Raw genomic sequence first — 61,220 nt, 5'->3', positions numbered from 1 at the left:
AATAGAACCTGGGACCTTTCAGTCCGCAGACCAACGCTCTATCCACTGAGCCAAACCGGTACCGGCCTAAATCCCATCTTTTCTGCACTTTGGTCTCAGGCCCGCTCGACTACACCGTCTGCTTCCAGCCTGGGGCAAGGGTGGGCGGCCCGACCGCCGAGGGGCTTTCGGGCCCACGTGGGCGGTGGGGTCCAAGCCCCGACCTGGCGGGAACTGCAGCGGAGGGCGAGAGGCGGGGCGGGGAGGGGCGGGGCGCCCCTCCCTCCGGACCACGTGAGCCCGGACTGCTCCCCAGGCCGGGCGGGAAGGGGCCGGCTGATTGCACCTGCGCGCACTGGAAGGCGGGGCCTGTGCTGACGGGGTAGTGCGGAGTCCGCTGGTAGTAGAGGCGTTGGGCGGGGCCAAGGCGGCGGCGGGGCCAAGGCGGCGGGCGGGGCGGGGCGGGGCGGGGCGGGCCTGGCTTAGAAAAGCCGGTGAGGGCCGCTCTCCAGTCCGCGGCGCGTGCTCCTATCTGCCTGACCGACCTCCGGCGAGGCGGCGGCATGGCGGGCACGGGCCCCAAGCGGCGCTCGTCGTCCGCCCGCGCGGCGGCCGAGGAAGAGGAGCTGCAGGCTCGGGAGCGGATGCTGGCGGCGAAGCGAGCGGAGGGCGCGGGGGGCCCGGGGTCCGCGGGGTCCGCGGGGTCGGCGGGGGGCGAGGGGGTGACACTGCAGCGCAACATCACGCTGCTTAACGGCGTGGCCATCATCGTGGGCACCATCATCGGCTCGGGCATCTTCGTGACGCCCACCGGCGTGCTCAAGGAGGCGGGCTCGCCGGGGCTGGCGCTGGTGATCTGGGCCGTGTGCGGCGTCTTCTCCATCGTGGGGGCGCTCTGCTACGCCGAGCTGGGGACCACCATCTCCAAGTCGGGCGGGGACTACGCCTACATGCTGGAGGTGTACGGCTCGCTGCCCGCCTTCCTCAAGCTCTGGATCGAGCTGCTCATCATCCGGCCCTCCTCGCAGTACATCGTGGCGCTGGTCTTCGCCACCTACCTTCTCAAGCCGCTCTTCCCCACCTGCCCGGTGCCCGACGACGCCGCCAAGCTCGTGGCCTGCCTCTGCGTGCGTGAGTACCACCGCGGGACCCGCCGGCGGGGGGAAGGGGGGGCTGAGCTGGGGAGGGGGGAACCCCGGGCCATCCCTCCTTCCCGAGCCCCCGGCCATCTTCAAAACCCCGGGCCATTCCGATTCCCCAGGCCATAGGCCAAGGTCTGGAACCCACGTGCGTCCCATTCATTCGTTTACACCTCATCTTGGTAATTCCGCAGTGACAGACCGCATGGTTCCTGTACCCTGCCTCCTGTGGGCGGTCCTCAGATCCGGTAGAGCTGAGCAATACATCCCCTTTCTCTGCGGAAGCACCCACGTGGAGTGTGAGAGAGAATTTCCTGCTTGCTGAAAATTAGAGCTTCCCCAGTGCTGTTCATAGACAAATTGTGGTTAAAAAAATGTTTCACTCATCTCTCCTTTCCAGACCAGCTTATTAGGAATCAGCAGAGGCTGACTCATACAAAAAAAAACAAACCATAGTGATAAAATTCTGTGTCGGCAGCAGTGTCGAATCCCCTGAAGATTACCTTAAGTAGTAAGGGAAGGGTGCTGGACTGAAAATTAAATTTGGGTGTGGCGACTCCACGTGGTGCTGACAGTCCACGGCCATAGTCCTAAGTTGGTGGGCACGCTGTTGGTACATTGGTGAGCGTGGTCCAGGAGTGTTGGTTTTAAATTTGTTATACAAAATTTACCGGGAGGCCAGAGACCAAAGAAAGGCTGACAGCATCCTTACACTGAGAGCTTACTTAGGAGGCACATCTTGGGCGTTGGCAAGACGACATAGCTATCATCTCTGCCATGTGGCAGGTGCTAAAGAATTACACAGGACAGGGCAGGGTGGAAAGGGGTCCTGGGATATGACCTGCCCCAGATAAGGGGAAAGCACCTTATTATATACGTGCCAGGGCAGAGCAAGGGCCGGTTCCAGGAACCAGCACATTTTGAAGCCTAGGAAAGGGGTCCGAGGGTCTATGAGGGGGTTTATGGGAAGTGCGTAATCTCTGTTCTCCCCAGATCTGGTTGGAACTAGCACGAAGGTCCGGCATTAGCCAGGCCACAGTCCCCTTCATGGAACAATCTCTCTTCCGCACTATAGTGTTAGTACCGTGTTTCCCCGAAAATAAGACATCCTCCGAAAATAAGACCTACTTACAGGTTTCCTTCTGAGTGAAATATAAGGCATCCCCCCAAAATAAGGCCCCCCCTTAGGCTAAACATGAGATATTTGTTCCACTGATTCTGAAAGAAATGGAGTCACAAGAAATTCACCAGGAAATTCAGGAATTGGATTGTTATGATGATGTTCCAGAAGATGATGGCATGATTGTCATTGAATAAATGAGTAAATTCTTGATACTGTAGGATTCACAGTTTGTCTGGTTTGTGTTGACAACTACCGTACCGTATACAGGTAATAAATTCCTTTATTTTCATTTAACAATAAATGTGTACCATATTCTTCTTCATGGAAAAATAAGACATCCCCTGAAAATAAGACCTAGCGCATCTTTGGGAGCAAAAATTAATATAAGACACTGTCTTATTTTCGGGGAAACTGGGTATGTTGATGGGCATGGTCCTGGTAGGTTGGACCTAAGAGTAAAACCAGGCTGCTTTGCAAAAACAGTTTTCTTATGGGATTTCCGAAAAAATTAATTTGTACCAAATGTAATGTGATTTTTCTTAAAGGCCGTTGGCAGTTTTTCTGCCTACCTATTGGCCAACCTCTAGGGAGGCTTGCAAATGGAAGTGTCCTGCTTTCAGAGTTGCCACCTTTAGGATTTGCCCAAATCTCAGTCCTGCATATAACCACAGAGATAGTGGAGTACATTGGTGGTTTCAAGTCCGAGCCGTGAAACTCAGGGCCTGTGCGGTGACTTGAAGTGGCTTCTGCCTGGTGTGCCTGCTGGTCTTACTGGGCTTGTCAGAGCATGTGGACCAAGTTTCCTGCGTGTGTTACTGCGCCCGGGGCAGGCATTTTAGACTCTGAGGCAAGCTCCGGAAAGTGGCGTATCCCGAAGGCAGAACTCCGCGCAGCTGTTTGGCTGCTGGGATCATCTGCTTTCCTGAGAACCTGAACAGGCAGGCAGACACCCGAGGGACTCGCTGACATGAATCTCAGCTTTAAAAACTTTGGTCTAAATCTAAGAATAGTCATAGGAATAGTCTATGTGCCTAGAATAGGAAAGCCTCTGGCTTCTGGTGGACTTCGAGATGAGGGTCTTATGGGATGATCATTGGACTGGATAAGGAAAAGCCCCTCTAAAGGCAAGAGATGCCGAAACCGGTTTGGCTCAATGGATAGAGCTTTGGCTTTGGGACTGAAAGGTCCCAAAGTTTGATTCCAATCAGGGGCATGTACCTTGGTTGCGGGCATATCCCCAGTAGGGGATGTGCAAGAGGCAGCTAATTGATGTTTCTAACTCTGTATCTCTCTCCCTTCCTCTCTGTACAAAATCAATAAAATATATATTTTTTAAAATTAAAAAAAAAATAAAGGCAAGAGAAGCCCTAGCCAGTTTGGCTCAGTGGAGAGCGTCGGCCTACAGACTGAAGGGTCCTGGGTTTGATTCCCATCAAGGGTTCATGCCCGAGTTATGGGCTTGGTCCCCAGCAGGAGGCATACAGGAGACAGCCGATCAATATCAATGATCCTCTCTCATCGTTGATGTTTCTATCTCTCTCCCAGCCTCCCTTCCTCTCTGAAATCAATTTAAAAAAAAAATATATTGAAGGCAAGATGCCATAAAACCCATTAGGAGAAATTTATTTGCGCAGTTTTTTAAAAATATATATTTTATTGATTTTTCACAGAGAAGAAGAGAGAGGGATAAAGAGTTTGAAACATCGATGAGAGAATCATTGATCAGCTGCCTCTTGCACATCCCCGACTGGGGATGTGCCCGCAACGAAGGTACATGCCCTTGCCCGGAATCGAACCCGGGACCTTTCAGTCCGCAGGCCGATGCTCTATGCACTAAGCCAAACCGGTCCCGGCTATTTGCGCAATTTTCATTGCTCAATACGATATAATGTTTGGCCCCAGTATGTATGTATTAAAATAGATAGTATCTTTAAAGGGCCCTCTCTCTAGTCTTTAAAAATGGACCCCTTACTTTCTTATTTCTTCAGCTTTTGGGTTTACGTAGATAGTTCTCAGATTCTAGTGGGCTGCAGTGGATACTATCACTCTGGCCAGGCTGCAGCTCACTTCTGTTCCGGCATTGCGGGCCTAGTGGAGCCAGCCTTCCCGTAGGAGTGAGGGCGACCTTTCCATGCATTGATCGGCTTTCGTAGCTCTTTTTCTTTGAACCTCCTATATGAATCAATATGATTCACGTGAATACACGTGCATGAATGTGTGTGTGGCTTTTTCTTTTTTTTTAATATATATTTTATTGATTTTTTTTTTATAGAGAGGAAAGGAGAGGGATAGAGAGTTAGAAACATCAATGAGAGAGAAACATTGATTCAGCTGCCTCCTGCACACTCCCCAATGGGGATGTGCCCGCAACCAAGGTACATGCCCTTGACCGGAATCGAACCTGGGACCCTCCAGTCCGCAGGCCGATGCTCTATCCACCGAGCCAAACCGGTTAGGGCATGTGTGGCTTTTTCTGATGGAAAGAGGATTTTCAGTGACACAGGGATGTCCCTCCTGCAAGAGTAAGCGCCAGGATAGGAACATGGGCTTGTTCAAGACTGACAGAACTCGGCCTGCTGGACTGGCCTGGCTGTTCTCACCCTGGATAGTCAAACCTAGGTTCTGGAACATCTCTGATCTGGAACAATTCAAAAACATCTCTGATTCTGTCATGGAAAAAAATGTCTCTCTTAGAAAAAGGCTTCAGTCCTCAACCTGATGACCCTTTCATGCTGAGACATCAGCATAACAAAAAGAGTCTCTCAGCCACAAAGGAGAGAGGGCGAGTCAGTTTACCACAGTGCTGTGAATATTTTCTCCTTTTTTTGTTGTTGCTGGTAAAATGGATGTTTAGCACAATTTTAAAACATAAAGAGGCCATCAAGGGAAGGGCGCTGATGTTGCTAGGGATGTGAAAGTGCTCATAAAGCACGGATCACAGGAATTGAAGAAGTAAAAAACTTGTTGGTTTGGATAAAGGAAAAGCAGTTAGCCAGTGATGACAGCATTTCGGAGGCAGTGATAGTGAAAAGGCAAGAACGCTGTACCCCTGGGATGAATGCTGGAAGTGATTAGTTTAAGGCTAGAAGGGGGTGGCTCCATACATTTAAGAAGTGTCTGTTTATAGGTTAAACAGCACATTAGACATGCACTGTATACAAGAGAGGTGAAAACAGGGAATCATGGGTCTGGAATCAATTCATTCCATGTACATTATTTCTAATGGGAAGGAATGATTTGGCTTTCAAACAGCCTCCTGGACCAAATTGAGTTCGAGAACCGAGGTTCCACTGTTCAGTGAAAGGTTGTGGTTGTACAAGAAGGGGGATTCTGAGGAGGCAGTGAAAGTTCCCACAGAAAGCCACAGGGTTCCTCCCGAGTGCTCTTTATCCCACAAAAACTGGGTTCCAGCTCTTTCTCGGTGACCATGTGGAGTGCGATATAAGACTGGGTTTGCATGGTTATTTATTGGTTAACGAAAACGTGTTGGTGGTTGCTGCAATCAGATGAGTCTGGGTTCTGTGTGTGTGATGGAGTCACTCAGGTTGGAGTTGAGTGAGTTCTTGCCAGCTGGGTTTGCTTGGGCAGTTTTATCTTCCCTTCCTGAGTCACTTTTTTTTTTTTTTAATATATTTTATTAATTTTTTACAGAGAGGAAGAGAGAGGGACAGAGAGTTAGAAACATTGATGAGAGAGAATCATCGATCAGCTGCCTCTTGTACACACCCCATCGAGGATGTGCCCGCAACCAAGGTACATACCCTTGACCGGAATCGAACCTGAGACCCTTGAGTCCGCAGACCGACGCTCTATCCACTGAGCCAAACCGGTTTCGGCATGGGTCACTTTTTTTGTAAAATGTCTGGAGCGGCCCGGCTGGGGCTCACGAGGGCCCCCCAAGGACAAGGCCAGGGTCTTGTATGTGAGAGCAGCTGTGGCTCAGAGACACAGCGGTGGCCTCAGTGGTCCTTTATCTCAAGGGAGACGCTCTCAGAAGAAGGGATCTGAACAGGTCCTCTTCTCCATAAGCTGAGTTATGAAAAGGGCTTAGACGTCAGGGAAGTGGCCGTAGCAGACTGCTGATTGCCCACGGTCTTCTCCCTCTCCCAGTTGGGTGGGGTAGGACCATGCCTGCTGGCGCAGCCCCCCGCACTTGGACTTGCTGGTTACTTTCGGCATTTAGGTTGGCCTACTGGTGGCTGAGAATGGGACCCTGGGCTACTGGGTCTCGTTCCTGCATGGTGGTCCCTCTTGAGGGCTGAAGAGCACTTTCTGCCTTCTCATGGAGACAGACAGTTGGCCAGGGCTCTCCAGACTGAGTTAGGCCCCCATCATGACCCTGACTTGGAGCAGATACACATATGCAGGGTGGGGCATGCTCAGCTGTTGGTCCTCTGAGGACCCCTGGCCTGCAATATTTTTCACCTGGTGTCAGGTAAAGAGCCCGTGCTGAGCTTGTGGACAGACCTGGGTTCTGTTTTGAGGAATTCACTGGGAATTCCAAGCCTCAATTTACACATAAGTGAACTAGGGATCTGTCACAGGTCTGCCTGGGTGTTGTTTTTTGTGTTTGTTTGTTTGTTTGTTTTTAAAATATATTTTATTGATTTTTTACAGAGAGGAAGGGAGAGAGATAGAGAGCCAGAAACGTCGATGAGAGAGAAACATCAACCAGCTGCCTCCTGCACACCCCCCACCGGGGATGTGCCCGCATCCAGTGTGCATGCCCCTGACCGGAATCGAACCTGGGACCTTTCAGTCCGAAGACCGATGCTCTACCACTGAGCCAAACCGGCTTCGGCTGCCTGGGTGTTTTTTGAGAACTCTAAGCCATGGTGTATTTAACAATGGCACATGGGAACCCGGTCACACTGTGGCTGTGACTCACTCTCCACACTGCCCTCTGTCACCTATAACATCTTCCGCTGCCCTGGCACTTGCTCTTTTCTGGTTTAGGGAAAAGAAGGAAGAGAGAGGATGGCCCGGCTGGTGTGGCTCAGCAGTTGAGGTTGTAACAGGAGGTTACAGGTTCAATTCCTGGTCAGGCACATGTCAAGATTTCAGGCTCAAATCCTTGTGGGGAGCATGCAAGAGGCAGCCAAACAATGACTCTCATCATTGATGTTTTTATCTCTCCCTCTCCCTTCCTCTGAAATCAATGAAAATATATTTTAAAAAAAGAAGAAGAGAAGAGAGAGGGTGGAGAGGAGGAAAAAGCCTGGGGCTTGGTGGTAGTGGTGGTGGTGGTAGTAAATGGTAACCTGCTGTCAGCTCCTCCAGGTAGGAGTGAAGGGCATAGATGAGGTGTAGGTTTGGTGCAGGTAAGTTGGTCAGTTGGGGTGATGACCAGAGTGGGGAGGGGAGACCATAACAGCACCTTCCATCCCCCAGTCTTCTAGCCGCCTGGCTCGTTTCCATCAGTGCCTGCCGGACAGTGACCCTGCCTCTGGGGGTGTGGGAACCCCTCCAGTGTGTCCAACACTGTGTCCCTAGGACTCCAGCCAGGCCTGTCACAGTGAGGCCTGGTTCAGGGTGACTGGCCGCCTGCCAGCTGCCAGGGCTAAGCTCCTTGATGTGTGAAGCAAAGGCTTCTGGGTGTTTCGAATGAGCTGGTGATCCCTAGAATCACAAGCTGTGAGCTCAGTGCAGACGACAGCCCAGTAATTAGTCCTGAAATCTGACTAGCCCTCCAGACATGAAAGTCTGGAGCAGGTCTGGCTGAGTCAGGACCCGGGCCAAATTCTGTGTGGTCCTTCACTGAAGCATTTGAACCCAGGGAGGTGGGAGCAGCCGGCGAATATGTCTAACCCTTTTCCCTGGGTCACAGCCCCCTTTGATAATTCCATGGAACATGCAGGCTCTGCCCAAAAATGGGTACCAGGCATGTTCACTATAAACTGTGGTCCTAGGGTGTTCAGGTCCCCTAAAGCCCTGCTTGGAAGCCACCCCTGCCCCTGAGAGGGGCCCTCCTGATCAGGGCAGAAACAGGTCCGACATTTTCTAGCTGGTGTACTTGGATTCCCCTATTCCCATATGCTCTGCGCCTCAGCCTATGAAATCAGTGTTGTCGTTCCCATTTTTATGGCTGGGGAAACTGAGGCAGAGGTGGGCTGGGAGTGCTGAGAACTGCCTTTTGTCATCAGTGTGTGGGGCACGTGACCGAGTCTATGCCGGTGAGGACACAGGCGCCGGGGTCAGGAATGCTGTAAATCCCCCATCCAGGCATCACGTTGGCTGGGGCGAGGACATGTGGACCTGAGGTTCCTGGGTTCCTGAGAAGTGCTTTCTCCCCTGTCTGTGGGGGCACCACACATCTTTTTTTTTTTTTTTTTTTTTTTTTTTTTTTTTTAATATATTTTATTGATTTTTTACAGAGAGGAGGAGAGAAAGAGAGCTAGAAACGCTGATGAGAGAGAAACATCGACCAGCTACCTCTTGCACACCCCCTACTGGGAATGTGCCTGCAACCCATGTACATGCCCTTGACCGGAATCGAACCTGGGACCTTTCAGTCCGCAGACCAATGCTCTACCACTGAGCCAAACCGGTTTCAGCGCACCACACATCTTATATGTTTTTCATCTTTCTATCAAAATCACCTTGCAAATGAGCTTCTAGGGCAGTGTGAACCAGTAGCCACCATGTGGCTTCCAGCTGCCCGACCACCATAAGTCCTGTCCTGGGGCCACAGATTGGCCTCCAGTTCCTGTCCCCTCCTTCCATGACTCACAGCAGGTGCAGGGGACTATTGGGGTGGGGCATGTGATTCTACACCCCAGTTGGTATCACCTCCCAGGCTCTTGTCTGGATTATGGCCAAGGGAGTTGCCCAGAATGCACCTGTTCCTACCCGCACTTTGCTTTATTCTGTCCCCAACAACAGGACTGCCAGCAGCTTTTTGGCTCTGATGGTCGGGGTGCCATCTACATTATGGCAAGAGGACCCCACCCAGCTCTGTCCTCGATCCAGTAGGATGCTAATTCCTACTCTGGCTATCCCATGCAGGACATTTCTGTAGGTCAAGCCACCCCTCCCCCCAGTGGATTTCGCCCAATATGTGAAGAATTAGCACTGACTTCCCATTCGGGCTCTGGGACCATGATACACGCAACTTGATCTGTGCTCTGAGTCACTCTGACCTTGGTTGCTAGCTGACATCTGTCGCTGCTGAGACCTGATCATCTGTAAGTCCCTCAGCGTAGCCGATACCGAACTGAGGCCACTCCTCAGCAGACATGAGTCCCGTGGCCCCCTGTGACCCTATGGCCAGCCCAGCCCTTTGTCCCCTCCATGTGATTTGCCCAAGACCAGCACAGGATCCAGCCCTCAGCACTCACATGGGTGTGGGGCTGTCTTCATCTGGTTCCCTTCTGGGGGACCCTGTCAGCCTGATCAGCTGGAAGCCAGGGCCTCTGCAGAAGGCCTGAGTGGGGTCCTGGCTTTGTCCTCAAGGTAAATGGTAGCACTGTGAGTGTCCTGCAGCGGTAGAGGGAGGGGCTTCTCTGCAGTGAGCCTGACCCAGAACATGAGGGAGGGGGCTCTCCACCTTCACTGTTATCCAGGATGGCAGGGCTCAGGAAGTCCCGCACTGTCAGATCCATATGAAGACCCTGTACTGGGGTGTTGAGCCAGGGTCTATAGAGCAGAATAGGGACTGGGTCCTGTCCTGGAGAGGCCTTGCCCAGTAGGAGGGAGACACTGAAAGCACATGTTCTATAGCTCATTCAGGCCCTGTACCTAAAAGGGCGTGCAGGGGGTGGGGGCTGGCCTTCAGCCCAGGGTGCTTGGAGCAGGCACTCATGGGACCTTCTCTCTGCAAGCCCCACATGAACCCTCGGCCCAGAGAGCAGCTGACACCTGTCCAAGGCTCTGCTCCCTAACAACAGCCTGTTGAGACCTGTGGGACAGAGTCCCCCACCCACCCATCCCTTCCCATTTGAGGGTGCCCAGAAGATGTGCATCTCAGGCATGCTCACTTTGGGTGGGACCCAATGGCAGGGGAGAGGCTGCACCTTAGAATCACCTGATTAGGACTGATGCCCAGTCCCTCTGAGACCTAGCAGTGAAACACAGTACAACTCGGGGAGCTGTGCTGGAGCCTGTCAGAGGCAGCCAGGGTTGAAGATTCTGGGTGAGTGGCACAGCCCAGGAGTGGGACTTAGGAGACCTGGGCATACGCACCCTGCTCTGTGACTGCTGTGTGACTTTCAGCATATTGAACAACCTCTCTGAGCTCTCTACCCCAACTACCAAATGGGGGTTGAATACTGCACATGCCCGCTCAGCCCTCAAGTACAGTGCCTGCAGAAGGTTTTCCCTCCTTTTTCTTTATTAGCACAACTGCTGGGGAAACCATTTGGGGAGGGTGGGGTTTCACCCACAGATGTATGCATGTATCTTTGCATTTAGCCAGTGATGGAGACTTCTAACCACTGAGACCCCTGCACATATAGGTCTGGCTATTCTCAGCAGATCTTTGCACTCAGCCATGACTAGTCAAATTAACACTAATTCTTGATGGGGTGCCAGACATCGGGTTTGCATAGCTTACCCACAAAGCTGGCGGCAGGATTAGGATGAGGAACCAGGCTCAGATTAGTAACCTGCCCAGGGCCACACAGCATGATCAGAACTCTCTCAGATTTTAGAGCCAGGGGGTAGGCCTCCCTCCTGTCCGTCCTAGCTGTTCTTGGGTTTAGGGGGCCCTTTGGGAACCTCCCGGTTTCCAAAGAGCACAGTAAAGAGAGAAGTGGCTATTTGTGGGATTTCCTGCTTAGCCCAGGACCCAGGGTGTTGGCAGGTTCTATAGGTGACTAATCTGCCTTTCTGGGGTGTTTTGGAATGAATGTGTCATTTCCAGATGCTCACTGATACCTCCACCCTGGGCTGGGTGAACTCTGTGTGGTTGGGCATAACCCAGCCCTAGTCAAAAATGAAAAAAACACACAACGTCTTCTTGGGCTGGTCACAGGCAATTTGAAAGTATGATGCTGGCCTATTAGTAATATATTTTTGCAGAAATTAGTGAATGGAGTCGGGGAGGAGCTTGAGGATCAGTGTGCCCACTGAGACTCCAGGTTTCATGTCCTGCCTCTCCTTCAGCTTGGCAGCTTCTTGAATCGGAGCACTTCCCTTTGCTCCTAGGGAATGGTTTCATTTCCCCTCAGTGGCTAGCCGTAGGGATGAGGTCTGGAGCCACCATCAACCTGAGCTGCTCAGCATTCTAGTGCATCCTGGGAGGAGGCACTTGGTTTGGGTTGTCAGTTGTTTCCTTGGGGCCCAGTAAAGGTGATGGGAAGTTACCCCCTGGTTCTCTAACTGGGGTCCCCAGACAAGAGCCTTAGCGTCCCTAGGCCAGAATGGCAGATTCTCAGGCCCCCAGGGGACTGAGAGCATTAAGGCAAGATATGAAGAGGCCAGGAGAGGGAGGACGGGCTACCTGTGGGCAGGGGAAGGAACCCACAGAGGGACTGGACACCCCTTTAGTGGTCAGCCCTGTTGGTGGCAGCTCTCCTAATCACCTGGGTCACTCTATTCCCTGTGCGGCCACTGTCTGTCGTCCTGGGAGCCAGCCCACCTCTGTCCAGGGTTCAGAGTCCAGATGCCAGTGAGTGCTGAGATGTCTGACAGGTGTTTTGGGGTCTGGCTGTAAGTCAGCAGGCTGTCTGTCTGCCCGAGCTCAGGTCTCAGACCAGCCTCAGTCACAGTGGTCAGCGGGCACTGCTCTCTAGTCTGGTGCCAGCTGCTGCCCTGGGTAAGCCCAGGAAGCCATGTTAGACCAGCTTCCTGGAACTGGCACAGCCTGCTAGCCACTTCCTTTTTATCTCAAGGCCCGTGGCAGAGCTCTGGGTCAAATGATACTCGTTGGCCTGGCAACTCGGCCCCTCCCGGGCAGTTTCCGACAGCCAGACCCCACCTGTGTGAGGCAGCACTGCTCATAGGTCTCAGACTGCCTTCGCCCCAAGAATTGGCCCTTTTAATCAAGGACCCTAAAAACCTGTGTAGAAAGCACCACCCAGGTGGGGAAGCAGAGAGAGTAGAGTATCTGAAGTCAGACTGGTGGGTGGGGATCCCCAGAATACATCCTGCTCAGGTCAGGGAGAGTTCCAGAGGCGTTACCCAACAGGGTCCCAAGAAATAACAGACGGAGGGGAGGAGCCATGTCTGCCATCGAGTTTGTGCTCAGCCAGTGTCCTCGGCTCTTGTGGTCCTTGGAGGATGTGTTGCCTGCCCTGCGGTCTGCAGGTGACTGATCAGAACCGAGCCACCCAAACAGGCCAGCACGGAGCTGGACCTCACCGCTGAGGCCAGGGGGGGAGAGCAGGAGGCCCAGCCGAGGGCTCTTTCTTCACTGGGCAGCCCCCTTCAGCCCTTGCAGCATCCCCGACATGAGGATGGGGTAGAAGCGGAGCCACCCCAGGAGGAGGACGGCAGGAGCCTCTCGGCAGAGGGATGGTAACTTTGCAGCACAGCGCTGGGATTCCGGCCCCTTTGCTGAGGTGGAGCTGGATGCCCCTGTGGCCTGCTAGGAGGGTCATGTTACAGCAGGACAGGAAGGGGCAAACCAGAGGAGGGCTGTGGAGTGAGCCAGCAAGGGGCCCTGGGCTTTATCTCCTCTGCCCCAGCTGTCACGAGCCAGCCATGCTTATCTGGGGGTGCCGGCTCAGAGAGCCCTGGAGAGGGCTGGCTTCTCGCCAGAGTGCCCTCCTGGTAGCCACCCACTTTTATCAGAGGTTGGTGGCCCGTGCCTTGGGGTATCCCATTCTCTCCCTGACTGCAGCACAAGCACTTTCTCCTAATCCCCCTTCCTGGAGGGGCTGCAAGTTAGTATCTGTGGTAACAATACTAACTCCGCACACCCACAACCTTCCAATGTGCCCGTGAGACACCCCCACCCCCACCCCCGTGAGCCCCCATCCTGCAGGGGTGGAAACTGAGGCTCAGAGGAGGCAGGCATCTTGTCCAGGTGGTGGGGTTGAAAGCAGGGAAGCTGGGCTGCAATCCAGCCCTCAGCCCCTCCCAGGGCTACTTTTGTTAAACACACTGCGTCCCGGTGGGTTCGCCTATTTACCTAAGATAATGTTTCATGTAGGACATTTTAAAAGGGAACACTTTGAGAACAATAAAGTACTTGTTTACTCATCAGCCAAAGTCAATGAAAAGTAAGATTTCATCATGTGTTTTGGTTCTTTTTACAAAGAAACAAATATTATAAAGTTTCCTTTGTTCCACAATCCGGCCCCCGTCCCCTCCCAGACTGTGGCCGCCTGCTCACTGCCTGTCCACAGTCTGGCCATTTTCAATGTCCTGGGCTGGTACTGCGTTTGCGGGGAGGGCCTCAGTGCAAAGGGGAGGGCCTCTGATGCCTTCTGTGCAGGGCTCGGCACATTGTGGCCGGGAACAGCTGGGTTGGATCTTGGAATTGGCTGGTGTGTGCCCTTTGGTACCAATGGAGGGTCTTCGGGGTGTCAGAGGAGGGGCCTCTGTCCCACCCTAGTGACAACTAAGACCCCCTCAGTATCAGTGACCCACAGTAGAACAGCCACGGGCTGGGGGCTCAGGGGTAGCATCAGAGCCCTCATCAGTGAAATGCAGAGCTGCCCCTGCTCACCGAGTGGAGAGACCCCAAATGGGGTGAGCTGAGCAGAGGCAACCGCCTGAGCTGGCTGACGCGGTGCGGCGGGGCTGCTCTGGTTCGTGGGGCCAGGTCCAAGTGCCCGTCGCGGAGAGAGGACCGGCCTGTCTGAGCGCTGGTGGCCGGGAAGAGCCACCTCAGGATGCAGAGAGCTTAGCCACACCTTCCCGTCTGTCTGCCCTGCTTCCCTCTGGCGGCGTGAATGGAGGAGTGATGCAATCGGCCAGCCTCTTGCTGCAGCCGGACACAAGGCTGTGGGAGGGGAAGCCTGAGGCACTTAATTCAGGATGGACTCTCACATAAGGAAATGGCAGGCTCTCTCTGGAAAGCCTTGGGGCCCCGGGGCAAGAAGGAACAAATGAGATCCTGGGTTTGCCTTCCATCCCGGATCCCAGCCACTGGGCAGATGGGACCAGTGAGAACTAGACTGGAACCCTTTCACTGGAAGCCCAGAAAAAGGGAATTACCCTCCTCTCCCCATCCACACTGCCAGTCCTGTGGGGATGTCAGAGGGCCCCAGAGACCTGGGTCTCCCCATCCCACCTTGGGCAGGGGGGCTTCTGTGAGCCTGTTTTCTCTTCTGTGCTTGGAATGGCAGCTCGGACATGCATGCTTAATCCAGGACAGCTCTCCCCACACGGGTCCTGAGGGCCAGGACTGCGCATGTGTCCACCCGGAGCCACACAGTGAAGGCCATGGGTGCTGTTTGCCTCACGTACCCCTCCACCCTCTCCTCTGAGCCTTTCAGCTCCTGCTGCCAGAGGCGTCTGCAGCACTATGTCACAGGAACTTCGGTCACGAGCCCCACGTTGTCATGGCCTTATTTAAACTCCCACCATCCCAAGGCAGCTCATCTTGCTAGGAGCCTGGGAGCCAGGGGGCTCCACCAGGGTCCCCACCAGTAAGGGCCACACCAGGTCCTGGTGTCACAACTCTCAGCTGTCATACCTGGTACGGGGGTGCTTCTGAGTATTTCAGATTAGGAATAGCAGCCTAAAGCAAATACTTTCAAAGTATTTTCAGCCTGAACATAGCACACAGTCTGTCAGCCATTGCATCAGCCAGGGCTTAGAGCAGGGAAGGAAAACGAGGGGGAGGGGTTGCTGTTAAGATCAGTTACTTTCCAAGAGAAAAGGCAGGCCGGGCCTAGCGGTGAGGCATTAATCCCATCCAGAGCACACTGGGAAGATTGCCCATTTTCCTGCTACCTGAACCAATGGGTCGCATCCCGTTAATTAGCGTGGATTTACCTCTTTGGAGGCTAATCCGCAAGTAGTAAACCACCTGTAATTACTCTGGCTGGGGAAAGATGCCACCTGGGGTCCCCCGCCCCAGTTAGCTCTGTCTGGAGAAGAGAAAGGATGAGCAAAAGGCCTTTCCAGCCTGTCTTACCTCACCGAAGCCTTCTGAGGAAGTGACGGGTATGCGGGGGAAGAGGGAGAGGCCCTTCCCATAGGCCCTGGCCACTCTGGTTAATGTTTAATGACCAGCCCTCCGAGAAAAAGAGGCCCCCATCTGTGCCCCTGACAGTTCCTAGTGTAAATGCTCCGGCTGGTTTCTAGCACTTGTGCGCGGGGAGCTGGGATGAGAGCATGACACCTCACCTGAGCCTGTGGCTCCTCGTCAGCATCGAGACCGAAGAGCATAGATGAGTTAGAAATGGAAAGGGATCAGTCTTGAATGTTCGTTGCCTTTTAGAATAATTTTGATTCATTGTAAGTTTACGGAGTGGCTGTGAGCACAGCCAGCTCTCAGGATCCCTGAACACTTAGTGGCGGCTCCTGAGCTTGTGTATCATCGCAGCCTCCACCGCTCCCTCGGTGAAGGGCTGGGGTCTCACAGGCGCCCAGACAGCGCCTGAAGCAGGAGCATTTCTTGAGCCTGGCTTAGCTGCCGCCCTGTCTCCTCCGTCTCTGCCCCCGAGAGGTTGTGGAAGCCACCTGTGACTGGTGCGATTTTCAGTTTCGAGGTACCTGGTACAACTGCAGCAGAGCTGAAGCTCTGTGGTTTCCTGTACCAGCGAGGCTGCGTGCTGACCCGGGGCTGTGGCGTCACCTTTAACCCCCATGTCAGCAGTCGGAACTGCCCTCATGGTCCGCCATTTGGCTAGTCATATGGATGTGTGTAATAGGATACCTCACTCACCTGATAACTCGGTGGGATTCTAGAAGATTTTCTGAAAAACAGGGTTTCCCACCTTCAAGAAGTTTAGTAGACTGTGAGTGAGCCTGATAAATTATGCCAAATGTCGAAGGTATTTCCCCCTCCAAATGGCAGGTTTGCTATTTACCTGCATTCAAGACAGTGCCCACCTCAAAGGCTTGACTCGGGTGTGTGGGGGGTGGGGGAGAGGAGGAGAGGTAGATGCTTTGGTTGTCAGTTCCTTAGGACATTTATTCGTTTTTTTAAAAACCCTTTGTGATAGTCCAGGGGCACCTGGGATCACATCTCAAGAGCCTGTGGTTCTCAACTTTGGACCCTGGGCCTGGAGAGCTGTCCATGCAAACAAGCCCCAGAAGATGAGACCCCACCGAAGGGCCTGGGTTCCTCCTCCGCCTGCCTGGCTCGCGTGCCGACCATCAGTGGGACTCACTCTGCCCTGTCTCCACAGTGCTGCTCACGGCCGTGAACTGCTACAGCGTGAAGGCTGCCACCCGGGTCCAGGACGCCTTCGCTGCCGCCAAACTCCTGGCGCTGGCCTTGATCATTCTGCTGGGCTTCATCCAGATCGGAAAGGGTGAGTGTGGCCTCTGGGCCTTCGCAGCTGTGCCAGGGTGGAGGGGTCCCCCGCTCTGAGTGCCCCCAGGCCCACCAGGTTCTCTGACACATCACCTGCTCTGCACCCTCGCCCTTGATAGAGGGTCCACCGCTCTGAATGCCCCCAGCCCTCAGGTCTGGCACACTAGCATGAAGGGTATCCTTTTTGAATTGGGCACTGTGAGCTGGGTCACGCCATCCCAGGAGGGGCACTGACATTGAGTTAGAGAGCCTGAACATCACCCAACAAGTTAAATCTGCCCCAGAGCGGCAGGGAGGAACCGATTCACCCTGTCCGCTGAACCCCACTCTCCTATGCACAGTCGGGGGCGGGGAGGGGTAGGGTAGTGTCATGGGTGCCCAGCACAGTGTGAGTGTGGCAGAGAGGAGCTATTGCTAGTTTTGTCTCTTGAGGTAGACCTTGCACACAGGAAGCTACACGGACTGCAGGCGGCCTACAAGGAAGCGGTGGCTGCCCCCCAGGGAGGATGTAGAACTGCACGGTCCCCAGTGGGGCGCTCGTGCCCATGGACGCCCCCACCGCCCGGCATCCACCATGCTGACCTCTCCCCTGTGACCAGCACTCTGGTCTAGCACGGGTGGGCTTCCTATGCCATGGCGTTTGAGGGCATCTCTCACTCTTGGGCCTCATTCCTCAAAAACGTGCTGTGACTTGCTTTTCACTCTATGGGCAAGGATGGGGTGGTCCCCCCGTTTCTGGCCACTATGGAAAACACTGGCAGGTGCATTCCTGTAGGTGTCTTTCGGTGAACAGAATTACTTACTGGTTTCTCCTGGGGTGGGTAGACAGCAGGCCAGTATGGGCATTGGCTTGGAGTCCACAGATGAGTGATCCGCAGGGGCCAGTCCAAGGCAGGTTCTGGGAGCCCCTTCAGAGGGGGTCACCATGAGGACACACACTCAGCAAGGCCCCCACAGCCCTGTGCTAGGGAGGGGCAGATGGACACCGGGACCTTGCTCTACGTCTGAGTGCTGTTAGAAAGCTGGGGCCACAGAGACCAGCCCTGTGACCCTCAGCTCGCCCGGACATTGCTGAGCTCATGCAGCTGGTTCCGGCAGCAGCTCAGAGCTCTGTCACGGGGAGATCCAGCATTGGGGCCACTTCCAACATCTCATGTAAGCACAGGGGCTGCACACCCCTCTCGCATCGACTCCTATCCAGTGTGAAGCCTTGTGCAGACAGTGGCTGTCATCTTGTTATAGCCCATCCTGTCTCACACTTCGGAGCTGGCTAGCTGTGAATTATGTGACCGGAAAACCCTTAAAGCTACCTGTGACACCCAGAAACCCATCCTTGTAGTTCTGGACTTTCCTCCCCCGCTACTGGCCACATGGGGCACTGCACTGTACAGGAATCTGGGGTCCAGAGACCATGTGCAAGGGGCATGCTCATGATTCAGGAGAACTGTGTGCACGTGGAGCTGCAGCGGCTGCCACATTGCCTGCCCTCACTGGTCCTCTCTCGGGGTAGAGAGAAGCTCACAGTTCTGGTGTATGCTGACCTGGTCAAGTCGAAGCAAGAATCCTGTCCTGGCAGACCATCTTCTTAATTACATTAATATATGTGAAGCCTTTAGCATGGCACCTGGTACCTAGTAAGAACCAGCTCCCATCGCTACAATCGTTACCATCCTTTCAGGGAAAATTCCACCTGGTTTGCAGTCACTCACTATGGAGAGTAGCCCAGGTCACTGGTGCAGAAGCTGGACCTCTTGGGAGCATGCGTCTGACCAGTGATGTCCAACCCCCCCAGGAAGTCCTGTGGGTGAGCCCACCAGGCAGGGCTGGGATGAGCCAGAATCTTCTGCTGCTGCTGCTGCTGCTCACAGTGGAAGCGCCCTCCTGGGGCTTCAGGTTCCGGCATCTCCTTAAAGACAAGACATTTCTTACCCTCTATTTTTGGGGTCTCAAGGACCCTGGCCAGGGCTGAGTAGCTCCCCAGCGTCATGGAGAGTGGTTAGGACTGATGGGTGGAGGAAAAATCCATCCTACGTCCAGCTAGGAGATGGGTCATTTGATAGAAGCCTTGCTTGTGTAGGCATTTACGTGGCTGGTATGATTAAATACAGACAGATGAGGAATGTGGGGGGAACCTGACTTTTGTAAAAACAAATATCAGCAGAGAGAGCAAAGAGCTTTTGTTCAGCCTGAATACATAATGTGTTTATAATTCTGTTGCTGTTGCAAACATCCACCCCGCCGCCGCATGCCCGGAGCAGTTCCTTTCTGAACTCAGGATACAGTACAAGGTCTGCAAAATTCCTGTCTCCTGTTTTTCTTGAAGAGATTTACTTTGTTCCCAGATGAATGCCTTTTCTTTCCAGAGGACACATTGTTGAGAATGTTGACCCTTTCCTCCCACATTTGTGTGACTCTGTTTCCCCCTCGGGCAGTGAGCCCGGATCCCCGCCCGTGCATCCCCGTGCTGATGGAAGGAGGGCAGAATCATTCTGGCAGGGAGGGGCTCGGCTCCCTGTGCTCAGATTGGCTGTTGGCCATCATGCACCTGAAGAGTGCGATCTAGGCCCTCTCTCCTTCATTCCACTCAGCAATAAAGCAGTCTTCCTACTTGGCCTGCCTGGCACCCAGGTGGGCACGGAGCTGCAGAAGGGGCTCATGTGTGGGGCCCACCCCACTCAGGTTCAAGTCCAGCTGTTTGTTAGTCTCAGGCCTCTGTTGGCCTTGTTTCCTCATTGCCATAAGACCCGTGAGCCGTCCTGCCCTCCTTCTTCACCAGAACCTTCTGAGGCTCTGAGTGTGGCTCAGTGCAGAGACCCAATGAGGATACGGCCCTACCGTTCAAAGCTCACTCGGTTCGGGGACATCAGACACACGAGAACAGGAAAACAGCACATGGGCTGATGGGGACGGAGAGGAGGCTCTCCGGAGAGTGTGGCGGGTAAAGGCACAGCGTGAACAAAGAGACTGCTCTTCGGGGCCCCGGGGCTGGGATCTTGGGTGTGGGAGGAGCTGGGGCTGCCCCTGTGGCTGGAGGTGGGGCCCTATGGTGCCATGTAAGTGGGCCTGCGTGTGCCATCTGAAGTGTCTGGATTCACTCCCAGCCTTTTCAGAAGGAGAAACATTTCACAGGGGCTTGGAATGAGGAGGCCACTGAGAGAAGCAGGTGGACAGGGTAGGCAGAGGGCACTTTTCAGCTCAGGATCTACCTGCCAGCCACCTCCCCCTGCTTTTGCCCTTTTCTTTTGTTTGTCAGCCTCTTACCTGTGACACCCTACAAGGTCCACAGCCCCGCGATCAGGCCATTCCCAAAGTGGAGCAGTTTTTCCAAGGCTGGAGGGTGAGAGTGGAGTGTGGAAGGCTCATCTCTCATGCCCAGGTCCCTTCTGGAGGACACACAATGGAACCCTTGTGGGTTTGCTCGGGCTGTGGCATCCGGTGGGAGAACAACTCGTGTCTCCTTGAGCAGTTACACAACAGATTGCATAGTTGGGCAGATAAAAGGTTCCACAAAAATGCTTTCTTCCCCTCCCACGTTGTGTCTGAGCAGGATGCCCTCCGCTAGGGAGTCACGGGAGGAGACGTGTCCCCTTCACCAGGGCCTGGCCCCCCAGCCTCTCCGGCAGCTCACACGAGCTCGCCCAGCCACTAGGACATTGTCCCCAAGTGCCTGGTGTGGTCAGCACCTGGATCGGAGGCACTTGGGTCCTGAGTTGATTGTCTCCTGTGTCCAGTGCTGTCCCAGAGTTACTGGGGGGTGGGAGGTCGAGAAAGCACAGGAGATGCTGCTGGCTAGGAGCAGCCTTGCGGTAGAGAAGGCCCAGGCAGGCCTGTGAATGACAGCGTGCTGCTCCCAGGGCTAGAGACTGGTCTTTGAGTCATTTTACAGTTTGCATTTGGATCTTAGGTTATTGGGTCGGGGCTCAGAGAAGCAGTGGCCTGTCCAGTCCCACACAGCAGTGTCAGCGACCCCACATGGCCCGTATTGGTGCGAACCGTGTCCCTCAGGAAAAGGCCCCCACTGTCCCACCCAAGAGCGCGGTGTGGGGCTTCACCGGGAGATGGTGGGAAAGGCCCGTGCTGAGAGGCCAGGCTGGGAGGAGACGCGGGTCCTGGGAGGGTCCGGGGAAAGCGCCCCTCCCCCCCCCCTCCCCCCCCCCCCCCCCCCCGGAAGGTCCCTTTGTTTACTGGAGCCTCAGTTTCCTAACCTGAAATGGCAACACTAGCAACAGCAGCCCCAGGACACCTGGGACCATCTCTTTTTTTTTTTTTTTTTTTTAAATATATATTTTATTGATTTTTTTACAGAGAGGAAGGGAGAAGGATGATAGTTAGAAACATCGATGAGAGAGAATCCCCTACTGGGGTTGTGCCCGCAACCAAGGTACATGCCCTTGACCGGAATCGAACCCAGGACCTTCTGGTCCACAGGCCGACGCTCTATCCACTGAGTCAAACTGGCTTTGACGGGCCATCTCTTACTGTTATGAAATGTTGCCAGGCACCTCAGGGCCAGTGAAGGGCTGTCCTCCCTTGCAGGGAGGGGATCAGCATAGCAAGTGCTCCCAGGTCCCACCAATGACAGAATCCATCTTGGGGATCAAGGTCACTCTGAGACTGTGGACACTGTAACAGCGGTAGGGTGAAGGGTTAGGGTTCTGTTCTCTGCACCGTCCCTGTGCCCCAGGAGACAGGGATGAGGCCTCAAGAGACCCCCCTCTTCACCATGGGCCAGTCTGCCCCTCTGAAGTGCCCACAGCGGAGGTCATATGATGTAGATATGGGAGCCCCCACCATCTCCAGCCGCCGTGAGAGCACTTGTGGCAGTGAAGCCACGATGGAGGGAGGGTTGGTTGCTTTTCCTGTGGGTGTACTTTGATAATTTTTAATTGAGTCCTTCCGTGGGGCCTGCACGGCTCCGTGCTAATTTGGCATCCAGAATCATAACAGATTTGCAGTCACATGCTCTGTGTGCTGCCCTCTGGGATGAAATCAAAGGCCTGGAAGTTGGGCTCTTTCCCACTGCCGCCCTCAGCTCACTGCGCCCTCGGCGGTCAGCTGCATGGACAAAGCAGTTAGGGCCAGAGCTGCGGCAGGAATGGGGTGCAGCCACAAAGGCCACGATTCTCATGGGTTTGCAGAACCCTCAGAAAAGGGTTCTTTCCAATTGGGATTTGAGGCTTGAAGCTGATCCTGAGGCCAAGGGGCTGGCTCCACCAAGAGTGTAAAAGACTACACCATGGACGGGCGGTGGCCATGGTAAATCAGCTGTCCTCCCCTCGGCCGCCCCAAACCCAGATTCACTGTTGCCAGACGTCAGGCAGAGCCAAAGTAGAGCAGGCACCGGACACAGTCACTCAGCCCAGGGTGGGGAGACAGATGGGAAAACGGGAGCCCCAGTTAGCTGGACAAGGGGTGTGCCCCCTCGAGGGTGCTGGTATCTGTGCTTTCTCTCTGGGTCTTCTCAGGGCACACAGAGCTGTCTAACCAGATGGGACTCGGGGCACCACGCCCCCCCGGGTGTGACCGGTCAGCCCACTCTACAGAGCATGATCCTGAGGCCAAGCACCTGCTCGCTTGGCCTATGATTGCGAAGCAGAATCCAAAGCCATGACTTCCACCACATCCCGACCGTGACTGTGAGGCCCAGAGTGGAAACCAGGAGGTCTGACCCGAATGGAGGGAGGCTTGGTTGGTCTCTGCAGAGCGCTTGGGGTTACTGTAGGAAATGCCAAACTGGGGGGCCCAAACAACACATTTCCCTCTCAGACTGGAGCCAGATGTGTACGGTGAGGCCTGCTCCCTCTGAAACCTGTAGAGGAGGACCCTTCTTTGTCTCTTCCAGCTTCCGGAGGTGCCTTGGCTGGTGGTATCATGCTCACTTCTGCCTTCATCCTCACGTGGCCTCTTCCTGTGTCTCCTTTTTCGTGTCTTTTAATGACACTTTCATGGGATTTCGGGCCCACCCTGACCCATGATCTCATCTTGAAATTCTTGCGTTAATTACATTTGCAAAGAGCCTTTTCTGGATTAGTAACATTCTAGAGGCTCTAGGTGGCCACGAATTCTGTTCAGCCCACTCCGTGATGTAAATGCCCATCACATGGGGCCCAGGGAGTAAAAGCGGGACGGAAGGCTGGAGGTTCTATGACTTCCTCCTCATATTCAGTGTCCTGAGTCTGGTCCTGGGAAGGGTGCCCATTGGCTGGCTGAGCCCTCACCCTCCTCAGGCTGTCACAGGAAGGGACACTGGATGGGGGTCAGCCTCGTCGGCCCTGAGGCTCTGGATGTCCATCCCCAGATTGGGATGTGTGTGGGTTTCTCAGGCCTGGGGCCCGGGCAGAGCTCTGCTGAGCATTTGACCAGGCCTTCCCCAGTGCCCAGCGGCCAGGGGAAGCCTCGGGATGCAGGGACTGTAGGCAGCTGTTTGTCCTCTGCTTCGGGAACTGGGTAGTGGAGGAACGGCAGATCCTGGTCTACTACCTACATGCACATCATTGTGGGTGCCCTCCCAGGCTTCTTCTATTGAGGAAGCTTCTCTGAGCGTGGGAGATTTCCTCCCCGTTCCCGGGGCTATGATGCATGGCGGTGTCTGCGTGTCGGTAATGTGGGCTGGTTTTCTCTAAAATCAGTTCCCCGGGGCCTTTTGAAAGCTCCCACCCCAATTACTCTGGTTCCCAGCACAGTCTGTGACATTGCAACTTGCCAAAGGGCCCTGTGTCTGGCTGTTAGTTTTCTCATTCCTGGTGGCCCTCCTGGGAGATGCTGTTAATGGCTGTATTTTAGGAGGAGGAAGGCAGGCTGAGGTGCAGGGTTCTCTGGGGTGGGAAATGCAAGTTAGAGGCGGCTTTGAGGTTGCAGAAAAGCCCCCAGAAAAGAGGTGGTGGCACAGGGGACTGTTGTGTGACAGGAGCCATCGACATCCTACCCCTGTGCCCCTGGTCCCTGCGGGAGGTCCTGCACTGCTCCTGTCCCTGCCTTCCCAGTTGACAGCTGGAGGAGGGGCTGTGAGGCTAGAGCTCAAGTGGGGGAACTGTGAGTCATTCATCTGTGTCTGCGTGTGCCTGGAGCTCTGTGTTGAAACAAAGATTGCGCCGCAGTTTGGGGTCCATGAGAAAGATGACTGGGAACAGTTAGTGGACCTGCTCTGGCTTGGGGAGTGGTGGCTCATGGGCCAAGCATCTGCCCTGCGTCATCTTGAGTGGGGTGTCAGCGTGACAGTCCCCAATGTGTCCACACGTCACTGCATGTGCCCTGGTTGCTGGGATGGGTGGACAGTTGAAAACCGCTGTATAGAGTCCAGAGTCTGCCCTCCCTCTGAGAAGGTGCCATTTCCGGTCTCTCCTCTATGGGGACCACGGGACAGAGAGCAGCTGCTAATGCACATCCTTAAGTGGAGGTATGACTGCCTCACTTGCTTCTTGCTCCCCTAGGAACAGGCAGGCAATCCTCAGGCCCGAAGGCGAGAGCAGGCAGAGCCGCTACTCCTGAGCCATCATCCCTGAGCTCCTGGCTGTGCCAGCCCCATGGGGGCCGGGCCCAGTGCTGAGTGGAGCCAGCAGACCTGGCGCCCTCTCCGTGGCGCCCAGTGAGAGGGGGCAGCATGCTCAGCCAGCAACTGGTCAGGTGCCTGGTAGAGCTGTGGGTCTCTGGTTTGGGCCAGAATCCAGCAGAGACAGGCTGAGCAAACCCAGGAGCTCTGCAGCAGTTCACTCAGATCATTCCCCCTCCGTCCCTGGTCCTCAGTGCGGTACGCTGTGCCCGTACGAGGTGACAGGGCAAAGGCCAGCTCGGGAACTTGTAGCAGGTTGATTGGGTTCCAAACTAGCTGAATCCTTGACTGAGCTTTGCCAGCCCTCCCCCCACCCACCCCACCCCACCCCATTCCGGGAGAGAAGGGGGAGGTCTGCTGGCCGAGCTCAAGGTGGTAGGGACTGGAAGTGCTGGACATCTGCTTTCCTCCAAGGGCTTCGGGAGTGAGGCTGTGGACAACTGAGGGAGGTCCTGAAAGGTTAACCCCAGCCATGCCTGTCCTAGGAATGGAAGCATCATGGGCTGGTTGAGAGGGGCCTGGCTGAGGCCTCAGGTACAGCCCAGTGAGATGCTTCCATCTGCGTTGGTTGGAGCAGCTAGTAGTATTTATTTACCTGGGGTTTTAGAGGCTGCAAAATGGAGCTGTAAGTCCTGGGAAATACCATTGCACAGCAGGAAGCCTAGTCCCCAGCATGACAGTTCAAGGATGAGGTGCCAACTACCCTGGAGCGTGTTCTGGTCACAAGACCATGGCCTCATAGGCAGGGTGACAGGAGTTTGTGGATCCCAGGCTCATTAAAGTCCTGAGCATACCTGTAGGGCTGGGACAAATAAGCTCTGGGACAGAATTCAGTGTCCAGGATAAGATGGACCCTTAGACAGCACCCCTCCCAGCATCTCCCCCCCACCCCCACGCAGTGTTTTCCATGGGAAATCAGTGCTGCTTTGAAGTGCAGCCTTCAATTAGATAAATGACAGGTTGTAAGGAACCTCCCTTTCACAGGTCCCTTTGCAAACCTCACATGCTGTCACCCCGTCCTGTTTCAGGGCTGTCACCCTCATGGAAGGCATAGGCTCCCTTGGAGGCCTTGAGCCCCCACGGGCTCCCCTAACCCCTTTGCCCCACCAGGAACCTGCTGACCACTGGACAGTGGTGACATTGACTCACGTAGCACCTCTGGGGCCTTGGGCCAGTGGGACCTGGGCAGCCAGTGCTTCTCAGCAGGGTGGGGACACAGATACACAGACCCTCACATGTGAAGCCACAGGACTTGATGAGAAACAGTTCCCAAACTAACCGTCTGCTCCTTACCAAGAGTTCAACTTGCTCCCTCCGCATCAGTGGTCAGGAGGCAACCTGGAGCCTCCAATTCCATTGGCGCCTTTGCTGCTGTTGGAAGGTGCATGCCTGTGACAGGGGAGACAGACACTAAAAACCCATGGCCCAGTTGACCCTCATCAGTGGGTGGAGAGCCAGCCACCTGACTCCTGGCAAGAGTCTGCCGGCACTGCTGATGGGCTGGCCCCTCCTCACAGAGTGAGTCTTTCCAGGCCTAAGTGCTCCTGGACCATTTTACAGATGATATAACTGGGACTCAGAAAGGGCCAGAAACTTTCCGGGTAGCCAGGGACCTTTCTGAGGCACCCACGTTTCACAGCGCCTACTGTACTGGGCTGAATGGGGACCCCCAAAACACATGTCCACTGGAACCTGTGAATGTGCATTGATTTGGAAAACACTCAGCTGTACTCAAAGTAAAGATTGAGGTGAGACTATCCTAGATTAGGGTGGGCTCTAAACCCAACACGTCGTCTCATAAGAGATGGGAGTGGATGCACAGGAGGCCGTGTGAGGAGAAAGGCGGAGCCTGAAGTGATGTAGCCACAAGCCAAGGATGCCTGGAGCCCCTGGAGCTGGCAGAGGCCGGGAGGATCCCCCCAGAGCCTCTGAGGTAGCGTGGCCCTGGGACACACCTGGATTTTGGACTTCTGGTCTCCAGAGCTGGAAGAGAAGCCTCTGTTTGAGCCCCAGGGTCTTTGGTCATCTGCCAGGGCAGCCCTGAGAAGCTCACATGTGGACCTCGCTGAGCCATGGGGCAGATTACCTGGGTTTGTGTGTCCATATGCCCCAAAACAGTGAGACTACAGTGCCATGGGATGTGGGGACCTGTCCATTACAGGTAGAAATGATCAGCAGAGAAGTGGACTGAGCTGTCCAGACCCCACCTCCATATGGAGCCTCCGATCCCATTGGCGCCTTTGCGCAGTGCAGTGCTTTGATGATCTGGATTGAGGCCAGGGCTGAAATCTGCTCCCCACCCCCCTCCAACCACACACACACCCTCGTCTAAAAGGCTCACATTTCACTGTCAGGGGAAGCGAGTATCCTGGCATCTTGGTACCGTTGGCCCACACTGTCCTCTTGTTCAGCTCAGTCCCTGCCATGTTCCAGGCTCTAAGTCTTTTTCGGGTCTTTTGTGCTCAGGGCGCCATGAGGAGGTGGCATTCAAGAGTTCCATCGCACACACGAGAAGCCTGGTTTGTGTTTAGCAGCTCTTGATTCTCTGGGCACCAAGGGTTGGAGTGAAGCTCAAACCCAAGTCCCCTTGACCTGCAGCTCACGTCACTGGGTCTGCAGGGACCACGCTCTGAGGTGAACAGGACTGGTCCCTCCTCCTGACGTGTTCCTGCATCTGCCTGGGCTGCCGTCCCACTCGGATGGACTGGGGCCCCTTGAAGGCTACATTCCTCCACGTCACGGCAAGATCATGCTCACCTTGCTAGGGCTCCCGGCCCCAGGGAGAGTCAGGAATGTGTGCGTCGGTGGCTCAGCAGGTGCATTTCATTTGTAACCGTGGAAAGCTTTCACCCCAGCATTTCTGTTTGTTACTGTCATTTGCTCCAGGAACATTCTGGAACTTGCCGCATGACCCCTGTGCAGCACTCTCTAACACAGCATACCTTTCTGTCTGTTTGACCTTTGCCAGGTAACGTGTCCAATCTGGATCCTAAGTTCTCATTTGAAGGCACCAAACTGAACGTGGGGAACATTGTGCTGGCGTTGTACAGCGGCCTCTTTGCCTACGGGGGATGGTACGTTCCAGAATGGCTGGGTCCCTGGGCCTTGGGGGCACAGGAGCCGGCCCTGAGGTGTCCAGAAATCTGACTCTTGACCACTCCCGGGGGCAGTTTTAGAGAGTGGCAGGAGAGCCTCTCAGAGCTGCTCGAACCCGACGCATCTGGAAAAAGCCCGGAGGACAGCACAGCAGCCTGCACTTTTCTCCCGTGTCTGGCTCCTGGGAGGGTGATCCTGTAGATAAGCCTTTGCTGAGGAGAGAAGCATTTGAGCTCAAAAGGCTGGGCCTGGTGGTTCTCGGCCTCCTCCTCACCAGGAGCAGAGTGCCTGCCTACAGCTCCCCTCCGTGCGCTCCCCCCTCCCCCCTACACTTTCCTTCCTGCTGGGTCCCTAATGGGCCCCTCTCCAGCCAGATTATACTGGGCCACAAGAATGGCTGCCATCCGTGTGGTGGGCAGGCAGGTGGTGAAGGTGCTGGGAGGCGGGTCAGAGAGAGGGCAGGGCCAATTGAGGGGACAGGCCCGCAGGGGTTAGGATTTTCCTAAGGGAGCAGGATTGGGCTCTTAACCAGCTGCTCACTAGAGGGGCCCCAGGTGGTGGGGCTCCCCCAGGAATCTGTTCTTTTCCTTCTAGGACTCTGGGAGGAATGTATAGTAAAACTCTGCTCTCTAACTTCTAGGAATTACTTGAATCTTGTCACAGAGGAGATGATCAACCCCTACAGGTACCTGTGTGAACAGACTTTTTTGATTTGTTTTCATTAAGAGAAGGAAGAAGTCGGTTCAGCCTAAGAATTCACCCGTGGGCTCAGCCCGATCTCAGATGGAAGCAGTGCAGGGCCTTCCGGGAGGGGCCCCGGGTTAGGATCAAGCTGGGCTGAGGTGGCACTGTGTGACCTTGAACAAGATTTCCCCTTAGAATAAGCAGTAGTGCCCATTTGACGGATGGGGAGCTGAGACCGGGGTCGAGTCTCACTAATCCAGGTTCTCATAGCTGCCCGACCCAGGAGCCAGCTTCCAGCTGGTGACCAGTGCCAGGGACCGATGCTGGCAACAGTCTCTCTGTCACACCTCCCCCACTCAGTGAGGCTCAGGACCAGACCTGGGTGTTAGAGAGCCGTGGGGGCTGGTTCCGCCAGGAGCTGCACATTGATGATGTGCCCTTTTGTTCCTTCCAGAAACCTGCCCCTGGCCATCATCATCTCCCTCCCCATCGTCACCCTGGTGTACGTGCTGACGAACCTGGCCTACTTCACCACGCTGTCCACCGAGCAGATGCTGTCGTCAGAGGCCGTGGCCGTGGTAAGATGCCACCTGCCAGTGTTTGCACAGGTTGCCGGGAGACCACGACCCAGACCTGTCGCCCTGAGCCTGTGATGTGGAGCAGACCAGGCCCCTGGGCTGCAAACCACTCCTGTGTGGAGGGGTTGAGCTGCGCTCTGCCAAGACAGGAAGCGGGGCGGGGGGGGCCTGGTGATGTGGAAGGTCCAGTCCTTGTAAGTGAGGCCTGAACCCAAGCACAGGGATGAAAGGCTGGGTGGCCTTCTCCACCCGCCGCCCACAGGCATCCTGAGCCATCTCTGCTGGGCGTCCTGGACATGGGCTCAGAGCAGGGAGAGCGGCATCCCCAGGCCCCATGCTTGTCAGCCTCCCGCACCACAGTGGGGCCCTAAGTAGTATGAGCCGGCTTTTGAATGTCCTGCGGGACCCTGCAGGCTCACTTCCCATGGTGTCCTCACATGCAATGTCAGCAGGTGAGGGTCCGCACCCACCCATTCCTCCTTCTGGATACATCCTCACTGAATCTTGCTCTGGGTCGGGCGATGGGGACCCGGCCAGAGACAAAGCCATGTTCCCCCCAGAGCAGACATGGACAGGGGGAAGGCCGGGCACCTGGGCAACCTGGTGTAATGCCAGGGCGAGAGGCGCCAGTGTGTGGGGATGAGGAATAGGCACCAGTGTTGTTCTAAAGAGGGCTCTGTCCCTGGGACAGCCTTCACATCCAGACCCCAGGGATCACTGTGCAGGATCCTCGTGAGGAGTGTGCGGGACGCGTGCAGACAGTGGGCTGGGCTGGGCTGGGGCTGGGCTGGGCTGTGTGCTGGGCATTGGGCCGGGCTCACTCGTGTGCGGCATCTGTCTAGGACTTCGGGAACTACCACCTGGGCGTCATGTCCTGGATCATCCCCGTCTTCGTGGGCCTGTCCTGCTTCGGCTCTGTCAACGGCTCCCTCTTCACGTCCTCCAGGTGAGCTCCCAGGACCACGCTCCCACACTCGGCTCTGTGGGAGCCGGGGCAGGACCGGAAGGGAGGCTGAGCTGGGAGCCAGTGTTGCATGCTGCTTTTTATTTATTTATTTGTTTTTGTTTTTTTTAAAGAGAGAAAGAGGAACATAGGTATATTTTATTTATTTTATTTATTTATTTTAATATATTTTATTGATTTTGTACAGAGAGGAAGGGAGAGAGATAGAGAGTTTAGAAACATCGATGAGAGAGAGTCATCGATCAGCTGCCTCTTGCACACCCCCTACTGAGGATGTGCCTGCAACCAAGGTACATGCCCTTGACCGGAATCGAACCCGGGACCTTTCAGTCCCCAAGCTGACGCTCTATCCATTGAGCCAAACTGGTTTCAGCTGCATGCTGCTTTTTAACATGAGCTTTAAAGGTTGTGTCTGTTTGTTATATTGAGTAATAGAAAAACATGTATGTAATACAGAAGTAAAGGAACCAGGGACTCTCCCCTGCCCAGCAGTGACACAACTGCTGTGTCCTTGTAGACTGGGTTCATTGCCCAGGGGGAGGGGACTGCAGGTGAGCAAGCCTCTGAGTGGGTCAGGGAGACCAAGAGGCCCCTGCCGGGGTGCTCAACAATGAGGCAGACCACCTGCTTTTCTGTTCACAGGCTGTTCTTTGTGGGGTCCAGGGAGGGCCACCTGCCCTCCGTACTCTCCATGATCCACCCGCAGCTCCTGACGCCCATGCCCTCTCTCCTGTTCACGGTAAGCTGGCAGCACCATCCGATGCCCTCCTTCTCCTGGAGGATTGCTAGTGGGTTAAAGTGCAAGATTGGGGTGTCCTTTGGGGCAGGGGTGAGGCTGCAGGTCCATCTGCCTGACACCCTCCCACCTTGGCCTGGTGTGACCAGACGGCAGACCCAGGCGGAGACTGAGATGCAGATAAGTTAGCAGAGCGTTGTTTCCTTGTGTTGTGCCTTTGGCTGCCTGCTCTACTGAACAAACAACAAAGGACACTGGTTTAAGTTTTTAATTCCAAAAATAATACACAGTAGTTTAAAAAAAAAAAACTTCACACGGTCCGGCATCTGTGGAGCAGAAGCTCTGTTCTCCCAGGGAGCCACGGTTCACAGGCGGCTTTGCATGCTCCGTGCCTCTGGGCCTCTGAGGCACGTTAACAGACGTGCGATTTTTAGTGAGATCACATCCTGTGTGCTTCCCTTCAGCTTGCCTAACATCTTATTCATTCTCTATTGCTCTGCAACAAATCACCAAAACTTAGTGCTGAAACGGAAAGCATTCACTGTCGCTTAGTTTCCGTGAGTCAGGAACTCCGGGGCAGCTTAGCTGGGTGGCCCTGGTTCAGGGTCCTTTGTGAGGTGGTAACAAGATGGTGTTCGGGCTGCGTCCCATCTGAAGGCTCAGCCAGGACTGGAGGAGGGGCTTCCAGGATGCCCCCCACTCCCGCCACGTGGCTGTGAGCATGAGGCCGGGTTCCTCAGGATGTGGGCTTGTCCACAGGGCTGCATGAGTGTCCCCACGACAAGGCAGTTGGCTGCCCCAGGATGAGGGAGCCAAGAAGAAGAGCCGGGAGAAAGCGCCCCTGTTTCTATGATCTAGCCTCGGGGGCCACACTTGTCATTTCTGTCTCATTCTGTTTGTTAGGAGTGAGTGAGTCAGTATGTGTAGCCCAAGGAGAGAGGGCTAAGCTTCGCCTCGCGGTGGTCCCAGGACACGTTTGAAACCATGCAGAGCCTAGGCTCAGTTTTGAAACTCCTGTGGGTGCCCAGTGGTTTGGGGGTCGGGGGGGGTCTCTGTGATGGATACTTAGTTGGTTCCCAGTCATTGCTTCTACAAGTAACACTGCAGTGGGTACAGGGTTTAGGCCTTTGTTCCCTTCCCCCTCTCATTGGGGCCTTTGCTTTCTGAGAACTCATGTGTTGCTCAAACTAGGTCTTCCTTTAAAGCAAGAGTGCACGAGTGCTGTCAGCCCGTGCAGACAGGTGTATCGCAGCACCGGTGGCCTCCATCCTCCGGCCGTCCTGTTCCTGGCTCACGCTGCCCCCTCTCTCTGCTTGCAGTGCCTCATGACCCTGCTATACGCCTTCTCCAATGACATCTTCTCCGTCATCAACTTCTTCAGCTTCTTCAACTGGCTGTGTGTGGCTCTGGCCATCATCGGGATGCTGTGGCTCCGATACAAGAAGCCTGAGCTGGAGCGGCCCATCAAGGTGAGGGCCCAGCCACTGTGGGCGGCCCAGGTCTGGTGCACACTCGAGAGCTGGAGAAACGGGGTTCAGGTGTCCCTGGCAGCCTGTGTGAGGAGCCAGCTCTGCACAGCCTCTTGGTTCTGCCCCTCCCGGCCTGTGCCTGGGCAAACCACCATCCCTCTTGGAGTTGCCATTTTCCCTCTGACCCAGGGGTCAGGATGACTCCTGTAGAGCAGTGTTTTCCAAACTTCTCTCATGATGAGAATCACCTGGTGGAGTTTTTAAAATACAGGTTCCTGAATCCCAAGGAACATATAGGTAAAATCGTATACTTAACTTAGTGCTCTGTCTTAGTTAAGTATACAATTTTACCTATATGTTCCCAAAAATTCTAGGTTAGCACTTCTTAGTTGGGATTCGGGAATCTGTAGTTTAACAACTCCACCAGGTGATTCTCATCATAAGAGAAGTTTGGGAAACACTGCTGTAGAGAGGATCCTGGTGTGTGAGTCAGCCAAGGTAAACGTGGGACTACGTACTCCAAACTCAACAAGTATGGAGGGTAATTAACTCCGCTGATGCCTGTTTCTTGGGAACCTTTTGAGTACCTCTCAAGAGGGTGATCCAGGTTCTAAGGTTCATCAAAGTACAAAATAGAAACCCTCCCAATCCCTGCCCTCTTAGAGCTTATATTCTAATGAGGAAGAAGCAATAAATAAGAAACCTAGTAAGTGCCCAGTGAGCAGGTGATGAGCACTGTGGGGCAGACAGGTGGGCAGGGTGAGGGCCTAACTGTCCAGGGGGCAACTGTCCAGGATGGTTGGGTGATCCTGAGAAGAGGGCATGTGGACAGAGATGTAGGGGCCATGTGTGTTCAAGGGGTGCTACCAAGGGTGTGAGGGGGAGACCATTTGGGGTGGGTGGGAGATGACATCTGAGCCCGTAGGGTGTAGACACGGCCAAGACCAGCTCTGCCTCATTGAATGGAGGAGTTTTAGCATTAGACTGCCCGAGGGGCCAGCTGGCCTGGCCTAAGGTGAATGCACCTCTCCTCGGGGACAGCTGCCCAAGGGTGACCTTGTTTCTCAAAAAGCGTGGCCAGAGAAGCCACGCTCCTGCTGGAGAAGCCCAGTGAGCACGTGGCTGTGAGCATGTCAGAGAAGGAGAGGGAGGAACTCGTGGTGGCCACTGGCTCTTGTCCCTTGCCCAGTTCCTTGTGGCATTTGGCCTAGAGACACCTGTCCATGGGCCACATCCTTGTCTGCCCCACCCAGCAGTCCCACAGAGGCCAGCAGGGTCTGCTTCCACTCCTTGAAGAGGTTCATGGGTAACAGAGCAACCTTAGTGCCCTGAGCACCTTGCTCTCTACTGTAGTGGGCTCCATCCCCATGCTATCCTAGGCACATGGTGGGTTCTACCTCCATGTTATCCTGGGCACATGGTGGGTTATATCTTCATGTTACCTGTGCCTGTGGTGGGCTCCAACCCCATACTGTCCTGGGCACATGACGGGTTCTCCCATGTCCCCTGTGCCTGTGGTGGGCTCTGTCCCCATGTTATCCTGGGCACATGGTGGGTTAAATCTCCATGTCCCCTGTGCCTGTGGTGGGCTCTGTCCCCGTGTTATCCTGGGCACTCAGTGGGGCTTTGTTTCACTGTTAGCCTGGGCTGGGGCATGCAGTGTGGGCTAACCAGGTGGGACTCTCGCTTGCCCTTCATCGGCAGCGTGTGGGCCGATGGCCAAGTCTGTGTGTAGACAAGCCCACCCAGACGCAGAAGCAGGACATGGTCCTTGGAGCCAGTGGGCTGGGGCAGGGTCGCCTCTGTGGCTGGTCTGCCCGTGGCTCTGCAGACCGCAGCCAGCCTCCGCACAAAGGCTCTCTGAGGAGGCAGATGCCCCTCACTTATTCAGAATCCTCCCAGAAGTGCCCCCACGTTGGGTGACATTAGTGGGCGGGTGCTGGGCCAGGGTTTCTGCCCTGTGATGTGGGAACCAGCAAGGCCCACAGCCCCTGACCTTGGGAAGCCTCGAGGGTTGTTTGCGATTACTGTCGGCTCCGGCTGTGCTTTGGGTAATTACCGCCTGGCGCCGTGTGCTGAGGAAACGGAGAACAGGGGAGGCTTCAGGTCTCCGGAGTCTCCAGCCGGCAGGTCAGACTGGTAAATGCTGAAGAGGGAGACAGGCCCGAATGACGGCCCTGGGAGGTCGGAACCGTTCTTGGACCAGGTGGGAGGAATGGGCTCTGGGCAGGAGGCACAGAGTGTGCTCCGGGGGGTCCCATGGGAGAATCTAAGTGGGCCTGATGGGGAAGATGACTCCATCGAGGTCAGGAGGGCGGTGGGGACGCAGCACTTTCAGCGGAGTGGACAGGACTGTGATGACAGGACTGTGATGACAGGACGTGGGAGGTGTGGGAAGGGAGCAACAGATGCCCATCGCTCTGCCTCTGTCCCCAGGTGAACCTGGCACTCCCCGTGTTCTTCATCCTGGCCTGCCTGTTCCTGATCGCCGTCTCCTTCTGGAAGACCCCCATAGAGTGTGGCATCGGCTTTGCCATAATCCTCAGCGGCCTGCCTGTCTACTTCCTCGGGGTCTGGTGGCAAAACAAGCCCAAGTGGCTCCTCCAGGGCATCTGTGAGTATCTCCTCAGTGCAGCCCGACAGCTGGGGCCGCTCTCCTCCCTACAGGTCCGCCAGCGCCCCGCCCCGCCCCGCCCCACCCCACGGGCTGTCTGCTGTCTCCTAATCCCTTAGCCAGGCGTTCAGGCACTTGGCGTGTCAAGCGGTGACGTCTGGCCCACGTCTTTCAGGGATAAGACGCTCAGCTTGGCATGGCACCAGCTAATCTCAGAACAAGGGATTCCAGAAAACCAGGCCGCTTTTGCCAAGTAACGAAATCCCAGTGCTGTCGCCAGCCTAAACACAAGGCTGACCCAGAAAGGCAGAGGCGGAGAAAGCAGGATCGCTGCACCGTGGTCACAGCCCACTAACCAGCACGCTGAGGAGCCCGTACTGAGGCTGCTGTTAACATGGCCGGCTCCTGGCACACTCACTGGTGTTTACAAGCCTGCACCCCAATCACCATGTCCTGGTGGCTCTCCAGATTCTGATCGCTACCTGCCCTGTGACTTTATAGGAAACCGCCCAATTTGAACATGTGAAACACCGCCAGTCATTTCAGCAGGCCTTAGCTGCCAGCCCAGGCTAGACTCCCTACTAATCATCTCGCAGAACACACACTAGGCCCTAACATGGGCTCTGTGTCCTGAAATCACGCCCCACAGAGTGTTCATCTGGGCCCCTGGCACACACCCGCCTCTCCACTCCCTCTGTGGACTGCAGGCACGTGGCTGTCATTTGACAGTAACGGGCAGCCTTGATTCTGCTTCTGGGTGTCTGCCAGGCGGTGGCCCCGGTATGGACACTCGGGAAGGGCCCTCGGCATTGGGGTTTATTTTCCCATTGTCGCTGCCATGACCCCAGGGTTCTGAAGCAGGGCAGTGGGCGGGGCTAGTGCTCAACCTGTTGCCAAGTCCCTTGGCCACAACCCCAGGGTGACCTACAAAGTCACTGGGAGAATCAGGCGTTCCTCTGCGGCCAATCGGGAGTGGGCCAATCGGGAGTGATGGCTGGTGCCCACCAGGAGGGAGCCCCTTGAGCCCGGTGTACATATTTTCAGATCGGGGCGTTTTACATAAAGTTCTGGGTTTCTGGCTTCTCTTGCAACCTTGGGGGTCTGGTGTCATGAGGCCGGGTGACCTGCAGCTCTCGGCACTCGCTGGTGCCCCTGGCCCCAGGCACATGCTAGCACGACCCCCGAGTAACTGCTCTCCTCTCTCCTGCAGTTTCCACGACAGTCCTTTGCCAGAAGCTCTTGCAAGTGGTCCCCCAGGAGACCTAGAGAGAGGAGCCGGGAAGCTGGCTGATGGAAAATACACAAAGATCATTTTAAAACAACTCACCCACCTAAAAAGCGACCCGTTCCATCATCCAGGCAGCTCAGCTGAGCGCCCTGCACCGTCCCTCCACCAGGTCAGGTGCCAGGGCCACTGTGAAAACTGGTACGAATTTAGTCCCAGAAGACGAACTTCTGTCGATACCTCCTCAAGAGTGCGATGCACGAATGTTGAACGGAGAAGAAGCTGAGCCTTCTGACTGACCGCGGACTTTTTGCCATATTGGGCCCTTGTCCTTTCCCACCTTTGTTTATTTGTAGGGTTTTTTTCCTCCTTCTTATTTTATATTATTTTTTTTTTAACTTAAATTTTGGGGTCAAGTTGATAACACCAAGATGATTATTTTTTAAAGAAATGGGGGAGGGCAGGTAGGGAGACTCTTGTTCCTTATCACTGCCAGCTGCGTGATGTGCCTCAGGGACCAGGTCCTGTCGCTGGGTGTGACCCCAGCACCAACCAGCTTCAGGTGGGAGGAGTGATTCTGAGAGCCTAACACTCCAGCTGCCAATAAGCTACTGAGACTCTGCCTCAGATTTGCACTGACAGATGTGTGCTTGGCTTCTTTAGGTTTTTTTATTTTATTTTATTTTATTTTGTTTTTTTGTTAGTAAATGTAGTGACATTGGGGAAACTAACCTTGGGCTTATGTCTCTGCTTTAAAGACCTGAGTTCGATCCCTCCCTCCCTGAATCCTAAAAAGAAGAGAAAGTCTTGGTGAGACAGCCATCTTTGGAGAGCAAAGGACTTGAGAGGAGTCTGATACCAGCCCAGCTCCACACAAAGAGCCAGTTCCTGTGCCTGGTGTTTGGGTGGAGCTCCGGGGAGAGGTCATGAGCATCTGGATGACCCCAGAGGTCCTGCCAGGACCAGCAGAGCAGGGCCGGTTTCTGGGCTGTTCCCTCGTCACTGAGGGTGCTGTGGGCTCCTGCCTTTGTGCGTCCTGCCCTGCATGGCAGCCTGAGCAAAGGCACAAAGGCAGGAGGACCGGGCACCTCCCGGGGGAGGGCCTCCCGCCCTGTGCTGCACCCAGTGTGGGAGCCAGCTTTAGTTCTCTCAGACAAAGCCCCAGGCTTGAGGCCTGGAAAGAGATGTGACAGGAAGGCAGATGCCAAGACCCCTGCTGGGCTTCTCATTCAGGTCCCCAAGGCAGCCCCTCCCAGGGTCCGCAGAGTTGGCCTCCATGGCTGGATGGCAGTCCCAAGGGGCTGACTGGGACTTGCTTCCATCTCCTGGCTGGGGTGCCATCATCCCCTCCTGCCACCGACATGGCCTGTTCCAGACTCGATTCCAGTCAGCAGGGACACCAAGCCTTCCTCAGTGCCCCAACTCTGCACCTGCTCCTGAGGCTGCCCTCAGGAGGGGAGGGGGGTTTGACTCGCACCACAGCGTGCCTGCCCTCCTCTCCAGAGAGGCTGCTAGAAGGCCTGTCCTTGTGACTCCAGTGGTTCCCCGAGGGAGGCAGCTGAGGCTGGCTCTCCTGAGCTGTCACTCTGCCTGGGAAGCACCATCAGCTAAGGTCAAGTCCTCTAGACCCCATTGTAGGTGCTGGGGTTCTGCCTTGGCCTCTGACCACTCACCTTCTCCCAGAGGGAGGTTGAACTGAGCCCTCAGACATCAGGCCTCATTGCTCAGCTTCGAATGGCCCATCCAGCCTGCTGCCACCCACCTGGGCTTCTGGGGGCACTTGGGATGCTGTGAGGGTAGATGTGGCCTTGCAGGATATGGGAAACCAGGGTGGCCTGCAAACGGGTGGGAACCCCCAGTGTGTCATGGGCAATTGAGGCAAGTCACCCCTTTAGGGGTAGACTGGGGCTGCAGGGTTCCCTTTCCACATGGAGGTGAGGGCTAGAGGGGGCAATGAGAGGTCAAAGGCAGTTCTAAAGTGTGGCTCTCCCCAGTGTCGGGGCTGGGACCTCTGCTGAGGTTGGCATGGGGCCTCTTCTGTGATTCCTGGCCTGTGTCGCCCAGGGGCGCATCTGGGGAGGCTCTTTCTGACCACTACTGACACGTGTCCCAAGCGTTCACATTTGTGAGAGTTGATTTTTTTTAACCAAACCCTGGCGTAACCAGCTTCATTTGTTCAGGTGTTCTGCTGTTCGTCCTAAGGTCTCATTAACGTAAGGCTGCTGTCGGCGCCATGTTTATTTATTTGCAGTCCAGTTCAGCCTGGCTTCTCCGGCATGTTGTCGCTGTCTTTGTGTCCCTGTGGGTGTCCCCGCCACGGCAGTGCTGTCACGGTGACGTTGCCATTGGCCCGGCGGCGGAAGACCTCCACCTTGTAACGACGTGCGCAGCTTCAGTGTCTTTCTCTTCCCGTGTTAATGGCTAACCTGTAACACTTGGCTGGTTGGGGTAGGGAGTTCTGTTTTTCCTATGGGGTGGGACATTGTTTGTTTTTAAAGAAAAAATGATCAGAATTATAATTACTGCTGGTGGCCTTCGTGTTCTTTTCTTCAGCTCCGAATATTGGGAGTAGGAACGTGCCCGGGGGTGACTCCCCAGGAGAGGGTTGATCTATCTCACACACTGACACAGCCTCCTGGAGGCCGAACAAGGTTGCCAGAGCCCCTGATAGCATGCTCACTGGTGACAGCTGAGAGGGAGGCAAGGCGCACAGGGATTATGTGATCTACCTCTTAGAAGGGACATGGAAGTCGAGGCCAAGCCCCAAGGTGGGAAGAGCTTGGCCACTGGCACACAGGTGACTGGTTGCTGCCAAGACCAGTCCCAGGAGGCCAGGGAGGAGACATGCCAGCTTGGGCTGGAGGAAGGGGCAAGCACATTTCCTCATTTCCAGGACTTCCTTGGGTATCTGGTTTCAAGCTGCACTGGGCTGAGTGCCACACCAGCTCTCCCATGGACAGCTCTCACTTCATTCAAGCAAACTCCATTCCGGATGTTGGTGTTTGACCAGGACCTGAGGACAGGCGGGACCTGGGTGTGGGAAGGGTGTCGGGGTAGCACAGCGAGGATGAGTGGACTGACCACAGAAACTCACCTGAACCCAGACCAGGGGCTCCAGCACACGAAGGCTGGACCTGGAGGCCTTGGGTACCCACAGAGGGGGCTTCTACTCCCAGGCATTGGAGCCACAGATGAGCTTGGGCGGAAAGTACCACCTAGAGCAGGGGTGGAAAACGTCCGGCCCACGGGCCATTACAGCCTGTGAAATCATTTGGTCTGACCCTGCTAAGGCATTAGGGGTGAGTTACTTAAATGTTTGACCAAAGGTAGCAGGCTAACTTAAGTTGGTAATTTTGTATGGCCCCAAAATGATATATCCAAATGGGCCCTGGCTTTTGCTCAGTGATTAGAGCGTCAATCCACAAACTGAGGGTCTCAGGTTCCATTCTGGTCAAGGGCACATGCCTCTCAGTTCTGGTCAGGGGGCCTGTGGGAGGCAACCAATGGATGTATCTCACATCGATGTTTGTCTACTCCCACTCTAAAAACCAAGGGGAAAATGTCCTCATGTCTGTGTTTTATCTCCAAATGGTCCTTGGCAGAAAAAAAGGCTCCCCACCCCTGACCTAGAGCCACCCAGGAGGTGCAGAGAGGCCTTGAGGGCCAAGTACCAGTGCTGCCACCGCTTGTGAGAATGCCATGGTGCACAGGTCCCACCCTGCACGCTGAACCCCAAAGCCAGGCAGGCCCCCAAATGAGCTCATGGGGGGATTTTTCCCCCTCCCTGCAGAGAAGTGGAGCTAACAGGTGGGAGATGGGATTGCATGTGGGGAGGGGACTACCTGTGCAGGCCTGACCTAAACTTGCCTGTGTTGGTCGCACCCATGCCCTGTGGGTCACGTGCCCAAATAGTTCTCACTCCTGCCCGGGCTACCTAAGCATCCATGTTCTGCTGGAACTCCAGGAAGCCTGGCTGAACAAAAACTCCAGGGGCAGCTCTGTCACTTGGCTCTGCTGACAGTAGTTTGTGTTCAGACCTTGTCCAGCTGAGAGCTCCGTGCACACCAGATTCTAAGAGGTGTCAGCAGCACTTTTGTTCCTTTTCCATGAGGTTTTTGGACCATGGGCTGAGCTCAGGCACTTTTTTCTGTAAGAGAATGTTATGTTTGTAAAGATGGTTATTTCCCCTTCTCTACCCCACTGGTGGCCCTGCTGAGGGCTGGCCAAGGAGGCCCCTGGAGCTGCCCTGGTGTCTAGGGGAGGCCAAGGCCTGCTGAGCTGATTGTCCAGCTGCTCCAGCCCTCCCACCTTGCACAGCACAGAAGGTCACCCTAGGGACAGCTGGGTACCCACCTCCGAGGGGAGGGGTGCTGTCATCTGTCCCTTAACTGTTTCCCTTATGGCCCACTTGGCCACCCAGGTTTGTTCGAAGCTGTGCTGACAGCTTTTTTTTTTTTTGGTTGGGGTCTCATTTTGGTATTCACAACAGCCAGGGACTTGATTTTGATGTATTTTAAACCATATTAAATAAAGAGTCTGTTGCCTTAAAAAAAAAAAAAAAAAAAAAAAAAACTCCAGGGGCAGCTCTGTATGATGCTCAGGTCACAATGCACTGAGAAGTGTATTGAAATCCTACTTCCGTTGGCATGGAAGTATTTGGAAAACATAATGAAAGGTGTGAAGGAGTCGAAACCGGTTTGGCTCAGTGGACAGAGCGTTGGCCTGCGGACTGAAAGGTCCCGAGTTCGATTCTGGTCAAGGGCATGTAGCTTGGTTGCGGGCACATCCCCAGTGGGTGGGGGTGCAAGAGGCAACTGATCAATGATTCTCCCTCATCGATGTTTCTAACTCTCTATCCCTCTCTTCCTCTCTGTAAAAAATCAATAAAATATATTTAAAAAAAAAAAAAAGAAAGGTGGGAGAATCCAAGATGGCTGCTCGGGTAGGCAACTAGCCACAGCCGCACACAACAATTTTAATAAAATACAACTAAAATATAAAATGGACATTACCCAGAACTACAGGAAAGTCGACTGACTGGAAATCCTACAACAAGAAGCAAGGAGAAAACCAGAAGGAAGCGCGGAGGAGCTGTAAAAGCCCAAGGTACGGAGACACGCGGCGCACGCGAAGAGGACAGAGCCGGAGAGGAGGGAGGCCGAGTGCCTGGCGGGCGTTCCCTAGCAGAAAGGAGATAAAACTCCGACTGTGCTGGGCCCCCGACTGCTCTGAACCCCAGTTCTGGGCCAGACCCCGGGGACTCAGGCTCAGCCATAGGGAGCTGGGCTGTAAGTCGGAACCCCGGGGTAGCGGAGAAAGGAGGTCCCGGAGGCGCGCACACTGCCCCCAGAGAAGGGACGGTCGGCTGTGCCGCGGGATTGCCCTGACGGGAAGGAGACTGGGGCTCCAGACTGCTCTGAACGCCACCTCCAACTCCACTTCCAACTGAACTGAACCCCAATACCGGGCTCATTGGGGGAGAGCATAGACTGTTTGGCAGCAGGCGAAAATCGAGGGCACCTTTCTCTCAGAGGCGCCGGCAGCGAGCACTGAAGGACCCGCATAGGGCGGGGCTGACGGAAGCCAAAGCTGCAGGCTCCACCCTGAAACCCCGTCCCATCTGTAACTGCGAAATGCGACAACAAAATAGATCACAAACGAAAGAAATGGAGGACAAAAAGCGTCTGGATATAGAGTTCAAATCTACGCTTATAAGGTTTTTCAAGAATTTCCTAGAAAAGATGGATAAGGCCTATGAGGATATGAAAAGAGATCAACTAGAATTAATAAGGAGTCAACAAGAAATGATAAGGGATCAACAAGAAATAAAGAATACATTGTCTGAAATAAAAAATATTCTACAGAGTCCTAAAAACAGAAGGGAAGATCGCAAGAATCAAGTCAAAGATTTGGAACATAAAGAGCCAGAAGACACTCCTCCACAGAAGCTAGAAGGCAAGAGAATCCAGAAAATTGAAGATAATGTAAGAAACCTCTGGGACAACTTCAAGCGAACCAACATCAGAATTATGGGGGTTCCAGAAGATGAGAGAGAGCAAGATATCGAAAACATACTGAAAGAAATAGTGACAGAAAACTTCCCCCACCTGGTGAAAGAATTTGACTTACAAGTCCAGGAAGCGCACAGAACTCCAAACAAAAGGAATCCAAAGAGGACCACACCGAGACACATCATTATTAAAATTCCAAGAGCAAAAGATAAAGAGAGAATATTAAAAGAAGCAAGAGCAAAGAAGGTAGTAACTTATAAAGGAGCACCTATACGATTGTCAGCTGACTTCTCAACAGAAACCATGCAGGCCAGAAGGGAATGGCAAGAAATATTCAAGGTGATGAATAGCAAGAACCTACAGCCAAAAATAAGCTACCCAGCAAAGCTATCACTCAGAATCGAAGGCCAGATAAAGAGCTTCACTAATAAAAAAAAGCTAAAGGAGTTCATCACCACCAAACCAGAATTATATGAATTGCTGAAGGGGGTTCTTTCAGAAGAGAAAGTAAACAAAGATAAAAATTATGAACAACAAATACGTAATTATCAACAAGTGAATCTAAAAACCAAGGAAATTAAAAAAATCTGATGAACAATATTAACTGTTGAATATAATAGAATCAGAGGTATGGAAGGGGAGTGAACTGACGATTCTTGGGGAAAAGGGGAGAGGGGGGCGTGGGAAGAGACTGAACATAAACTGTGCACCTATGGATGAGGACAATGGGGAGAGGGGAAAGGGCAGAGGGTGGGGTGGGAACCTGGTGGAGGAGAGCAATGGTGGGGGGGGGGGGGGAGGAACATTTGTAATAATATGAAAAATAAAAACTTATTAAAAAAAAAAAAAAAAAAGAAAGGTGTGAAAGATTAGGAACCTCATCGCGACCATTCTACAGACCTGGCTGGACCCAGCAGCCGGCCCTTCCCCCAGCTCAAGCTGAGCTCTCCCTCCTCTGCTGCTGCTGACAAGGGTCTGGACACTTGAAAGGACAGTTCTCGGACCAACCTGAACAAACCACCCCACACGTGTGGTCAGAGCAGAGCGGTCCCAACTCTTCCTTTGAGGGGGGTAGAGAGAGAAGTCGGGTCAGCAAAAGCTTGAGATGGGAGAGGAAGGGATTGGGGACGGGGGGGGGGGGGGGGGGGGCAAAATGTCCACAGGGCACATTCAAACAGCCTGCAACACTCAGCCACTGTGAGTGGAGAGGGATGTGTGTTCGGAGGCGAAAGAAGAAGAGGCAAGTCTGGAATGCTGGCTGCAACAGGACAAGACTTCTTGTGGTCCCCAAATTCTTAGAAAGTTCTGCCGGGCTCACCAAGTTTGCCACGTATGCGTGTGGAACTGGTGAAGGGGCATTGGTAGAGTCAATCCATCAACAATGAGGCAGGGACATCTGACATTTGCAAAACCACTCTTGCCCACAGCATTAGCCAGAACCACCATGAGAATGGGACTGGCCAGGCCATGGGAATAGGAGTAACAACTCAATCAGGAGGGAGAGCTCGGGAACCTGGGAAGTCCCGGATCTCGGGGAGGAATCCATGCTTCCACCCAGAGAGCTCCCCTGGCCACGCCCCTCCCTCCGCGTGGGCCCTTCCAGCATCCTAAACATAAGACACTCTCCAGTCTCTGAGTTCACGTCCTTGTTGCTCTCTGCACAACTTCCGGGGATGGACAGTGGGAGCCCAGGTCATCATCGGTCCAGTCCCCAGTGGAAGCCGCAGGTCCTCACCCCAAGAGCTGCTGTTCTCTCGCAGGGGGCTGTCCGAGGCCGGTGGCGTCTCAGCCCGAGCACCTTCAGTCTCCTGCCAGGAACCTTAGTTCCCCTGAGCACGCCCACACCAGACATGCTGTGTGCTGCCCGCTCCCTTGGGTCCACTTGCAGCAAGACTCAGTTCCCTCTCTCAGAGCCAAGGGCTGACATAATCCTTCCTGCAAGTAGGAACGCAGCTGTGTGATTAAAGTTAAATGCCTAAATCACATAAAAACCCCAGGTGAACAGGCCATCCGCCGAACGGGTATCAACTGGTTTCATTGGAGAACAAATCCTCTGGGTCAGAGGGGGCACAGAAAGTTCCAGAAGTTTTCTCTCCCTCACTGATCTCTATGGAGGCTGCTGTGGAATGACACATGGACTTCCCTCCCCCCATAAGGGCTCTTACCCCTCCAAGTGGGGCTCTAGGACCCAAAGTCAGAGCATGGGTCCTATCTGCTCACCTCGTGGTCCCAACCCTCCCCAGCTCTGACAGGCAGAGGTGGCCCATGCTCGATGGAACCCTGAACCTCTCAGAGGCCTCTATGCCTTTGAAGCTCCTGCCCGCCTGGAGGTTGATAAAGGCACGTAGGAGAAGCAGGCTGGACCGGTCTACCTGCCCAGGTTGAGGGGGCAGCTCTTCACCTTGGGTGTTTGCACAACCCACAAACCTGATTTCTCTAGTTAGTGAGTGTTCTTCCTAATGTGTCCAAAGGGCCCTACTCTGGCCCTAACAGGTTTGGCTCAGTGGATAGAGCGTTGGCCTGCGGACTGAAGGGGCCCAGGTTCGATTACGGTCAAGAGCATGTACCTTGATTTCAGGCACATCCCCAGTGGGGAGTGTATAGGTGGCAGCTGATAGATGTTTCTCTCTCATCAATGTTTCTAAATCTCTATCCTTCTCCTTTCCTCTCTGTAAAAAATCAATAAAGCATATTTTAAAAAGGGGGGGAGCCACTCTGTCCTTCTGGGTGTCCCTGAACATCACAGCTGTCCCACCCCACTCCTCTAGCTGCAGTAACATTTCTCCTGGGACAGCCCTGCCTCCCTCTCAGAGAGCCACGGAGAGGAGGCCTGGAGTTGCCACTTGTTCCCTTGAAGCTGCTCCTGTTTTATTTCTGGTCTTGGCTTAGTCCCTTGAGTTAGGCTGCGAATCCCACAGGGAGGGAATGGTCAAGTATAAACCAAATCTGGACGGAGCAGGAGAAATTTATTGGAAAGGATTATTGCAGAGGGGATGGCCACCAATGGGAGAAGCATGCTCTGACATGAGATATGCAAGATGTGCAGCTCTCGGGCTGGCCAAGGTCTCTCTTCTGTGGGCGACGAACAGGGGGGGGGGGGGGGGCGGGGGGAGGCGGGTAGAGGTTTCTCCCAGGCCAGCCTGTTCCCGGAGGGGCTCTCTACTGGCTCAGACCAAGGGGGCCAAGGTCACGGGTATGGGGAGGAGAGAAGCCACACCAGATCAGTGTGGACAGGTGGTTGAGCTCATCACTGCGAAGGCACAGAGGGAAGGTGAGTGTCCTGCAGTGGTAGAGGGAGGGGCTTCTCTGCAGAGAATTTGACCCAGAACATGAGGGAGGGGCTCTCTGCCTGCAGTGATGTCCAGGATGGCAGGGTGCGGTGAAGTCCAGCACCATCTAATGAGTGTGGGTTGTTGGTCCCTGGGCAAGCTGCCCCCACCCCAGCCACCTGCAACCTCTCCACTGACGAACAGCTTCATCGGGGCCGTAGATGCGGGAGCCTGGCCTTGCTCTCCCCTGTCCCCGAGAACCTCCTGCTGACCCCAGGCCCTGTAGTTAGAGGAGCTGAGCAGGGATCCTGAGTACCTGGGGCCGGGAAAACATGTTTACCTTGTAACCTTCTGTTCCCTCTGAATTTAAATCAGATGGGTGATTCACGCGTTCAGAAAAAAACATGCTTTTGTAAAATTGGCTTTAGATTATCAGCAGGCTCTCTGGGATGCTGGCGCTGGCCTGAAATTGGATCTAGGCGGGTGGAAAGTCATTGCGCTGTGCACGTGAGACTTACGCACTCTTCCACGTGGGTGTTTGAAAGCATGCACTGGATGTTTTGCTGCCTGGCCTTTGTCCTGATCTTGCTGTGTTTTCCCCAGGTGCCCCGCAGACGCCCATCTGAAGATGGGTGTCGCCCGTCCCTTCCTTTCCATTCTTGGGTGTCTGTCTGTCTTTGGCCTGGAGCCATACTGAGAACCAGGAGTCCCAGGTGTGGGGGAGGTGGGAGAGGGACCAGAAACTCTCTGGTGTGGTGGGTCAGACTCCCAGGCTGGTGGGGAGCGTGGGCCAGCCTGGGGGCATTCACAAACCCTGGGAGTTACCTGCCCTCTCGGGGTTGGAACCTCAAGTCCAAGCTGCAAGAGGCTTTTGGGCCCGGATGCCTCTGAGAAACCGGGGAACCCAAACGTGTGAATTCACCAAAGTCCAGCCTCACTGATTCTTTGCCTCTGCTCCCATCTACAGGAGAACTCCCTGGGAGGGAGTGCCAGAGCTGTCTTGGGACATTACCGAGGTCGCCCCAAAGGAGAGAGTTCTGAAGCTCCCTCTGGAATGGCCTTCAGGGCTCCACACCCAGGGCCCCACCTCGTTGCCCTGGGCTCCCGCTGAGGGACCGGCCCTCACTGGACTGCTCCTAGAGGCTCGCTCACAGATTCCACAGGATTGCCAGAGGACAAGGTGTGTCTCCGGACAAGGGTGAGTTAGAATCTCAAACTGGGATCACATGGCTGCACCGAGTCATCAGGGCCAGATGTTTGATGTACAGATGGAGAAAAGGAGGCCCAGAGAGAGGGACAGAAAGGCCCTCAGTCCAGGCAAGACTGAGCAACAGATGAGATTTAAAAAAAGTGCAAAGCCTGAACTCCTGTTCGAATTTTGCCTTCTTTATCAGAGAGAATGACCTCATTGTTTTCATTAAGTAAGTATTTTACAAAAGATCATCATACGGAACCCCCAAAGTTCACAGGATACGCACTGCATGGAGGTTTTTGCTCCCCCTCTCCCTCCCCCGCCTCCCGTTCTCAGCTCTCTTCACAGGGTCCCTGGGTCCTGCGGCCAGTTCAGAGGGTACAGAGCACCCGGGGCACAATAATGAAATGCCTGTATGAGCGTAAGCACTGGGCTTGGGCAAGTCCATTCTAGGGGGCAGGAAGAACTAGAAATGCCATGCCTTCTGGAAGGCAGAAGGCCCCGGACAGGAGCCTCTGTAGCTGCTCTTTGCGAAGGGAAGGACCGGACCATGTGCAGCTCTCCCCACCCCCCCACCCCCGCCCCCCTGGGGTGTTTCTGGCCAGAGAAGCAACCAGAAGGGATTCATGGAAGGGCCATGTGTAAGTTCACAAAAGGAGGCGATGACCGCCTGGGCCCGTGGCTCCCTAGAAATACCTGTCAGGCTGGCCGGGTTTTCTTTGGGGAGTGGGAGTTGTGCGGTTTGTTCCACTGGCAGACCCAGAGAATTGCAGCTCGCATGTGGGTTGTAGAAAAGTAAGGTTTCACAACTCCTTGTTCCCAAAAGACAGAAAGGCTGGTGGCGATGGAAAGGCACATTCATGCTGGTAGGTGAGTCACTGGGTCTCTGGAAGGTCACCCACACAGAGGCCAATGAATGAATTGCTGTTCGTCCACCGTTTCTAGGCTGGACTTGAAAAAACACGAACAAGGTGCCAGGAGCAAATGTTTGAAGGACATAATGCAATGGCTGTTGCCTTTGAGGCAAAGGTCCACCTCCTTAAATGTTCCCGGGACCTGGCATGTTTGCTTGCAGCTGCTTTACCAGCCCTCCGCTGGGACACGCCGCAGGGCCTTTGCACATGCTGCTTCCTCATTGGCCACTCGTCCCCCACTCCCTCCTCGCTTCCACCACCCCCACCCCCACCCCCTCTCGCCCCTCCGCAGTATGTGGCTGCTCTGGGCTGCAGAGCCCCTCTCTGAACACAGGACTCCTCCGCCCCCTCAAGGTTTATAGAATGCTATGAGTCACCTATTGGCTTTTCAGTGTGAAATCTCAGCCCACCACGCTCCAGCCATGAGAATGTGAGCAAGTTGCTCCCTGTCTAAGCCTCAGTTCTCACACCTGTGAATTGAGTCTGGCAAGAGGACCCATCCATCTCCCAGGTGGGTGAGGGTGCGGGGAAGTGGCTCCACACCAAGCACACTCATTTCACTCCAGAATCTGCCTTTCTCCTGACACCCTGGGCCCACCGCCTGCTTCAAGGGTGGAGATGGCTCTGGGACAAATGCACGCCTCTTGCAGTTCTGCTTTATCGGCTTCAGATGCGGAGGCTGAGTGAGCCCTGAGGAGCGTTTGCTGAGCCCTGGGGGAAGCTCCTGGGAGGGATGTGTTCATTCTCTGTGCGTGGCCAAGTGTCCAAAGCGTGAGGCCTGAAACCACTATTGCTCTGGCTGCGGCTGACACACACGGCTGACACACAAGGCTCAGAGCCCAGGGCAGCACGGGGAGAGGTCACCGGAAGCATGCTGACCTTCTGGACCTTCAGTTGCAAAGATTACTCGAGCTCCTTCAGCCCATCTGCCCTGCTGGAGGCCAGGGAGAGAATGAAAGAGTCATCATGAACCAAGATTCCCAGCGTGACTTCGAGTATGACTGAGATCAGTGTCATCATCATGGCTGAGAAAGCTCATGTCCCCTCCAGGAGCTGCTCAGGATGACAGGTGGAGGCCCTGGCTCTGTCCAGGCCTCTGGAATGAGCCCTGTTAGGTGCAGCCCAGATGCCCCATCAGGACTGGGCCTGGCCAGCCCGGTGGCCCTCCCGGACTTCCCCTTGGCTGGAGGGGCTGCTTGCCCATAGCTAACCCCCTTTCTGTAGGTGCCAGCATCCAATGATGCCTGGTGTGTGGAGGGCCCTTCACCCCAATTTAGGACAATTCTTGGAGCCCTCTGGCCCCAGAGCTCCTGGGGGTGGGGTTGGCTAAAGCCTCAGTTGTGACCACATGCAGTCGAAGGTCTCCTCTGCCCAGTGCCACCTCCCTCATGGCTGTGGTCCCTCAGAGGCACCTCAGGAAGCCACCCATCACACCTCTGTCTCAGAATCTGCTTCCTGCTAGGCCCCCAAGAGAGGCCATGCTGGCACCTCTCCGGGCCTCCGGAGAAAGGGGGTGGGCCTCTGCTCCCGTCTCTCTCCTCTCTGTCTTCACTTGAACACCTGCATGTGGTCACATCAGAGGTTGTAGGAAACCTGGGAACATGGAGCTGGTGAAACAGGGTGTCCAATCCTGGCCCCAGCGGCCCACAGTTCCATGGGGCTGGCACCCAGCCTCTTGTCGCCAGGGTTCATTCCTGTTTCCTCTCTGTGTCCCCTCAAGGAACATCTATCTCTCATCACAGTGAGGTGCTCAGGGCCACCACAGAGAACCTCACAGATAACAGAGCATGTTTCTGCCAAAGCCTGAAGCCTGCAAGTCAGGGTGTGGTGGGCAATCATTTATTTTTCTAAGAGAAATGAAATAAACTCGTTCATCTCAACAACCTAGGCCAGTTTAATCCAGCTCCGTGCATCTTTTTCAGAACCTTGCAGGTGGCAAAAATTCCATTCGGATAAATCTCCCCTGCATCACTCGTGTTTCTCAATCCGCTGCCCTCTCTCATCCCATTCTCTCTAATGGTGCTTGGTTTATGGCCAAGAGACCATGAGGTGTCCAATAGTAAGCGTTCTGAACTTTCAGCCCCTGCTTGGGAGAGGGTGTCAATGAGTTCAACCATTGGCAGAGGTGCCAGGTTAGTGTTAATAATGGAAGGAAGCAAATGTAATTAGACAGGAAGCCTAACCGACCAGGGCACTGAATCCACACGCAGCCTGACTCACTAGGCCAGTGGTGGGCAAACTCATTAGTCAACAGAGCCAAATATCAACAGTATGACGATTGAATTTTCCTTTGAGCCAGATTTTTTAAACTTAAACTTCTATTAACGCCAATTCTTCAAAATAGACTTGCCCAGGCCGTGGTATTTTGTGGAAGAGCCACACTCAAGGGGCCAAAGAGCCGCAGTTTGCCGACCATGGCACTAGGAAGTTGCAGTATCATGGGCTCCCCAAGGACTGCTGCATCCTCCGCTGAGGGAGGTAGGATAGGAGAATCGCTTCCAATCTCTCAGGGCCACCTGGCCTGGTAGTAGGGATAACACAGGGAGGGGTAAAACAGTGGGGGGAATTCCTTCTATTGTGCAAAGGCACAATAGAAGCCAAGATGGCATAGAGGGAGGTAAGTGCTTGCCCAGTAGAAACCACCTGATGAGGCAAAACTTTGAGGCATGCACGCAGTAGGAGCCAAGATGGTGACCTTAAACGGGAGGTGTCTAGCCTGTGAAAAGGATCGGGTTGGATAAGGGACCCCAAAAGCCAGAACTTACATAAAAGGGATTGGTTAGGGGGAGGGACCAGCACAAGCCCTCAAAGAGCCAGGAAAGAGATTGGTTAGTTTGAAAGAAAGCTTGCCCCTTTCCAAGCCCAAGGAGATGCACTCAAAGCTTAACAAAGGTTCCTTTGCCCACCCATCCCTCCCATTGCTCATTCACATGCTCAGTCAGTCGCTGCGTCTGGGCCCAAGCACAGATCTTGGCAATGGATGTGCAGGTGGGGGAATGAGACATGGAGAATTGTGCATCTCTGGGTCCTGGCCCTTCTGGGCCTGATAAGCACGTGTGTGGGCTGGTGGCCCCAGAGGCTGGACTTCTCTTACAGAGCTGAGCCACCTGGTCTAAATGTGACAGTGGGCACCTTTGTAAAACCTGACCGCAATTGCCTATGTCCTCCTATGGGTGGGTCCCTGAAAGCTTTTCTCAAAACTTCACAAGAAACTATGACTCCATGGAAGAATCCTATTTCCACTGGCTACATAACCCCTTTGTAGCCAGTGGAAATGGTCAGGCAGCATTTACCGGATCTAGTGAGTGACCCAGCAATTCCACTTTGGGGCTGAAGCCAAGCGAAATATATGTGCACCCACACTCCAGAACACTGTGAGGATATGCACAGTCATGCTGTTTGCAACAGCCCAAGTCAGGAGCTTCCCAGAAGTTCATAAATTGTCAAAAGGAGAAACGGTGCTGTGGTCACATGCTGGGATAGTAAACAGGGATGAGATGACGTGGCTATGCATGCACAGCCACGTGGAGGAGTGCCACAGACCTCATGTTGGGTGAGAGAAGCCTGCACCAAGGGCTGCCTGCTGTATGACTCTTTCCCAGAAAGCGGAAACCCTGGGGACACCTGTGGAGTGACACAGCAGGTGGTAATGGGGCTACTGTAACAATTTAGAACAAATAACCCCCCCCCCCCCCGCCCCAAATCTCACCCGAGGATATTTTTCCATTAATTTTTAGAGAGAGGGAAAGACAGAGAGAAAAACATCAATGAGAGAGAAACACATCAACTGGTTGGCTCCTGCTCATGCCCTGACCTGAGAATGTGACCTTGATTGGAATTGAACCTGGGACCCTTTGGTCCACAGGCTGACGATGCTCTATCCACTGAGCCAAACCCACTAGGGCCAAATTGGGTCTTAAACAACAGACATTTATCCCCTCACAGTTCAGAGGCCAAAAGTTTGAGATCAAGGCTTGGGCAGGCCTGGATCCCCCTGGAGGCTCTAGGGGAGGATCCTTCTTGCCTCTTCCAGCTTCTGTGGCTCTATGCAAGCCGGGGCTTGTGGCAGCATTACGCCGGTCTCGGCCTCTGTCCTCACATGGCCTTTCCTCTGTGTGTCTGTGTCCAAGTCTTCCTGTCCTTAGGAGGACATTGTCATTGGATTTAAGGCCCATCCTACTCCATCACAACCTCATCTCTTCCTGGTTACATCTGCAAAGACCCTATGACCAAAGAAGGTGACATTCTGAGGTTCCAGGGCATGTGAATTTGGGGGGTATGCCATTCAATCCAATATACACTTGAAGAGGAGTTCTGACTGAGGTGAGTTCTCAGGGGTCCTTCTGCATCATGCTGATTGTGTCCTGGTTCTGGTTCCCTGGCACTGGCCACTATGAAATTCCATCAATCTGTGGACACTCAGGATATGTCCCCAACGGTTGGGGGGTCTTGGGCTGGGGATATGTGGTGCTAGCTTGGATTGAAATGGTGGTGACACAGTGGGTTTTTAAGAACTGGGATGCAGCATGGTTGGATGGTTGCAGACCAGAATCAAATGTTCGCTTCATTCACATATGTTGGTTAGGTGACTGTATGGTTCCGCAGCCTGGAGTCTAGGGTTGGTGCAAAAGAGAAGAGGGTTGGGTGCTATTCAAGGTCTCAGATTATAGAAAACTCTCTAGCCCCATAACTTTTACACCAAGATGGCTCAAGTCTGAGGTTTCATCATCGAGTCAATGTTTCTGTCCTGACAGAGGCCTGGCAGCTATCCCCAGGGGCAGACAAAGATACACAAGAGAAAGATTCCTGGCAAAGGGACACGGCATGCAATTGTCTCCTGGATTCATCTGTCCTTTTCCCCATGTTTCCTCAACTCATTCATCACCTGGTTCTGCTGCCTCTTGCTTCTGTGAAATGTCAGCCACTAACCCACCACTTCTCATCCCTCAAGGCATCCCCACAGGCGGATTCACCAGCACTCAGCCTTGCTGCCCAGCAGACCTGTGTGTGGGGAGAAGGGGGAGTAGGGAGGGCAGAGAAGGGGACAGAGAGCTGCCTTCCTATGGGAACTTATTGGACATTTGCTTGATCCCCGGTGTCGGGGATACTCGGGGGGTGATGTAAATGCATGAACATTGGGGCTGTTGAAAGCTGTAAGTTTGGATTCAAGCTCTTGCAAAACATTGAAGTGACTCTTAGGAGAAGATGGGAAAATAATGCCATGTTTTATGTGACAGCAAGAACATTCAGGACTATCTTGCTTATAAACACCCTCTTTATTGCAATGGGGCCTTGGATACATCTTGACCCAGAATGTCCGAGGCCTCCCTCACGTGGCTATGGGTGGAGTTGGCCTATTGGAAATGCTGCCAGATGAATTTATTATAAGCAGACCCTTTGCTTGAGGGGAGTCTGAGAGGGTGGTGGGCCCTCCAGGAGGAAGCTCTGGAGACAAACCCTTGTCCAGAAGAGTTTCCTCCTCTCAAGAGCCGCACTCAGGGTTTTCTTAAGTGACCAGGCCACGTCACGGTGCCCATCTTCAGATTTTTTTTTTTTTTAAGTCAGTGAAGACAGCATGCACATTCTAAAGGTTTCTGTGTCCGTGTCCTGCACTCGATAACAAAGGACCAAGGCAATGGGGCTTAAAGAGCAGATGCTTACCCTCTCACAGTTCTGGAGACAGAAGCCTGGGATCAAGGTGTGGACAGGGCTGCGCTCCCTCTGGATGCTTAGGGGAGGGTCTTTCAACTCCTGGGGGCTCCAGGGTCCCTTGGCTCGGGGCCCCATCACTCCAGTAGAAACTGTGTCTTCACAGGCCTCTCCCCTTGTCTGTGCGTGTCCCCTTCTCTTCTCTCTCTCTCTCTCTCTTTTTTTTTATATATATATTTTATTGATTTTGTACAGAGAGGAAGGGAGAGAAATAGAGAGCTAGAAACGTTGACGAGAGAGAAACATCGACCAGCTGCCTCCTGCACACCCCACACCGGGGATGTGCCCGCAACCAACGTACATGCCCCTAACTGGAATCGAACCTGGGACCTTTCAGTCCGCAGACCGACACTCTACCACTGAGCCAAACTGGTTTCGGCCCCTTCTCTTCTCTTAAAGGACACTCTCACTGGATGTAGGATGACCTAATCCAGGATGCCCTCCTTTTGATCTTTACCTTAAGTACATCTGCACGGTCCCTACTTCTGCAGAAGGTCACGTTCTAAGGTTCTGGGGGAACATGAGTTACATTTTGCTGGGGAGGACACCATTAAACCCACTAGAGACTCCATGGCACTCATTGCTGGTGTTAACCTCTCCTCTCTCCCAGTGTGAACGTTTCCAAGACAGAAATCCTGTAGAAATCCTGGCATTTTGTAAAATACCCACCAGCGAGAAGGCCCCACCCAGAAACTCGAACCAAACAATGTGCTTGTGCGTTGGGGATGCGGGTGAAGCTGGGACCTCAGGAAACCTGACAAGGGCCTCCACCTAAACCAGAGTCTTTAAACTTTGGAGCTAAATAACCCTCCCTGCAAATAACAGCTAATGTGAAGAGTGAGTCAAGCACACATGTTTAGTGGGACCCTGGGGATCCTGATGGGGGCCTCCCTTCTGGGCTCCCCACCCCCCACCTCCAGAGACTGAGGAAGGAGGCTGAAGACGGAGCGCTAAGCTGGGATAATCACAGGCTCTCAGCCCCGACATTGAGCCTCTGAGCCTCTGTGTCCTGCCAACATGATGGTGACCTCATGGGGCCACCCTGTGGCTAAAGAGCTAACAGAAACTTTGAGGCACCCAGCTTACCTTTGCATCCAAATAACATTCCAGCAGTTTCCATTCCTGGGATTAGTACCAATATTAGGTCACTTAGTTACAGAACCACACACCCAGGCAGAAACCATGGTCCAGGTCACCCTGAGGTGGACCTGGGCCATCCAGGACCATCTCCATTGGTCAGAGGGAGTTGGGCCCCACAGCTGGGAGCATTGCTCCATTGCTCCATTGCTCCATTGCTCCATACTAGGCTCCAGGACCAGGTGCATCCACTCACATTAAGCTGCTTTCTGTCTAACTTAGAACCCTCTTCCCTCAGGCTCCAGGTCCTGCTTCCTACCCTGCGAGCTCCCAGTGTGGTGGCAGGGCAGGCTGAGGTGGGAATTTTTGCCACAAATCTCCCTTCACCTGCCATTTCTCAGCCATTTGTGGTTGGCCACAGATCAGGTGTGCATTTAGGCCACTCCAGACCTTTCTCTGGTCCCACTGAAGCATCCTCACATCTTTTATCACAGACGGACATATCTGCTAGTCCAGGCCTTTCCTGTTTCACCTCTAGGATAAACACTAGGATGGGCCGAGTGTTCGTGGTAGCTCCAGAGGGAGGTTGGTGTGAGGGGATTGCCCCTTCCCTTCATTGCCCCTTCCCTTCATTGCCCTCTCAAAAGCTGTTCTAGTTGGACCTGCATCACCACCATTTGCCCACCATCCAGAACTGAAATATCATTGCTGACATGAACACATAAGAAACTATTTGACATTGAAATTGGGTCTCAAAAGAACTGGTGGACCAGAAAGAAGCTCACTACAGACTGATTCATATGCCTTTCAGCATAACCATTATTGCTTGTCTCATCTTTGATTCTTATAAGTATATTTCCAGTAGGACATGAACTCACTCATCTAGGGGAAATGGTGAACAGCATAGACTGATGAACAAGAACAGACGCAGAGATAAGGAGCCATGGGTCAGACTGTTGGACCTCAAAGAGAGGGTGGGGATAAAAGGGAGAGATCAACCAAAGGACTTATGTGCACACATATGAGCCTAAACAGTGGTCAAGGACAATAGGGGGATGGGGCCATGAGTTAGGGTTAGGGTTAGGGTTAGGGTTTGGGTGGGGGATGGGAATTGGGGGGTTGAGGAAAAATAAGTGATACCTTAATCTAGGGGTGTCGAACTCAATCAGAGAAGGGGCCAAAATCTAAATCCAGCCTAAATCGCGGGCCGAATGGTTTACTGAACAGTCATAAACTGACAATGTCATAAACTGACAGCGGAGTGCAGTGATGACAGCGCGGTGTGGGCCACATTGCAAGGCCTGGCTGGCTGGATTTGGCCCGCGGGCCTTGTGTTTGACACATGTGCCTTAATCAATAAAGAAAAAAAAAAAGAAAAAAAAAAAAGTTGTCCTACGGCTCTCAGGTGGGGCCAGAGGTGGGAGGTCCCAAAGGAAGAAGAGAAAGGGGATGGAGTCCATACTTCACTGCCCTGCCCAGGGCTTCCGGGTGGCCATGCTCCTCTGCTGCTGCCTTAAGCTGAATTGTGTCCTCTAAAAATACAGCCATGTCCCACCCTGGCTGATGTGGCTAGGTTGGTTGAGCATTGTCCTGTGAGCCAAGAGGTTGCTGGTCTGATTCCTCAGTCCAGACACAAGCCTGGGTTGCGGGGCTTGATCCCCAACCGGGGGTGTGTAGGAGGTAGCTGATTGCTGTTTCTTTCATCCTCTCCCTTCCTCTCTCAAATCAACAAAAACATATTTTTTTTAAATATTTTTTTTATTGATTTTAACAGAGAGAAAGGGAGAGAGATAGAGAGCTAGAAATGTAGATGAGAGAGAAACATCGACCAGCTGCCTCTTGCACACCTCCTACCAGGAATGTGCCCGCAACCAAGGTACATGCCCTTGACCGGAATCGAACCCGGGACCTTTCAGTCCGCAGACCGATGCTCTACCACTGAGCCAAACCGGCTTTGGCAACAAAAACATATTAAAGAGAAAAAAAAAACTTAGCATTTAAGTTAATTAATTAAAAATATGGCCTCGTCCTAATCCCTAGTACCTATAGACGTGACCTTATCTAATGTCATCAAGTTAAGATGAGGTCATACTCAAGTAAGTGGGCTCTAAATCCAATGTCAAATGTCCTTATAAGAAGAGGGGGGATTCACCCGCAGGTGGCTCAGTAGTTGAGTGTCGACCTGTAAACCAAGAGGTCACTGGTTCAATTCCCTGTCAGGGTACATGCCCAGGTTTTGGGCTCCATCCCCAGTAGGTAGGTGAGTGGAAGAAGCAGTGATGGATGTTTCTCCCTTCCTCGCTCTCAAAAATCAATAAACCATTTTTATTTTATTTTTTAAAGAAAAGGGGGATTTGAGACTCAGACACAAGGATGCTGTGTGATAACAGAGGCAGAAATTGGAACGATGTGGCCACAAGTCAAGGAAATGCCTGGACTGGAGGTCCTGGGAGCTGGAAGAGGTAGGGAAGATCCTCCTCTAGAGCCTTGGGAAGGAGCACAGCCCTGCTGACACCTTGATCATGGACTTCTGGCCTCCAGAACTTGGAGAGTGATATTGTCTGTTATTTAAAGTCACCTCATCTGTGGCATGTTGTTATGGCAGCCCTAGGACACTCCTATAGCCGTCCTCCTCAGTAGGTTCTGGAAAACTCACTCCCCCCTTGCCCTGGTGCCCCTTCGTGTTGGAATGTGCCTTCCCACACCTTCCTGGTCCTCTGAATCCTGTCCATGCTCTCACTGCTGAATGTGGACATGGGCAGCTAGGCCACTCCAGACCTTTCTCTGACCCCAATGAAGCAGGAGGGGCTGGGCCATCCTGCATTTTCTGTGAGGCGCTGTGCTCAGACAGGCCTGCCCTCAGCCTTTCCCCAGTACTGAGAGTCCTTGTCACAGCTTTGTGTGGTCTTGGGCAAGCTCGAGGGCCAGGCTGCGGCTGCTATGGGGTGGGGAAACACCTGTGTTCCCATGGGGATGTGAGAGATGGGCTGGAGGAAGTTGTGGCGAATCTGGAGCAGTTCTCAGCATCAGCCAAAAGGCCTCTGAGCGATGCCACTGCCTGAGGACACCATGTATCTACAAGACAGGTCTGGGGGCAGGAATGCATGTGTGTCTTGGGGATGACATAATAGGTGACCACAGACTAGAGCTTACAACAACCTAAATGTTCAGGAATCTGAAATCAAGGTGTCAGAGGGCCATGTTCCTCCTGAAGGCTCTAGGGGGGCCCTTGGCCTCTTGTGGCTCCTGGGTGCTTCAGGCATTCGTTGGCTTGGAGCCACACTACTCCAACCTCTGCTTCAACAGCCTTCTCTCTCAAATATGAGGACACCAGTCATTGAATTAGGGACTCCCTAATCCAGAAAGACCTCATCTAAACGTAACCAATTATACCTGCAAAGCCTCTGTGTCCACATCAGGTCTGAGTTTCTGGGTGGAGGTAAGTTTTGCAGGGACATTGGTCTTCCCACAGCAGAGGACTGCCACTCGTATTTGTAACCAGCTCCCTGCCTGTCTGTACACGTTGTCCCATCCACTCGCTGGGGAGCCCCGGTCAGTCTTGAGCCCTGAAAAGCCCTGCTGAATCCAGCTTTGGCCAGGGCAGCCCCTGACCCCATGGGGCCTGGGCCTCCTCCTTCTTCCATCTGTTCCACGTGGGTGACTGTTTCCAAAGAGGTAACATCCCCACTGGCGAGAGGATTCAGTGAGCTCTGATATTCAGATGATGCAGCAGATGGCTGTCACTTCACTGATGTCAGGCGGGTTTTGCAGGCGTCTGTGAGTCTTCTAGACACAGCATGTCTGTGGCTGGAGACTCGCTGACCTCTGCCCATTGTTTTCTCACTACATGGCCACAGAGCCTGAGGGATGCTGCTGGTCAGACAAGGAAAGGGTGGGAAGTGGCAAAAAGTCCTGGTCCCAGGGCTCTCATCCACATCCTCGGGGCTGGGGGATGGGGTCAGGACAAGAGGGGACACAGAAGGCATTTTCTCCACCAAGTGCAGTGCCCTGCGCCGCAGGGCCCTCGCCTTCCTGGCTGTGTCCACGTCCCACGTCCTGGGACCAGTGCACTTTGTCAAGCAGAGGGTTCTCATCTTAAAGAGGAATTTCAGTACCTGTGACTCAGAGTCCCACCTTCTCATCGCTCAGTTTTCTGAGCTCAGCTTCAGGCATTAAACCACCTTGGTCCCTTCTTTCCAAGAGTTCCTTTTAAAAAACATTTTTATTATTTTTTTAAGTTTTAAATTGAGATGTAATTTACAGGACAAGTCATAAACAATTTTAAAGTGTGCAATTCAGTGGCATCTAGAACATTCACAATGTTGTGCAACCACCACTTCTATCTAGCCAGGACATTCCATCACCCGGAAAGGAAGCCCCAGAGCCATTAGCAAATACTCTCTCCTCCCAGCCCCTTGCAAATACTCAACTCCTTTCTGTCTCTATGGATTTGCCTATTCTGGGCATTTTATAGACATGGAATCAACGCTATGTGGTCCTTTGTGCCTGGCTTCTTTCACTCAGCATAATGTTTTCAAGTTCTTCCATGTGTGTGTCAGCGCTTCCTTTCTTTTATGGCGGAGTCACATGCCGTTGTATGGATACGCCGCACTTGGTTCATCCATCATCAGTAGATGGACATTTGAGTTATTGCCACTGCGGCCAATTACAAATAGTGCTGATTTGAACAGCCATTTGTATTTCTTTGGGGCATATATCTGGGAGTGGAATCTCTGAGTTGCCTGACTTTGCTTTGGTCTGACCCCACTTTCATAGCTACCTGGCCCCATCTGCCTCCCCAAGACTCCCCGCCGCCTCGCTTGGAGAGAAAGAGAGCCTCGTCCTCCCACCAGCCAGGTGAGCCTTGCAGAGGGTGCAGGCAATCTTCCCAAAGCCTGGGCAGAGGAGAGTCCAGAGGTGACTTGGACCTGAGGACCCTGCGTGTAAAACACTGAGTTGTGTAGTGAGAACCTTCCGTCCTCATCAACCCTTTCCCAGCCCTTGGACAGTGTGGAGAAAGTCCCAGTTACCTCCCCATGGGCCTGGGATGCCTGTCTCACCTGATTTTCCCTGTCAGCTCACCGGGAGTCCCTATTCTTTCACAAATCACCAAAGCCTGCTGGAATGTAATGTGCGTTTATCTTGTACTTGTTTTTACACTTACCTTCTAATAATGGCTGGTTCTCCCTTTAAGTAAGAAAACTGAGTCAATTTAAAAAAAAAAAAAAAAAAAAAAAAAACAGAGTTGAGTACAATAGTGAGAAGAGGTAAAACGGCTGATTGAATCATTTATTGCCTCGGGTTCGAGAAATCCCCAGGAAATCAGTCATAAAGGACCGGAAGCAGGAGACTCGGGCCCCACCTGTGTTTTAATATTGTTTTAGAGTTTTCTCTCTTCTCTCTTTCTCTCCACACCCCTTTCCTCCTTTCTCTCTCTTTTTTTCCCCTCTCTCCCCTCCCCCTTTTCTCTTCCTCCTGCTTCTACTCCTCCTCCTCTTCTTCCTTCCTTTTCCCTCTCTCCCCCCACTCCCTCCCTCTCTCTCCCTTCATTTCTTCCTTTCCTTTCCTTTCCTTTCCTTTCCTTTCCTTTCCTTTCCTTTCCTTTCCTTTCCTTTCCTTTCCTTTCCTTTCCTTTCCTTTCCTTTTTCTTTCTTTATATGAAATTGCACACAACAAAGTTTATCATCTGAGGTTGCATCACTCAATGAGTTTAGACAAACACATATACTTAGTAACCCAAACCCCATCAAGATATAGAACATTACTTTAAAAACTGCTCAAAAGCTGGGACTGGTATGGCTCAGTGGATAGAGCGTCGGCCTGCGGACTGAAAGGTCCCGGGTTCGATTCCGGGCAAGGGCATGTATACCTTGGTTGCGGGCACATCCCAGGTGGAGGGTGTGCAAGAGGCAGCTGATCGATAATTCTCTCTCATCAATGTTTCTAACTCTCTATCCCTCTCTCTTCCTCTCTGTGAAAAATCAATAAAATATATATTTAAAAAAAGAAAAAGAAAAAAAAACTGCTAAAAAAAACCAGGTTCCTGGTCAAACATGCACAATTCTGGTCTGGCAGATCTTGGGCGAAGCCTGGGGGTCCATAGTTTAAGGGGTTCCCAGAAGGGTGCCTTGGGGAAGCCAGTTGGGAGGTGCCTGTCTGGGTCACAGTCTGCAAGCCCAGCAGGGACTCCTTCCGGGGTCTCGCCATCCCTCCCTGCACGCCCCGCTCCCTCCTGCCCCAAGCCCCTCACCTGTCCTTCTCTGGCAGATGGCTGATCTGCCCCGCCACAGTCTCAGGACTGGAGCCCCTGAGGGCTGCTATCACTCCAGCCGGACACTGTCACAGTCACGTAGGGAGCCAGGAACTTCTAACAAGACGCAGAGGCTGCGCGGGGACAGCGGGGAGCCAATGTGGACCCACAGACACCACCCCGCACCCCTCCCCCGCCCACACACGGGATTTCCAAATAGTTTGCATTGACATTTAGAAAGTAGAATTTTTTTTCACATTTAAAAATAAACACATTTCTGACTTTTCCTTTAAAATAAAACCAAGGATCTGGCCATTTAAGGTTTTCAGTCTCCGGAGACTGGAGGTGCCTCCACCACGGCCTCCACCTGCCCACTCAACTCGTTTCTCTTCTGGGCTGGCCAGGGGAGACATGTGAGATGTCCACTCCTGACACATAAACACCATTCCCGAGAAAATATCACCCAAATAAGACAGCACCTTGCAGAAGTCCTGCGGTTGCATGAAGGTGTGGTCCATGTGCAGACACCATCTCCTTAGCCTGGGGCCCTCCTGGAGCTAGCGGGGCAGAGACTACAGGCACCAAGATCCCACGGAGACCACAGGGGAGGTGAATGGACTCATTGCTTTCATTTGCCAGGGGGGCTGGGATCAAGACCAAGGGACCGCCACTTCCCACCACCGTGCCAGTGGCAGAGGAGCAATGGATGATAGCACTCTTTCTCCAAACCAGGGTTCTCAGGCTTCGGTCATTTGGGGCTGGAAAGTTCTTTGTGTGGGGTTGGGTGGGGTGGAGTGGGGCTGGGAGGGCTGTCCTGTGTATGGCAGAGTGCTGGGCAGCATCCCTGACCTGGAACCACTGGCCATCAGCAGCAGCCCATTCCCAAGCTGTGCCAACCAAAAGTGTCTCCAAACACTGCCAGGCCTCCCCCTGCTAGGAAACGAAGCCCAGAGATGATTAGAGCTGGCCCGGTGCAGCCTCTTTGTCATTTCTGGCGGCACAGAGTGTCCTGGATTGCATATCCTTATTGTAGCACCGTGACCCCTTCCAGAACCTCTGTTGCATCATAGCAGCAGGCAGAGAGCCACACTCGGCTCCCAGTGCCCCTGCTCATGGCTCTTTCTTCAGGAGCAGTAACTCACAGACCTAGGTGAGGGTGGGTACCTGCCAGAGCAGCTCCAAGGTGCCTCTGGCCCCACTGCACCCTCATCTCCACCTGCGCAAGGGGCAGCCTGTGCATGAAGGTGAGGCATGTTCTCTCTCTTTTT

At 53.8% G+C, this 61,220-nt stretch overlaps 1 protein-coding gene across 1 annotated transcript; it reads left to right on the top strand.

Moving 5' to 3' along the window:
• The first annotated feature begins 472 nt into the window (after positions 1–472).
• Positions 473–38,061, top strand: SLC7A5 (solute carrier family 7 member 5). Its single transcript, XM_084905620.1, has 10 exons — positions 473–1,110; positions 16,488–16,613; positions 27,133–27,238; positions 27,901–27,945; positions 28,399–28,522; positions 29,365–29,468; positions 30,129–30,225; positions 31,542–31,691; positions 34,128–34,305; positions 35,516–38,061. The coding sequence occupies exons 1-10, from the start codon at positions 543–545 to the stop codon at positions 35,569–35,571; spliced, it is 1,554 nt and encodes a 517-aa protein (XP_084761746.1). The 5' UTR covers positions 473–542; the 3' UTR covers positions 35,572–38,061.
• Positions 38,062–61,220: the final 23,159 nt, after the last annotated feature.

This window comes from Pipistrellus hanaki (assembly GCF_964339955.1).
Source record: "Pipistrellus hanaki genome assembly, chromosome: 15".
Lineage (NCBI taxonomy): Eukaryota > Metazoa > Chordata > Mammalia > Chiroptera > Vespertilionidae > Pipistrellus > Pipistrellus hanaki.
Note: the sequence above shows the minus strand (reverse complement) of the source record. Positions and strands in the feature narration are given on the sequence as shown.

What these genes read in the sequence shown, in the direction of transcription:
- SLC7A5 (XM_084905620.1), top strand. Translation starts at nt 543, where the DNA reads ATGGCGGGCACGGGCCCCAAGCGGCGCTCGTCGTCCGCCCGCGCGGCG. An exon ending in CTCTTTGCCTACGGGGGATG is followed by an intron (nt 27,239 to 27,900) that starts GTACGTTCCAGA and finishes TCTAACTTCTAG; the next exon opens with GAATTACTTGAATCTTGTCA. An exon ending in GTGGCTCCTCCAGGGCATCT is followed by an intron (nt 34,306 to 35,515) that starts GTGAGTATCTCC and finishes TCTCTCCTGCAG; the next exon opens with TTTCCACGACAGTCCTTTGC.